Consider the following 71612-nt stretch of genomic DNA (forward strand, 5'->3'; position numbering starts at 1 on the left):
TTTCTTTTCACTTCAGTAAGGGCACCCCCCACACAACTGTGAGGAGGGGTGAGCAGGGAGGGCCTACAGAAGGGTCCTGGGCTGCAGAGTGGGGCCTTAGGGCTCAGACTGACACCGGTCATCCTTGTTCTTGGCACCTTAGCTGGATAGGAAATAACCCCAAAGGAGAGTACACAAGTAGACACAAACGAGCACACCTGCCTGCACATGAGAAAATATATACACACACACAAAGACATAGGTTTATGTACTGCTGCATCTGTTGGTTTCCTGATAAAGCTTAGTGCTCAGGTGACAATTCAGTGCTTTTTTACTACTTGTCTTTGAGATACTCAGGGAGAGATAGGACATCTGAGAGCCTCATGTAGATATGCAGAAAGAGTGAGAAGACAGGGTGAGAGACCTAAAACCCCATATCCAAAATGCCACAAGGGCTTCCACTGGGCCTCAGACTGTAGATTGACCCAGGAAATTGAGAGGGGCGCCCGAGCTCTAAGACCTCAATCAACAGGTCACGGGACCATCATGGCAGCCCAGTTTACACCTTTAAAAGTTCAGTTTTCTGATGTGATCAGCCAAAAAGCAATCAGAAGGGAGAAAGGGATTACAAGTGGTGAGACTACAGGCTTTTTTAACCCAACAGAAGGGCAGTGCCCAGTCCAAGAAGCTCCAATATAACTGCCAGGTGATGAGGAGAAATTTACAAAGTGGTGAATAGAAGGGATTAGATAGATTAACTGCTTGGGAGAAAGGGTTTGTTTCTATCTCTACAAATAGAGAAGGAAAGAGATGAATGTAGACCAGCACCTTGAGAGAGACACAAAAAGAGAAAAACCTGGAAACAAAGAAAATCTAAGAACAAAATGGGCAGGAAACATTGGATTCCCTAACACAAGATGAGACTGTTGCAGGCCCTCAAAACTTGGAGGAATTCTTGGATTCCTGGCACATGAACTAATGGCCAATAGATTGGTTTTGAACCATTTCTAGGACTTATTGACATGTATGATTCTTCATGTTGATTTATGTTATTTATTACATCAGTTGTAGCCTGTTATATTGCTATGTACTTATGTACTTTGTGTAATTATGTGTACTACTTCCCATGTTGATAGATTTATGTATACCTGTTTTCAGAGTGAGCCCCTTCACAAACCCTCTAATCTGATTTGATTTCCCGTTTCCTTTGGTGTTTTCATCTCCCTTCCTGAGACGTCAGAGAGGGCATGATCACCTCCTTTTATGGTTCTTTTTTTGAGCAATCAGGGAAGGGGTGATCACCTCCTGGAGAAATCAGAGAGGTTATGACGACCTTTCTTCCCTTCCAAAAACAAAAGAAAGTTGGAACTGAAACTAAGGCTGCCTCCAGAAGCCCCTCAAGAAAGCTGCTCCCAGAGAAGATTACATCTTACAGAAGAATATTACACTGTGTAGCCATCCTGAAGGGGCAGCTGGGGCCCAGTTCTGAATAGCTTTTCAACAGCAACACCAGAGCTCTTCTGGGAGCCCCAAGGATTTCCTCAGGGGGGTTGTTTTGGGGGACTCAACTTAAGACTTGTGGGAATTGTTTCTCTTTAGCTGAGATTTTTTTGTATTATTTTTTTTCTTACTATTATAGTTTTCATTGACAGAACATATTCATGGGTAATTTTTTACAACATTATCCCTTGCACTCTGTTCTGAATTTCCCCCTCCTTCCTTCCATTCCCTCCCCTAGATGGCAGGCCAGCTTATTCATGTTAAATATGTTACAGTATATCCTAGATACGATATATGTGTGCAGAACCGAACAGTTTTCTTGTTGCACAAGAACTGGATTTAGAAGGTAAAAATAACAGGGAAAAAAAATGTAAACAGATCGCACTCAATTCCCAGTGTTCCTTTTCTGGGTGTAGCTGATTCTGTCCATCATTGATAACTGGAAATGAATTAGATGTTCTCTTTGTCGAGGATATCCATATCCATGGGAAAATATCCTCTTTAAATATTGTTATTGAAGTGTATAATGATCTCCCGGTTCTATTATAATAACTGTACCTCCACCCCACCCACCTCTCCAACATCTGGACTGATGTTAACTAGGTTTTTGTCAAGCAGGACAGGTTTCCTACAGGCAAGAAATCCTCTGTCACACTGCATAATACGCTATCTGGAATGATTAGGTTTTTTTTGTTAAGGATTTTTATTTACAAAAAATGTATATGGATAATTTTCAGAATTTACCCTTACAAAATCTTTTGTTCTAAATGTTTTCCCTCGCTTGCCCCAGGCCCTCAGCAAGTAATCCAATATGTGTCAAATGTGCAATTCTTTTATACATATTTCCACAGTTATTTTGATGCACAAAAAAAAAGAAAAAAAAATCAGATCAAAAAGGAAAAAGATGAGAGAAATACCAAAATGCATGAAGGAGCTTGATTTTCACTGGGCCGGGGGCTGGGGCAGTCATCTCTTTGTGCTTCCCTCCAACAAGGTCTGGGTATGTGGTGATGTCCACCCTGAAAGTGCAGACAAGCTTCTCACACTGACATCACACCTGAATTGAAGGGACCTTGGTGGACTCCACAGGAAGAGAGCTTCTAGACTCCAGCTCTAGCCCTGCCAAGGCCAATGACCTGACGCTCAGGGAGCTCAGGGCTCTTTTCCAGTGGCAGCTGCATGTGGCAAAGGCCCCTGCTCATGATGTCACACACTCTGGCTCTCAGTAGCTGCAGGAGGGAAAATGTCCTGGGTTCGAATCTTCATGCCAGAGTCTGTCAGTTCCCAGCCAGTCAGAGCCAGGAAGAGTTTGGCTCCTGCAAGGATGTCATCTTCAAACACAGACATGGGTGGGTCTCATAATCCCCAGAGTTGATGACAACTCCAGGGCACGGCCAGAGGCAGGGAGGCAGGCAGGCTGAAGGTCTCAAACATAATCTCTGCCATCCTTTCTTTCCCACGGTGTCAGGGGGCTTCTGTGAGTGGCACAAGGGGCTTTTTGGTGGTCCTGTAGAATACGTAGTATAGAAAGCATGGCCCCAGGTGTACATGCCCCCCTCCCCCCACAGTTGGTAACTACTCTATGTTCAGTGGGGTATTTCAGTCAGAACTCCTCCCTAGCTCTCAGTCTAATGCTCTCCTGAGCCTTCTTCCAGGCCCTCACCCAGCATGACAGCCTTAGGTCTGAGGTGCCCACAAGGGAAATAAAGACATGCCAAAGGGCACTGCCTCCTGCTTATTCCCCACTCTGCTACTAGATTAGTTGTCTTTGAGCTGCCATTAAGTATTTGGTAGTCAGCTTGGCCTTGGGCCCCTGACTTTGCTGAAAGCCTTTCCTCATTGAATTTTTTTATAAGGTTTCTCTCCAGTATGGATTGTCTCATATACAGCCAGATGGGAATTCTTTGTGAAAGCATTTCATGTTTATTATTATCTTCATGCTTCTCCTTACTGAGGATTCTCTGATGTTTACCAATCTTGGATTTGTAGCTCAATACATTTCCACAGTAATTTCCTTTATGAGGTTTCTCTCCAGGGAGGATTCTCTGATGTGCAGCTGGAAAGGACCTTAGTGTGAAATCCTTTCCTCACTGACTACATTCAAAAGGTTTCTCTCCAGCGTGGGTTCTTTGATGTTCAGCAAGATATCATTTCTGTGGGAAAGCCTTTCCATACTGAATACTTTCAAAAGGTTTCTCTCCCATGTGAACTTTCTGATATCTGCTAACATCTCTCTTGCATGTGAAACACTTTTCACATTGCTTACACTAATAAGGCTTTTCTCGAAAACTGTGTGAGTTCTCTGAAGTTCTACAACAGTGTAATTACATCTGAAAGCCTTTCCACATTAATTACACTTATACGGCTTTTCTCTGATGTACACCAAGATTTCCACTGGTTATGAAAGGTTTCCACATTGATTACATTTATAAGGCTTTTCTCCTGTGTGGATGCTCTGATGTGCAGCAAGACTGGCTCTCTTTTTGAAAGCCTTTCCACATTGATAACATTCAAAAGGTTTCACTCCAGTGTGAATTTTCTGATGGTTACGAAAAGCAGAACTGAATCTGAAAGCCTTTTCACATTGATTACATTTAAAAGGTTTCTCTCCAGTGTGGATTCTCTGATGTGCAACAAGACTAGAGCTGGATGTAAAAGCCTTTCCACACTGATTACATTTAAAAGGTTTCACACCAGTGTGAATTCTCTGATGTTCTATAAGCATGTAATTTCTTATGAAAGCCTTTCCACACTGATTACATTTATAAGGCTTTTCTCCTGTGTGGCTTCTTTGATGTAAAAGAAAACTGTATCTCGTTATGAATTCCTTTCCACATTGATTACATTTAAAAGGGTGTTTGCCTGTGTGGATTCCCTGGTGAAAAATAAGCCTGTCTCTCTTTCTGAAAGCCTTTCCACACTGACTACATTTATAAGGCTTTTCTCCTGTGTGGATTCTCTGATGTTCTGTAAGCCTGCAATTCCGTATGAAAGCCTTTCCACATTGATTACATTTATAAGGTTTTTCTCCTGTGTGGATTCTCTGATGCTCTGCAAGCTTACATTTGAATCTGAAAGCCTTTCCACATTGATTACATTTATAAGGCTTTTCTCCTGTATGGATTCTCTGATGCACAGCAAGATATTTATTGGCTATGAAAGCCTTTCCACAATGACTACATTTATAAGGTTTTTCTCCTGTGTGCTTTCTCAGATGTTCTGCAAGACTGGCTCTCTTTTTAAAAGCCTTTCCACATTGATTACATTGAAAAGGTTTCTCTCCAGTGTGAATTTTCTGATGGCTGTTAAGAGCTCCTTTGCATGTGAAAGACTTTCCACATTGATTACATTGGAAAGGTTTCTCTCCAGTGTGGATTCTCTCATGTCTGTTAAGACTTCCCTTGCATGTGAAAGCCTTTCCACATTGATTACATTGAAAAGGTTTCTCTCCAGTGTGGATTCTCTGATGTCTGTTAAGACTTCCCTTGCATGTGAAAGCCTTTCCACATTGATTACAATTAAAATGTTTCTCCCCAATGTGGATTCTCTGATGCTTACTAAGGGTGGAACTAGATGCAAAAGTCTTTCCACAGTGATTACATTCAAAAGGTTTCTCACTAGTGTGTAATCCCTCAGTTAAAGGTAGGAAAAACTGCTGAGTGAAGATCTTCCCACCGTCATAAAGCTCCCCAGGATGAATCTTCTGACAGTTATCAAGGTCTGAGTTCCAACAATGGGCCTTCCCACCCTCACCAAATAAAGGTTTTTCCATTCCAGGGTTAACTCTAGATCGGTAAGGAAGAGATGAAAGATAGGGTGACATTGCTTGATATTCATCATACTCATCAGGTTGCTTTCTTGTCTGAACTGCCTGCTGAGGAATGAGCTGAGAGGTCTGACTCAAGGCCTTTCCATCTTGAATATCCACACAAAACATTTCCCCATTTCCGTTTTTCTGATGTCTAATAGGGTCTGAACTCTTGCTGAAGGCCATTTCCCATTGATGATCTGGATTCATTAGGATTCCAGCAGGCTTCTCCTGAGAATGAAAAAGCTCTACCTGCTCAGGAAAATAGTTCTGAAATTCACTATCCAGAAGCCAGTTCTTCCCTGAAATCATTTTCTTATACTGATTTAGGAAACAAAATTGATTGAATCTCTTTCCACTTTCAGCCAATTCACATTCAGACTTCCAGTTATCTCCTTGGATGATAGAGGCATGGATTTCCCTCAAAGCCAAGGCACAGGGACCATCCTTCATGCATCTTTGCAGGATATATTCTTCCATGAAAAGTCCCAGCTTTCTAGTCATCTCATTCCTTTCCAAGTTGGGCTCCACATCTGAAGAAAAAGAACAATCAAATAGAAAGGCACAGAAAGGGATGCACAGATAGTTAAAAGCAAAAGCAATGATGACTTAAGACTTAGCTCATGCCCTGCTCTTTACTAACCTCAATAGAATAAAACTTCATGGATATAGTCTTGTAGCAAAAACTGGCATTTAATAGACTTTTTCCTTTATAGGAAGAACAGGCCTACAGGATGTGAAAGTGACCTAGAAGATGGACACAGAAGAGTCCTGGCCCTTAAACAGAAAGGGCAACAATTGGCAAAAATAACAGCCAGATTCAATATCAACAGAGTGAAGTAATTCTCCAAGGGAGAAAAGTTTGTTTCTAACTTAAAGGCAACAGCTTGCAATATTTCAGCTGAAAACGACTGGGCATCTTTCAGAGATTTGTCATACAGTACCCCACGTACTCATCTGGGACAGAACACTTGGAAATGTCCACACTGGTCTGATGCAAATGGTGGGGAAATTCAGCTGGTAGGAAACAAAAACTCAGAACTCTACACAGTCTGCAAATAAGTTGCTTCAATCACTGAAAAAGCCAGATTTTAACTCCCCCCAAAAGCTAAATGCAAAAGAAACTTGAGAAACATTCAAAATTCTGGGCTAAGAGTCCACATAAAATTCAGGTTGGTGCTTTAACAATGCCTGAAAGCTATTTATGAGCCAAACACCTAACAGGGTGAACCTAAACTACTCAGTGCTGATGGAGCCCCATTGATCAGTGACACCAACAGGATCCTGGAGAGATGGGCTGAACACTTCTGTAGCACTCTCAGGAGACCATGGCTATTACCACCTCACACCACCCCTATTCCCTCAGAGGACAGGAAAAGATAATGGAGAATGTTGGAAGGGATGAGGGGAAAGTGGGATGCTAATATGCTGTTGCTGGAGTTGTGACCAGATCCACCCATTGTGGAGAGCAATTTGGGATTAGGCCCAAAAGGATAGAACACTCTGCATATCCTGTGACTCAGCAGTAATCCACTGGGTCTGAATACCAAAGAAATTATAAATGAGGGAAAAGGACCCACAAGTGAAAAATATGTGTAGAACCACTTTCTGTGTGGCAAAGAATAGGAAAATAAATAGATGACCATCAACTGAGGAATGGCTAAACAAACAGAAATGGTCTCAAAAAAAAAAAAAACTACTCTCAAAATAAGTTTGATAAGATGGAAAAAGAAAAAAAGAACTTCTTGAAAAACAGCATTGGTGAAATGGAAGAGAGAACAACTCCCTAAAAAATAGAATGGTTGAAATGGGAAAAATAAAATTTAATGAACAGATCATTTAACAGATCAATTCAGCAAATTCAAAAGGAGATGAAAAAAAGGCGAAGTAAAGGAAGACATTCACTAAAAAGTAGAACTAAAGAAATGAAAATAAATGACTCAATGAAACATCAAGAACCAGTCCCCCCCCCCAAAAAATCATGTTTTTCCTGACAATGAACACTGATCATGTGAGTCATCTATAGCTCCAGCTGTTGAAATGATAGTAAATGATTGATTTACAAAAGGCACAAGGCAAGAACAAAGTGGATGGAGAGTTGGAGCACCCAGAAGACCTAGCACCTAAGGCTCAGATGCACCAGACTATGCATCCATTCTCTCCTGCTTATGCTATATTTGGCCTAAAACCAAGAAAAGACAAGAAATGGTCCTTACCCAGGGACAGCAGATTCTGGACATTCTGCAGTGTGACCTCCTTGTACAGCTCCTTCTGAGAAGGGTCCAAGAACCCCCACTCCTCCTCAGTGAAGTCCACCATCACATCCTTGAAGGTCACCAACTCCTAAACCATGAAAAGGCACAAGATTTTGAGCTGAGACTCCAGAATCTATCTGGCCAAACCTTCATCGAGCAAGAGGAGAAAAATGAATCAGAGTTGGGATTTCTCTTAAAAAAAAAAAAAAAAAAAAAAAAAAATCGCATGACCTTTGTGACAGTCACAGGAAACACTTTACAACCAGGCATTAAGGGCCCAATGGGATACTGAGATAGCCTTTTCTGCTTTGAAACGAGAATAACCCTGGAATGCTAAAAGCTTGTAAAGGTTTTTTGTTTTTAATTTTTTAGATAATTTTTATTTACCAGACATATGCATAGGTAATTTTACAACATTGACAATTGCCAAATCCCTTGTTCCAATTTTTCCCCTCCTTGCCCCCCACCCCATGGCAGGCTGACCAATACATGTTAAATATGTTAAAGTATAAATTAAACACAATCTATGTATACACGTCCAAACACTTGTTTTTGTAAAGGTTTCTTACTGTACAACGCCTCTCCTGATGAACTGAAGGAAATGTCTGTGACATATCACTGAGGTAACAGAATGTGTGTAAGAGAGAGAAGAGGAAGGGAAATTCCTCCCCATAAAAAATGTCTTAAGTGACATGCTAAGGAAATTCTATGAAGCAGCAGCATTCTCTACTCTCACACTGAAAGGCTGAGATGACACTGGGCAGGATGGGTCACTATAACATCAGCCAGATGTTAGCAGGTCATGGTCAAAGGCATCTTCTCTCTTTATTTGAGGATTGCCTTCACTTGTTTGTGGAATGGATTCAGTCATTTTAATACAGAATTATTGCACAAGAAAAGCAACTCTGTGGGGAAAGGAGAATTTCCTTCTTGACTTCAAATGTCCTATTTTATTAGTTGGGGATGGAGATGCAGCAAATGCATAAGAATGACATTTATAGATTTTCTCTGAAAAAGAAGGATTCAACGTGTAAAAACTCCAGAATCCTGGGGATCAGGAATCTAGAGTGAAAAGGCAGGTGATGGCTATCATGCGAGAGAGTGCCCACATCTGCAAATCCTTGGACATGCTGGAAGGCACTATCTATTTTCAAACCTATTAAATATAGGAAATGTGCTTGAGAAATGCACGTGGCAGGTGAGGCTTTTTCATTCTAAACTGGAACCGGTAACTTTTAAGTACCAGCAGAAGACAGGATTGCCTTTCTCAGAAGCTCTCTTTACTGGGACCAATTTGATTCCTTGCAAATAAAAATCACTTTTTTTCTCATTTTTATTTTCTTGGAAACATCTGGCTCCTCTACTTCTCATGTATTTTTCACTTTTAGCTTAATTTCTTAATTTATTCTAGTCTGAGCAATTGAAAAAACCTGATTGGCACTGAGACTTGAGTGAATAACTTCCATGCCAGGTGGACTGGAGAATTTTCCTAAACCACTTCATAACACTGTATAGACACCGAGTGATGGCTCTGAAAATTTTTAAGGCCTGGCCTAGAAACATGGCAGTTACCTGCTGAAGGCCAAAGGACTTCCTACAAAGAAAAGAATTTATGCTGGACTTACATCATTTCCTAACAGAAAGCTGTTATTATTAGTATAATTTCAAAGCTAAATAGACCTAATAGCATGAATAAATTAATGAATAATTTTAATAAATATTATAATCGTGTAATTCTTCATTTTTCAGTATCTTCATGGAAGAGGGTTTGCTTTCCTAAGGACACCGTTGGAACAGGTTTAAGGAATTATTTTTCAATGACCATTTAGCAGAAAAGAATCATTAGACTCATAATCCTATACATTCCTTCCACTTGTCAGGAATCGAATCAAATCAAATTCATTCAGGGGAAAGCAGCCCTGGATATTATAACAAAGAAAACCATGTAACCACTTAGCAATATGACCCTGTAGAATGATTGCTCTCAAATTATAGAACAGAGTCATGCTCATCTAAACCATATTGCTTCAATGCCCAGTTTTTAGAGTATTTTTCATTATGAAGGTCAAATGTTTTTCATTATATTATAAAAGGTGAAATATCCCAGCATCCTCCAAGAACACATGGGGCTTTCAATGAAATCTTAAAATCTACTTTAGGACAAAATCAGTTCCATAAAAGTAGATTTACACTGAGGGATGGCATGTTTTCCAGAATCTCAATTTTCCCAAGAGTCATTTCTATTAGTAGACACCAGTCTAAGTTAAAGTATAAACTAGGCAGTGAGAAAGAATGAAGGGAGAGGAGGAGCCTGTGGCCTTAGGACCCAGGCAAAAGGGGTCTCTCTCAGAAAGGTCTTTGCTCACACAAGTCACAAGCGTCTTTTCTGGCTTCCACAGGGTCCATGTTTTTGAGCAAACTTTACCTGGGGCTTTTCTTGCCTGCAGAAGATGTGAGAACAAGCAACACTTTTCCTTGACATAACTGTCTTCTAGAAATGAATCCTGTGCTTGCACTCCCCAGGTAGGTCTGAGCCTAAAGCTCAGAGAGGTCAGGGGGCCGACCTGTGTTCTCCCTCACAGAACCAGAAGAGGCCTTGGGGGTCCCCTTCATGCCATGACTCCTGCTTCCCTCCGCTCTCAGCCCACCCAGAGGCCCTGCTGACTGGGGAGACTTCTCAGTGGCACCAACCCTCACCATGCCTCCCAGTGCTGCTGTCTGGCCACCTTTAGGTCACCCCCTCCCAATCTGCTTCCTCCTTCAACTGGGGGACACACCAAGTGCCCTCACGTCCCCCAACACATCCCACTGAGGCTCTCAGCCAGCAAATGGAGCTTTCCTGAATGTTCAAGCAAAAATGAGTAAGTCCACTAGAGTCTACCCGGGCTGTGCTCTATGTTAACACTCTCAGTGTCCCCTTCATTATGTTCCTTCTGCCAATGCCTTCAAGAATCCTCATGCACTCACTTCCAGGGCCTACTCTGCCTAATAAACACCTTTCCTACCCTAAGAGCACAGACCCACATCTCTGTTCTTTTCTGAACAAGGGCCCTTCCCCTTCCCCTGTGCCCTGACTGGAGGCCATGGTAACCTGAGCAGGTGAGGAGATGGGTTAGATAACCAATGCTGGGTGTGAGCCTGGCTGCAAGACAAAACCTAGTCCTGTCCAAGGAGCCTGGGGTGGGGCTCAGGAGGAGAGACTGAGTCCCTGTCATCTGCTGAAGTAGGACACACACGTGTCCCTCAGCCGCCCATGGAAAGTGTCAGGCTCCTGAGGGGACAAATAAAGCCCAGGTCAGTGTCTGGTGGATCCCGAGCTCCCTTACCCTGGGCGTGCCCAGCACGGGCCCTGAAGATTCTCTCAAGGGGATCACAGAACATCACGTTTCCATGGCTCCTGGCAGATGCCACAGAAGCAGCGCCCAAAGCCCGGCCAGGCTTCCCCCACCTTCCTCCCCTCCTCCTCCTGGACCAGGGACTCTGGGCCCTGGCTGAGCCTCGCCCAGGCCCCTCCATTCTCTAACTCTGGCATCTAGGGCCTTCTCTCCTCCTGGGAATGTCCTCCCTCCTCCCCTGGGCCTCCCGGCCTCCTTCTCATCTCAGCTTCTGCAGAACAGAGACTTTCCTGGTCCCCAAAGAGGTGGCGCCTTCCCTCTGAGAGCGCCTCCCATCTCCCTGCAGATCTGCTAGGGACACAGCTGATGAGACGTTTGTACCAAACTGGGCTGTTAGCTCAGGGAGGGCAGGGACCATGTTTTATCCTTCCTTTGCCTCCCCAGGAGGTTGGCACAGTGCTTGGCACCTGCGGCCGTCCTCAGTGCTCACTAATGGGTCGAGAGACCTGGCAAAGGAGAGGGACTCAGGAAGCCCTGGGGGCAGCCGTGTGGCTGAGGGGGCAGGAAATGGGCAGTGCCAGGGGGACAAGCTAGGAAGCCCTCCCTCTGACAGGAGGAGGAAGCTCCCTGGGCTCTCTCAGACACCCCCCCTCACCCCCCCATGCTGCTCAGCTCCGGGGAGGGACTGCACTCACCTGGCACGAGGGGCTCCGGCTGCCAAGGGCCATCTGCCTGGTTCCGGCCTTGGGTGCTCTGCCCGCCGGGCTGGGGAGGGAGAGGGAGCTCAGACAGGGAGGACGGGGCCTGAGGCTCCTCTGCCCGGGGAGGATGCGGAGCTGCCCACAGTGAGGGACAGATGGAGCTCTGGGGGCGGGGACAGCGGGGGGCGGCTGCTCCCCAGGAGGAGGCAGGAAAATCTGAGAGAAGCAGGCAGATGGAGGCTCAGAGGAGGCAGAGCTCTCCCGTGGGGGGCAGGGAGACCCTCCCAGAAGCCTCCACTGGACACCAAGGTTTCCGGCACTCTGGGAGGAGGAGCAGCCCTGGGAGCACCAGCCCTGTGGGGTCAATGGCGAGCGGGGCTCAGTGGGGGAGGGGTCAGTTGGGCTCCCCAAGAAACACTCAGCAGCCCCCAAGTTACTGGGAAGCACCGGCCCCTCCCCCATTTCAGCCCACATAGGTGAAAGGGATAACCCCCCCACACACAGCCACACCCACCTGCACTCAGTTCATGCACGCAGCTCAGTTACACGCCCCACTCACAGCTACTGCACTTTTACACAAGTTCCACGCATGCCCCTCTCATGCACGCGCCCCCACATTCCGAGCCTGCACACGCGCAACAGCTTTGCAAAATCTGCCAGGAGACCTCCGGCAAGTGGTGGCGAAGGGGAGGAGCCTCAAGAAGGAAAAGGGAAGTTCCGGGCGGCACCTGCGCACGCGTGCCCCCCCTTTCCTCCCCGCCCCCACTCTCCAGCTCAAAAAAAACAGAAATAAACCCGGGGCCCAATAAGCAGCGCATGCGCAGTAGGGCGTCTATTCTCAAACTTTTGGGGAGAAGCCGGGGATGGAGTGTGGGGTTCCGTAGGAGAAAGAGACCCGGATGCGATCGGAAATTCCGGAGTGGGTGTGGAGGTTTTGGGTTAGATCGTTTGCATCGTTACAAATGGGGGCGCGGTCCCCCTTCTCCCGGGAGGGGCCGGGGCCTCGGGACCTGCGCCCTTCCCCCATCTCCCCTTCTCTGAGGGGGGCAGGGAGACCCCGCCCACGCTCAGCCCTCTCAGGCCCCGCTGCGGGTTCGGTGCAGTTTCTGGACGTTTCCTCTGCGGGACAGCCGCTCGTTCCTCCGTCCCTCGGGGGGGAGTGAGCCTCCCACGAGCTGCCCGCCTGACACAGGGTCTCCCCCCCCTTCGGCCCCGTGGAGAAGGTGACAAGAAGCGCCCGTGGCTTTCCCTTCTCCCGCCCGCGCCGGTGCTTTTAAGGGCAGAGTCCGTTCCTCTCCGCGGAGGGTCCGAGGGGAAGAGGCTGCCTCGGCCCCGCTGCCAGGGAAGCTGGGGGGGGAGCGGGGGGTTTCTGGCTCTCTGCAGCTTTTCCGCAAAGGCCGATTCCGAAGCCCATCCGGCACATCCGGGTCCTCAGCGGGTCCGGCCACGCTGCGGAACCGGGAGGATCCGGAGCTTTCTTCCCGCCCCGAGAGCGCCCGACCCGGAACCCGGCGATGGCGGAGCATGTCCCTGAGCCTGGAACTAACGCGATTTCTCCCGCTGGAAGCCGGGGATGGGGAGGAGCGGGGAGTCCGAAAGGCGGCGCCAGAGAACCCGCTGATGCCGGGGGCGCCTGAGCCTGAACTGGGGACTCTCTGGGCCTCCCCCGGGGAGACTCGCTCCTGGGCCTCCGCCTCAGGGAGGGCCCTGCCCAGGGAAGGAGGAGGAGCAGCTTCTCTCCCTCATCTCCTGGGGCGGCTGCGGTCCCAGCTAAGGACTTCCCAGCCTACTGGCATAAAGAATCTCATTCATTTCTGTTCAAATTCAGCTCAGGCTGAAACCCAGCTTGGAGCCCAAACTCCCAGTATAAAAGGGCCCATCTTAACCCTCTCTTTGCAGAGCTTCTAGACGTGCCAGCTGTGCCAGGCTATGCCAAGGAAGCCTCTGCCCACTGGATAATATGCCTTCCAGTGCCATCCCCCTCTACCCTCACTACTTCCCTAAAGAGACTTTATGCCTCTGTCAGGATTTCTCCCCTTACTTCCTGTCCCTGTAATAAACCTTTTATCCACCCAGGATTTCAGGTTTGTAAATTCCTTTACAGACAATCTCTGTGGCCCCAGAAAGGGCTTCCCCCAAACTGCCTCCCCTTGCACCACATCCCAGGGGCCTGGGGGAGCCACACCTCTCCATTTGGTTCCCTGAACCTAGAACCTGCCTCTAGAACTTATCATTTAACTCCCTGACCACCAGAAACCCCAATCTCATTCCGATTCCCTAATCTAGACCTTATCATCTGGTTTCCTACAAAAGGGATCCCCAAAACATACAGCTCATACTTTTGGCTCCCTAACCGGGAAGCCCCAAAATTAGAAACCTCATCAAGCCCAGCCCCCATTGCACACGTTCTCCACCCCCATATACAAACCTCATCTCCCTCCAAGACTAGGAGTTGGGCTGGTTCCTGATTCACCAACTTAATGCTCCCCATTTCCCTCTGCTCCCCTCAACATTCGGGTGCTCGTGAGGAGAGGAGGGGTCCTGAGAGCAGAACATGAGGTTCCTGAGACACAAGAATGGCAGATTAGGAAGGAGGCCATGGGAGGTCACATGATCCTTCAGGATGCCTCTGGCTTTTTCTTTTCACATCAGTAAGGGCACCCCCCACACAACTGTGAGGAGGGGTGAGCAGGGAGGGCCTACAGAAGGGTCCTGGGCTGCAGAGTGGGGCCTTAGGGCTCAGACTGACACCGGTCATCCAGGTGCTGGAGCACAGTGGGAATCACCTTGTTCTTGGCACCTTAGCTGGATAGGAAAGGGAACATTTGGGATGGAAATAACCCCAAAGGAGAGTACACAAATACACAAAATGAGCACACCTGCCTGCACATATGTGCAAAAACACACACACACACACAAATACATAGGTTTATGTACTGCTGCATCTTTTGGTTTCCTGATAAAGCTTAGTGCTCAGGTGACAATTCAGTGCTTTTTTACTGCCTTTTTTTTTTTTTCTTCTGAGGCTGGGATTAATTGACTTGCTCAGGGTCACACAGCTAGGAAGTGTTAAGTGTCTGAGATCAGATTTGAATTCGGGTCCTCCTGAATTCAAGGCTGGTGCTCTATCCACTGCGCCACCTAGCTGCCCATTTTTTACTGCTACTCAAAGACACTCAGGGAGAGATAGGACATCTGAGAGCCTCATGTAGATATGGACAGAGAGTGAGAAGACAGGGTGAGAGAAGACCTAAAACCCTGTAATGTGCTGTTGTCTCGACAGTTGCCATTAATTCTTGTCCAGAGAAGTGACTTCCCTTCCTGCAGAGAGCTGCATCAAGCCTGGTCTAAAGCAGAGACTCCCTATCTCCTCCAGAGCTGCCCTCTTTATCCTCCCAGAGAATGGGCGTGAGATAATGCAAGGGCTTCTGGGAAGAATTACTCCAACCAATGAACTTGCTCCTCCTCAGCATTCAAGCTCTTCTCCAGGAATTCACAAGTAAAAACTACCAGGAAAGGCCGGAACTAGAAAATTGTCAAGTACTGACTTAGCACTTAGTAAGAACCTAACATCTCCCCCTTTCTTTTGATTTAGAACATAGAGTGGTCGTGACCTTGAAACATAAATCCATCAATATGGGAGATATTACACATAATTACATAGATTACATAAACACACAGTAACATAACATAGTAACATTGTACATACTAGAAGTATGTAACAAATAACATGATCAAATAATCATAAATTGAGAATTTATAAATCCAATGATTCCTGCTAGTTTTTAAAGTTCTTTAACAGTCTTCTTATTGGCCATGCTCTTTCAGTGTCAAATGTTTCTTAGATTTTCTCCTTTGTGTTGAGGTCTTACTCTTTTTTGTTAGGTTCTTACTAAGTAAATGCCACAAGGGCTTCCACTGGGCCTCAGATTGTAGATTGATCCAGGGAAATGAGAGGTGGGCCCGAGTTCTAAGACCTCAATCACTGGGTCATGGGACCATCATGGCAGCCCAGTTTACACTTTTAAAGGTCAGGGCTCTGATGTGATCAGCCAAAAAGCAATCAGATGGGAGAAAGGGATTACAAGTGGGGAGACTACAGGCTTTTTTAACCCAACAGAAGGGCAGTGTCCAGTCCAAGAAGCTCTAATATAACTGCCAGGTGATGAGAAATTTACAAAGTGGTAAATAGAAGGGATTAGATAGATTAACTGCTTGGGAGAAAGGGTTTGTTTCTATCTCTACAGATAGAGAAGGAAAGGGATGGGTGGAGACAAGAACCTAGAGACAGAAAAAGAGAAAAACCTGGAAACAAAGGAGAAAATCTAAGAATAAAATCTGCAGGAATCATTGGATTCCCTAACACAAGATGAGACTGTTGCAGGCCTTCAAAAGTTGCAGGAATTCTTGGATTCCTGACACATGAACTAATGACCAATAGATTGGTTTTGGACCACTTCTAGAACTTACTGACAAGTATGATTCCTCATGTCGATACATACTATTTATTACATCATTTCTACCCTGTTATATTGCTATGTACTTATGTAATTTGTGTAATTATGTGTACTAGCTCCCATGTTGGATTTATGTATACCTATTTTAAGAGTGAGCCCCTTCACAAACCACCTAATCTGATTTGATTTGCCATTTTCTTTGGTGTTTTCATCTCCCTTCCTGATACGTCGGAAAGGGCATGATCACATGCTTTTATGGTGTTTTCACTTTTTTGAGCAGTCAGGGAAGGGGTGATCACCTCTTTTTTGGGGTTCTCACCTCCTGGAGAAATCAGGGAGGTTATGACCACCTATCTTCCAAAAACAAAGTTGGAACTGAAATTAAGCCTGCCTCCAGAAGCCCCTCAAGAAAGCTGCTCCCAGAGAAAATTATATCTTAGAGAAGAATATTACACTGTGTAGCCATCCTGAAGGGGCAGCTAGGACCCAGTTCTGAAGAGCTTTTCAACAGGAGCACCAGAGCTCTTATGGGAGCCCCAAGGATTTACTGAATGGGATTGCAATGGGGTACTCAATGTAAGACTTGTGGGAATTGTTCCCCTTTAGCTGAGATTTTTTGTATTGTATGTTTTTTCTATTATAATTTTCATTGACAGAACATATTCATGGGTAATTTTTCACAACATTATACCTTGCACTCACTTCTGTTCTAATATTTCCCTTCCCTCCCTCCACCTCCTCCCCTAGATGGCAGGCAGTCTTATGCAAGTTAAATATGTTACAGTATATCCTAGATACAACATGTGTGCAGAACCGAACAGTTCTCTTGTTGCAAAAGAACTGGATTCAGAAGGTAAAAATAACTGGGAAAAAAACAAAAAATGCAAACAGATCACACTCAATTCTTTCTCTGGGTGTAGCTGATTCTGTCCATCATTGATAACTGGAACTGAATTAGATCTTCTCTTTGTCGAGAATATCTACTTCCATCGGAATACATCCTCATATTTTTGTTGGAAGTGTATAATGATCTCCTGGTTCTATTATAATACTGTACCTCTACCCCACCTTCCTCTCCAACCTCTGAACTGATGTTATCTAGGTTTTTGTCAAGAAGGACAGGCTTCCTAGAAGCAAGAAATCTTCTGTCACACTGCATAATACAATATCTGGAATGATTAATTTTTTTTATTAAGGCTTTTTATTTACAAAAAAAAATGTGTATGGATAATTTTCAGAACTCACCCTTACAAAACCTTAGGTTCTAAATGTTATCCCTCGCTTGCCCCAGGCCTTCAGCAAGTAATCCAATGTGTATTAAATGTCTCAGTCTTCTATACATATTTCCACCGTTATTTTGCTCATCCCCCCCCCCAAAAAAAAAAATCAGATCAAAAAGGAGAAAGATGAGAAACACCAAAATGTTCAGGTGGATGAAGGAGCATGATTTTCACTAGGTTGGGGGCTGGGACAGTCATCTTTCTGTGCTTCCCTCCAGCAAGGCCTGGGCATGTGGCAATGACCACCCTGAATGTGCAGACAAGCCCTCCCACACCGACATCACACATGGTGGAATTGAAGGGACCTTGGTGGATTCCACAGGAAGAGAGCTTCTGGCTCCAACTCTAGCCCTGCCAAGGCCAATGACATGACCCTCAGGGAGCTCATGGCTCTTTTCCAGTGGCAGCTGCATGTGGCAAAGGCTCCAGCTCATGATGTCACACACTCTGGCTCTCAGTAGCCGCAGGAGGAAAAATGTCCTGGGTCTGAATCTTTATGCTGCAGTCTATGAAATCACAGCCAGTCACACCAGGAAGAGTTTGGCTCCTGCAAGGAGGTCACCTTCAAACAGGGACACTTGGTTGGTCCCATCATCCCCAGAGTTGATCATAATTCCTGGGGCACTGCCAGAGGCAGGGAGGCAGCCAGGCTGAATGGCAGGGAACTTGGCAGAAGGCTTAAGGTCTCAAACATAATCTGTGCCATCCTTTCTTTCCCATGGTGTGAGGAGGCTTTAGTGAACACCACAGGGGGCTCTTTGGTAGTCGTGTGGAATACTTAGTATAGAAAGCATGATGCCAACTGTCCATGCACCCCTCCCCAGTTGGTAACTACTCTATGTTCAGTGGGGTATTTCAGAGTCAGAACTCCTCCCTGGCTCAAAGTGTAATCCTCTCCTGAGCCTTCTTCCAGGCTCTCACCCAGCATGACAGCCTTAGGTCTGGGGTGCCCACAGTGGAAATAAAGACATGATAAAGGGCACTGCCTCCTGCATATTCCCAACTCTGCCACTAGATTAGAGTTGTCTTTGAGCTGCCATTAAGTATTTGGTAGTCAGCTTGGCCTTGGGCCCCTGACTTTGCTGAAACCCTTTCCTCATTGAATTTTTTTATAAGGTTTCTCTCCAGTATGGATTGTCTCATATACAGCCAGATGGGAATTCTTTGTGAAAGCATTTCACATTTATTATTATCTTCATGCTTCTCCTTACTGAGGATTCTCTGATATTTACTAATCTTGGATTTGTAGCTCAATATCTTTCCACAGTAATTTCCTTTACAAGGTTTCTCTCCAGGGAGGATTGTCTGATGTGCAGCTGGAAAGGACCTTAGTGTGAAATCCTTTCCTCACTGACTACATTCAAAAGGTTTCTCTCCAGCGTGGGTTCTTTGATGTTTAACAAGGTTTCACTTATGGCAAAAGGCTTTCCACACTGAACACTTTCAAAAGGTGTCTCTCCCATGTGGACTTTCTGATGTCTGCTAAGAGCTCTCTTGCATGTGAAACACTTTTCACATTGATTACACTTATAAGGCTTTTCTCCTGTGTGGATCCTCTGATGTGCAGCAAGACTGGCTCTTTTTTAAAACCTTTCCACATTGATTACATTGAAAAGTTTTCACTCCAGTGTGAATTTTCTGATGGTTACGAAAAGCGGAATTGAATCTGAAAGTCTTTTCACATTGATTACATTTAAAAGGTTTCACTCCAGTGTGAATTTTCTGATGGTTACGAAAAGCGGAATTGAATCTGAAAGTCTTTTCACATTGATTACATTTGAAAGGTTTCTCTCCAGTGTGGATTCTCTTATGTCTAGCAAGAACTGAATTCTGTCTGAAAGCCTTTCCACAGTGATTACATTTAAAAGGTTTCTCTCCAGTGTGGATTCTCTGATGTAAAGCAAGAATGGAATTCTGTCTGAAAGCCTTTCCACATTGATTACATTTAAAAGGTTTCACTCCAGTGTGAATTTTCTGATGTTCTATAAGCAAGTAATTTCTTGTGAAAGCCTTTCCACACTGATTACATTTATAAGGCTTTTCTCCTGTGTGGATTCTTTGATGTAAAAGAAAACTGTATCTCGTTATGAAATCCTTTCCACAGTGATTACATTTAAAAGGCTTTTCTCCTGTGTGGATTCTTTGATGTAAAAGAAAACTGTATCTCGTTATGAAATCCTTTCCACAGTGATTACATTTAAAAGGTTTCTCTCCAGTGTGGATTCTCTGATGTGCAGCAAGACTGGAACTGGATGTAAAACCCTTTCCACACTGACTACATTTAAAAGGTTTCTCTCCAGTGTGAATTCTCTGATGTTCTATAAGCATGGAATTTCTTATGAAAGCCTTTCCACACTGATTACATTTATAAGGTTTTTCTCCTGTGTGGTTTCTCAGATGTTCAACAAGACTGGATCTCTTTTTAAAAGTCTTTCCACATTGATTACATTGATAAGGTTTCTCTCCTGTATGGATTTTCTGATGGCTGTTAAGAGCTCCTTTGCATGTGAAAGCCTTTCCACACTGATTACATTGAACAGGTTCCTCACCAGTATGGATTCTCTGATGTCTGTTAAGACTTCCCTTGCATGTGAAAGCCTTTCCACATTGATTACATTTATAAGGCCTTTCTCCTGTGTGGATTCTCTGATGCTCTGCAAGCTTACATTTTAATCTGAAATCCTTTCCACATTGATTACATTTATAAGGCTTTTCTCCTGTATGGATTCTCTGATGCACAGCAAGATATTTATTGGCTATGAAAGCCTTTCCACAATGACTACATCTATAAGGCTTTTCTCCTGTGTGCTTTCTCAGATGTTCTGCAAGACTGGCTCTCTTTTTAAAGGCCTTTCCACAATGATTACATTGAAAAGGTTTCTCTCCAGTGTGGATTCTCTGGTGGCTGCTAAGATCTCCTTTGCATCTGAAAGCCTTTCCACATTGATTACATTGAAAAGGTTTCTCTCCAGTGTGGATTCTCTCATGTCTGTTAAGACTTCCCTTGCATGTGAAAGCTTTTCCACATTGATTACATTGAAAAGGTTTCTCTCCAGTGTGGATTCTCTGATGTCTGTTAAGACTCCCCCTGCATGTGAAAGCCTTTCCACATTGATTACAATTAAAATGTTTCTCCCCAATGTGGATTCTCTGATGCTTACTAAGGGTGGACTTCGCACCTTTATAAAACTCTACAGGATGAATCTTCTGACGGTTATCAAGGTCTGAGTTCCAACAATGGGCCTTCCCACCCTCACCAAATAAAGGTTTTTCCATTCCAGGGTTAACTCTAGATCGGTAAGGAAGAGATGAAAGATAGGGTGACATTGCTTGATATTCATCATACTCATCAGGTTGCTTTCTTGTCTGAACTGCCTGCTGAGTAATGAGCTGAGAGGTCTGACTCAAGGCCTTTCCATCTTGAATATCCACACAAAACATTTCCCCATTTTCTTTTTTTTGATGTCTAATAGGGTCTGAACTCTTGCTGAAGGCCATTTCCCATTGATGATCTGGATTCATTAGGATTCCAGCAGGCTTCTCCTGAGAATGAAAAAGTTCTACCCGCTTAGGAAAATATTTCTGATATTCACTATCCAGAAGCCAGTTCTTCCCTGAAATAATTTTCTTATACTGATTTAGGAAACAAAATTGATTGAATCTCTTTCCACTTTCAGCCAATTCACATTCAGACTTCCAGTTATCTCCTTGGATGATAGAGGCATGGATTTCCCTCAAAGCCAAGGCACAGGGACCATCCTTCATGCATCTTTGCAGGATACATTCTTCCATGAAAAGTCCCAGCTTTCTAGTCATCTCATTCCTTTCCAAGTTGGGCTCCACATCTGAAGAAAAAGAACAATCAAATAGAAAGGCACAGAAAGGGATGCACAGATAGTTAAAAGCAAAAGCAATGATGACTTAAGACTTAGCTCATGCCCTGCTCTTTACTAACCTCAATAGAATAAAACATCATGGATATAGTCTTGTAGCAAAAACTGGCATTTAATAGACTTTTTCCTCTATAAGGAGAACAGGCCTACAGGATGTGAAAGTGACCTAGGAGATGGACACAGAAGAGTCCTGGCCCTTGAACAAAAAGGGCAACAATAGGCAAAAATAACAGCCAGATTCAATATCAACAGAGTGAAGTAATTCTCCAAGGGAGAAAAGTTTGTTTCTAACTTAAAGGCAACAGCTTGCAATATTTCAGCTGAAAACGACTGGGCATCTTTCAGAGATTTGTCATACAGTACCCCAGATACTCATCTGGGACAGAACACTTGGAAATGTCCACACTGGTCTGATGCAAATGGTGGGGAAATTCAGCTGGTAGGAAACAAAAACTCAGAACTCTGCACAGTCTGCAAATTAGTTGCTTCAATCATTGAAAAAGCCAGATTTTAACTCCCCCCAAAAGCTAAATGCAAAAGAAACTTGAGAAACATTCAAAATTCTGGGCTAAGAGGCCACATAAAATTCAGGTTGGTGCTGACAGCTTTAACAATGCCTGAAGGGCCAAAGACCTAATAGGGTGAAGCTAAACTACTCAGTGCTGATGGAGTCACATTGATCAGTGATACCAAAAGGATCCTGGAGAGATCATCTGAACATAAATCCATAAATATGAGAGGTATTACACATAATTACATAAATTACATAAGCACATAGTAACATAATACATGCTAGAAGTATATAACAAATAACATGATCAAATAATCATAAATTGAAAATTTATAAATGTCCATAAGTCCATTGTCCATTAGTCTAATCTTGTGTTAGGAAGTCCAATGATTCCTGGAAGTCCAATGATTCCTGCTGGTTTTAAAGTTCTTTAATAGTCTTCTTATTAGCCATGCTCTTTCAGTGCCAGATGTTTCTTAGATTTTCTCCTTTATTTTGAGGTCTTTCTCTTTTTCTGTCTCTCTCTGATGGACAAGGCGAATACGACTCATTGGCACCCATCTGATTCCTTCTCCATCTGAAGAAATACAAGCAAACCCTCTCCCCCAGGCAGTTAATCTATCTAATTTCCTTCTATTTACCACTTTCTAAATCTCTTCTCATCATCTGGCAATTACATTGGAGTTGTTTGCATTGGACACAGCCCTGTTGGTTTAAAAGGCCTGTATTCTCCCCAAGTGTAATCCATTTTTGCAATCTGATTGCCTTTTGGCTGACTTATCAGGTAATCCCTTTCTGCCATGTGATTACTTTTCTGCTGGTTGATCAAATCAGAGTCCTGACCTTCTAAAGCCTCTTTGAGTATAACATCAGCTGCCATCATGCCCCAAGTCTTTTTTGCCTGGGGCCCTGGACCTGGGCCCCTCATCCCGTTTCCCTGAATTATTCTACACTCTGATGCCCAATGGAGTCCTCTGTTGCATTTTGGACATAGGGTTTTAGGTCTTCTCTCACCCTGTCTTCTCACTGTATCTCCATACCTACACTGAGCTCTTAGATGTCCAATTTTTCCACATTGAAAACATCGCCGAGTTTCTCTAGAAGTCCCTTGCCAGGAGGGATCCTGTCTTTCCATGTTCATCATTGTCCGGGTGTAAAAAGCATTTGTTCCCACTGTAGCACAGCATCTTATGATCTCCTCTAAAGGAGCATCTTTGTCTAATCCCATATAATTCTTTTGCAAATCTCATTGGCATTTTCCTTAGCCAGATGTCTGGTCATTATTTCTGTAGCTGCATTTTCTCCAATAGTTCTTTTGACAGCAGTTTGCAAACGTCCCACAAAATCTGCAAAAGGTTCATTGGGACCTTGCTGTATTTTAGAGAAAGCCTCTCTGCGATCTTTCTGTCCAGAGAGGACACTCCAAGCTTTTATTGCAGCCTTAGCAATTTGCTCATATATTGTCATGGTATAATTAATCTGTTCTGAATTCTCTCCATACTGACCTTCACCAGTTAAGTGCTCAAAAGTGAATTGTGTGTTAACTCCTATTTTCAAATTGCATCTGACTTGAATTTTACATAATTCATGAAATTCCGCAAGCCATAATAAATTTTCTCCAGGTTCCAGACATGTCCTTGCTATGGATTTCCAATCATTCGGGGTTAGGACTTCATAAGACAAACCATCTGGTAACATTTTAACATAAGCTGATGTAGCCCCATAAAGGGTACAACCTTTTTCCAAATCCTTAATTTTATTCAAATCTAAAGGTGCATATCTTCTCCTTTTTTGACCTACAGAGTCAATATTTTCAATCACAGGATATGCATGTATAAAATCACTTATATCCTGTCCTTCTCTTTTAGCTTTAACCAATGCTTTTTCTAATCTCATCATAGGCTTAGGCTGCTTTACAGGCAATTCTGTTTGTGTTTCTGCCTCTTCCCCTCCTCCTTCTTCCTCCACCTCTGAAGGTGGAGTTGATGTGGGCCTGTCAATAATCTGTTCTCTAGGCAGGGTTGAAGCTTCTCCAAGAGAATCATACCCTAATTCCTCATTTAAATCCTCTTGCTCTAGGGCAAGATCTTGATCTTTCCTTTTTTCCTCACACTTCCTCCTCTGTTCATTTTTAAAACTTTTCCTTCTCCTACAACTTGCTCGATAGTTTAAGGCTAATTGAACTATGTTGTAGATATAAAATACCTCTGCAGAAATTGAACGACTAAGAATACACCTCCCATATCACCTTAGAGGACAGGAAAAGATAATGGAGAATGTTGGAAAGGATGAGGGGAAAGTGGGATGCTAATATGCTGTTGCTGGAGTTGTGACCAGATCCACCCATTGTGGAGAGCAATTTGGGATTAGGCCCAAAAGGATATCTGGCTCTGCATATCCTGTGACTCAGTAGTAATCCACTGGATCTGATTACCAAAGAAATCAAAAAGGAGGGAAAAGGACTCACAAGTGAAAAATATGTGTAGAACCTCCTTTTGTGTGGCAAAGAATAGGAAAATAAATAGATGCCCATCAACTGAAGAATGGCTAAAGAAATAGAAATGGTCTCAAGAAAAAACTCTCAAAATCGGTTTAATAATATGAAAAAAAAAAAGAACTCCTTGTAAAACTGAAAAAATCGCTGGTGAAATGGAAAAGAGAACACTCCCACAAAATCAGAAGAATTAAATGGGAAACAAAAATCTAATGAACACAACAATCATTTAACAGATCAATTCAGCAAATTCAAAAGGAGATGGATAAAAAAGCTAAGTGAAGGTAGACATTCACTAAAAAGTAGAACTGAAGAAATGAAAGTACATGACTCAATGAAACATCGAGAACAAATCCACAAAAAAATTATCATTTACCTGACAATGAACACTGAGCATATGAGTCACCTATGGCTCCAGCTTTTGAAATGGAAGTAAATGATTCAATTTAAAAAAGGCACAAGGCAAGAACAAAGTAGATGGAGAGTTGGAGCACTCAGAGGACCTAGCACCTAAGGCTGAGATAACCAGAGTATGCATCCATTCTCTCCTCCCTGTGCTATTTTTGGCCTGACAACTAAAACCAAGAAAACACAGGAAATGGCCCTTACCCAGAGACAGCAGATTCTGGACATTTTCCAGCATGACCTCCTTGTACAGCGCCTTCTGAGAAGGGTCCAGGATCTCCCACTCCTTCTCAGTGAAGTCCACCATCACATCCTTGAAGGTCACCAACTCCTAAACCATCAAAAGGCACAAGATTTTGAGCTAAGACTCCAGAATCTATCTGGTGCAACCTTCACTGAGGCAGAGGAGAAAAATAAACCAGAGTTGGATTTTCTCTTTAAAAAAAAAAAAAAAAAATCACATGACCTTTGTGACAGTCACAGACAACACTTTACAACCAGGCATTAAGAGCCCAATGGGATACTGAGAAAGGCTTTTCTGTTTTGAAATGAGAATAATGCTGGAATGCTAAAAGCTTGTAAAGGTTTTTTTTGTTTTTTGTTTTTAATTTTTTAAATAGTTTTTATTTACCAGACATATGCATAGGTAATTTTACAACATTGACAATTGCCAAACCCCTTGTTCCAATTTTTCCCCTCCTTGCCCCCCACCCCATGGCAGGCTGACCAATACATGTTAAATATGTTAAAGTATAAATTAAACACAATCTATGTATACACGTCCAAACACTTGTTTTTGTAAAGGTTTCTTACTGTACAACCCCTCTCCTAATGAACTGAAGGAAATGTCTGTGACATATCATTGAGGTAACAGAATGTGTGTAAGAGAGAGAAGGGGAAGGGAAATTCCTCTTCATAAGAAATGTCTTAAGTGACATGCTAAGGAAATTCTATGAAGAGTTTGGGGGAAGTTGACAAGGATTTTATATTCTGAGTCAACAAAACCTGAAAATGGATCACTGAGAAAAGAAGAAAACAAACAAAATAAAATTGGTAAAATTTTCTGAAAGTCTAAAATACTCTTATCTCAATGAAAGCAAGAAAAATACCCTAGAGATATATTACTCGCAATATGTCCATGATGGAGTAGGATGAGACTGCTTGCAGCCAAGTGCAGCAGCATTCTCTACTCCCACACTGAAAGGCTGAGATGACACGGGGCAGGATGGGTCATGGTCAAAAGCATCTGCTCTCTTTATTTGCCTGTTATTTTTTATTGAAAAATAAAATTATTTTTCAATGACCATTTAGCAGAAAAGAATCATTAGACTCATAATCCTATACATTTCTTCCCCTTGTCAGGAATCGAATCAAATTCATTCAGGGGAAAGCAGACCTGGATATTATAACAAAGAAAACCATGTAACCACTTAGCAATATGGCACTGTAGAATGATTGCTCTCAAATTAGAGAACAGAGTCATGCTCATCTAAACAATATTGACTCAATGCCCAACTTTTAGAGTATTTTACATTATGAAGGTCAAATGTTTTTCATTATATGATAAAAGGTCAAATATCCCAGCATCCTCCGAAAAGAACACATGGGACTTTCAATGAAATCTTATAATCCAGTTTAGGACAAAGTCAGTTCCATAAAACTAGATTTACACTGAGGAAGGGCATGTCTTCCAGAATCTCAATTTTCCCAAGAACCATTTCTATTAGTAGACACCAGTCTAAGTTACAGTTTGAACTTGGCCAGGAGAATGAGTAGAGAGAGAGGAGGAGCCTGTAGCCTTAGGACCCAGGCAAAACGGGTTTCTCTCAGAAAGGTCTTTGCTCACACAAGTCACAAGCGTCTTTTCTGGCTTCCACAGGGTCCATGTTTTTGAGCAAACTTTACCTGGGGGTTTGCTGGTCTGCAGAAGATGTGAGAACAAGCACCCCTTTTCCTTGACATAACTGTCTCCTAGAAATGAATCCTGTGCTTGCACTCCCCAGGTAGGTCTGAGCCTAAAGCTCAGAGAGGTCAGGGGACCGACCTGTGTTCTCCCTGACTCCCCCTCACAGAACCAGAAGAGGCCTTGGGGGTCCCCTTCATGCCATGACTCCTGCTTCCCTCAGCTCTCAGCCCACCCAGAGGCCCTGCTGACTGGGGAGACTTCTCAGTGGCACCAACCCTCACCATGCCTCCCAGTGCTGCTGTCTGGCCACCTTTAGGTCACCCCCTCCCAATCTGCTTCCTCCTTCAACTGGGGGACACACCAAGTGCCCTCCCATCCCCCAACACATCCCACTGAGGCTCTCAGCCAGCAAATGGAGCTTTCCTGAATGTTCAAGCAAAAATGAGTAAGTCCACTAGAGTCTACCCGGGCTGTGCTCAATGTTAATACTCTCAGTGGCCCCTTCATTATGTTCCTTCTGCCAATGCCTTCAAGAATCCTCATGCACTCACTTCCAGGGCCTACTCTGCCTAATAAACACCTTCCTAACCCTAAGAGCACAGACCCACATCTCTGTTCTTTTCTGAACAAGGGCCCTTCCCCTCCCCCTGTGCCCTGACTGGAGGCCATGGTAACCTGAGCCTGTGAGGAGATGGGTTAGATAACCAATGCTGGGTGTGAGCCTGGCTGCAAGACAAAACCTAGTCCTGTCCAAGGAGCCTGGGGTGGGGCTCAGGAGGAGAGACTGAGTCCCTGTCATCTGCTGAAGTAGGACACACACGTGTCCCTCAGCCGCCCATGGAAAGTGTCAGGCTCCATGGGGACAACTAGGGGGCGCAGCGGATAGAGCACCAGCCCTGAATTCAGGAGGACCCAAGATCAAATGTGACCTCAGACACTTAACACTTCCTAGCTGTGTGACCCTGGGCAAGTCACTTAACCCCAGCCTCAAAAAAAAAAAAAAAGAAAAGAAAATGTCAGGCTTCTGAGGGGACAAATAAAGCCCAGGTCAGTGTCTGGTGGATCCCGAGCTCCCTTACCCTGGGCGTGCCCAGCACGGGCCCTGAAGATTCTCTCAAGGGGATCACAGAACATCATGTTTCCATGGCTCCTGGCAGACGCCTCAGAAGCAGCGCCCAAAGCCAGGCCAAGCTTCCCCCACCTTCCTTCCCTCCTCCTCCTGGACCAGGGACTCTGGGCACTGGCTGAGCCTCGCCCAGGCCCCTCCATCCCCTAACTCTGGCATCCAGGGCCTTCTGTCCTCCTGGGAATGTCCTCCCTCCTCCCCTGGGCCTCCCCGCCTCCTTCCCATCTCAGCTTCTGCAGAACAGAGACTTTCCTGGTCCCCAAAGTGGTGGCGCCTTCCCTCTGAGAGCGCCTCCCATCCCCCTCCCCCTGCAGATCTGCTAGGGACACAGCTGATGAGACGTTTGTACCAAACCGGGCTGTTAGCTCAGGGAGGGCAGGGACCATGTTTTATCCTTCCTTTGCCTCCCTAGGAGGTTGGCACAGTGCTTGGCACCTGCGGCCGTCCTCAATGCTCACTGACTGGTGGAGAGACCTGGCAAAGGAGGGACTCAGAGCGCCCTGGGGGCAGCCGTGTGACTGAGGGGGCAGGAAATGGGCAGTGCCAGGGGGACATGCTAGGGAGCCCTCCCTCTGACAGGAGGAAGCTTCCTGGGCTCTCTCAGACACCCCTCCCACCCCCCCTCCCCCTCCCCCCCACCTGATGCTGCTCAGCTCCGGGGAGGGACTGCACTCACCTGGCACGAGGGGCTCCGGCTGCCAAGGGCCATCTGCCTGGTTCCGGACTTGGGTGCTCTGCCCGCCGGGCTGGGGAGGGAGAGGGAGCTCAGACAGGGAGGACGGGGCCTGAGGCTCCTCTGCCCGGGGAGGATGCGGAGCTGCCCACAGTGAGGGACAGACCGAGCTCTGGGGGCGGGACAGCGGGGGGCGGCTGCCCCCAGGAGGAGGCAGGAAAATCTGAGAGAAGCAGGCAGATGGAGGCTCAGAGGAGGCAGAGCTCTCCCGTGGGGGGCAGGGAGACCCTCCCAGAAGCCTCCACTGGACACCAAGGTTTCCTGCACTCTGGGAGGAGGAGCAGCCCTGGGAGCACCAGCCCTGTGGGGCCAATGGCGAGCGGGGCTCAGTGGGGCAATTGGGCTCCCCAAGAAACACTCAGCAGCCCCCCAAGTTAGGGAGAAGCACGGGCCCCTCCCCCATCTCAGCCCACCCAGATGAAAGGGGTAACCCGCCCCCGCAGCCACACCCACCCGCACTCAGGTCCTGCACGCTGCTCAGGCACAGCTCCCAGGCACAGACACTGCACTTCGGCACAGGTTCTCCCCGCGCCCCGCTCTCGCACCGGCTCCCACACTCGGAGCCTGCACACGTGCAACAGCTTTGTAAACTGCAACAAGACCGGCCGCAACTAGTGTGGAAGAAGTAGGACCCTCTAGAAAGAAACGGGAAGTCCCGGGCGGCGCCTGCGCACACACGCTCCCTGCCCTCGTCCCTCCCTCCTCTACAAGCTCAGAAAGAACATATAAATGCCGGGGCCCAGGAAGCAGCGCATGCGCTGTAGGTCGTCCGTTCCCAAGCCTTTGGGGAGAAGCCGGGGATGGAGTGTGGGGTTCCGTAGGAGAAAGAGACCCGGATGCGATCGGAAATTCCGGAGTGGGTGTGGAGGTTTTGGGTTCGATCGTTTGCAGAATTACAGATGGGGGCGCGGTGCCCCTTCTCCCTGAGGGGCCGGGGCCTCGGGACCTGCGCCCCCCCCCTTTAAGAGCCTCCTTCGGCCCCGTGGAGAAGGTGACAAGAAGCGCCCGTGGCTTTCCCTTCTCCCGCCCGCGCCGGTGCTTTTAAGGGCAGAGTCCGTTCCTCTCCGCGGAGGGTCCGAGGGGAAGAGGCTGCCTCGGGCCCCGCTGCGGGGAAGCTCCGGGGGCCGGGGGGTTTCTGGCTCTCTGCAGCTTTTCCGCAAAGGCCGATTCCGAAGCCCATCCGGCACATCCGGGTCCTCAGCGGGTCCGGCCGCGCTGCCGAACCGGGAGGATCCCGAGCTTTCTTCCCGCCCCGAGAGCGCCCGGCTGAGGCCTTCTCCTAGGCCGGAGCCCCCGACCCGGAACCCGGCGATGGCGGAGCATGTCCCTGAGCCTGGAACTAACGCGATTTCTCCCGCTGGAAGCCGGGGACGGGGAGGAGCGGGGAGTCCGAAAGGCGGCGCCAGAGAACCCGCTGATGCCGGGGGCGCCTGAGCCTGAACTGGGGACTCGGACACTCTGGGCCTCCGCCTCAGGGAGGGCCCTGCCGAGGGAAGGAGGAGGAGCAGCTTCTCTCCCTCATCTCCTGGAGCGGCTGCGGTCCCAGCTAAGGACTTCCCACCCTACTGGCATAAAGAATCTCATTCATTTCTATTCAAATTCAGCTCAGGCTGAAACCCAGCTTGGAGCCCAAACTCCCAGTATAAAAGGGCCCATCTTAACCCTCTCTTTGCAGAGCTTCTAGACGTGCCAGCTGTGCCAGGCTATGCCAAGGAAGCCTCTGCCCACTGGATAAGATGCCTTCCAGTGCCATCCCCCTCTACCCTCACTACTTCCCTAAAGAGACTTTATGCCTCTGTCAGGATTTCAGGTTTGTAAATTCCTTTACAGACAATCTCTGTGGCCCCAGAAAGGGCTTCCCCAAAACTGCCTCCCCTTGCACCACATCCCAGGGGCCTAGGGGAGCCACACCTCTCCATTTGGTTCCCTGAACCTAGAACCTGCCTCTAGAACTTATCGTTTAACTCCCTGACCACCAGAAACCCCAATCTCATTCCGATTCCCTAATCTAGACCTTATCATCTGGTTTCCTACAAAAGGGATCCCCAAAACATACAGTTCATACTTTTGGCTCCCTAACCGGGAAGCCCCAAAATTAGAAACCTCATCAAGCCCAGCCCCCGTTGCACACTTTCTCCACCCCCATATACAAACCTCATCTCCCTCCAAGACTAGGAGTTGGGCTGGTTCCTGATTCACCAACTTAATGCTCCCCATTTCCCTCTGCTCCCCTCAACATTCGGGTCCTCGTGAGAAGAGGAGGGGTCCTGAGAGCAGAACATGAGGTTCCTGAGACACAAGAATTGCAGATTAGGAAGGAGGCCATGGGAGGTCACATGATCCTTCAGGATGCCTCTGGCTTTTTCTTTTCACATCAGTAAGGGCAGGCCCCACTCTCCAGGACTTTTTCCACCTGTGGAGAGGGGTGAGCAGGGAGGGCCTCCAGAGGATTCTGGGCTGCAGAGTGGGGCCTTAGGGCTCAGACTGACACCGGTCATCCAGGTGCTGGAGCGCAGTGGGAATCACCTTGTTCTTGGCACTTGAGCTGGAGAGGACAGGGAACGTTTGGGATGGAAATAACCCCAAAGGAGAGTACAAAAAATACATGCAAATGAGCACACCTGCCTGCACACATGTGTAAATATACACAAAAATATATAGGTTTATGTACTGCTGCATCTGCTTGGTTTCCTGATAAAGCTTAATGATCAGGTGACAATTCAGTGCTTTTTTACTGCTTCTCAAAGACACTTGAGAATTCTAAGGCAGGGATGTTTTTCTAACCCTGGGAATAGTCAACCAAAAGGCCAGTGCTAGGGGAAGGGCCTGTGTAAGCCTCCTGGAGGGGCAGCTGAGGCTGGTGCTGAAGAGCTTTTCTACAGGAACTCCAGAGTGTGATGGGCGCCCCAGGGATTTCCCGAGTGGGGGCGCCGTGGGGAGGACTCAAGGCCTGTGGGGATCAATTCCCTGTACTGAGATTTTTTGTTCAGTTTATTTCTTTTCAAAGCCCATGCAGTTCCTCAGGTCTTTCAGGTACTTTCCTGGAGAGATCCCATGAGAGAAGGAGGCTCAGAGGTTGGTGAAGTACTTTCTGCCTCAAATGCTAGTGGGTTAGGAAAAGAATTGAGGATCCCTCCAGAACGACTGTGATCTAAAGGCTGTCACTGGGATGATATGAAGTTATACTTAGAAAACCCCAGAGATTCTAATAAAAAGTTATTAGAAATAATTAAGAACTTTAGCTAAGTTGCTGGATACAAAATAAATCCACATAAATCCTCAGCATTTTTATATGTCACCAACAAAATGCAACAGCAAGAGATACAAAGAGAAATTCCATTCCAAACAAATGTTGAGAGTATAAAATATTTGGGAATCCATCTACCAAAGAAAAGTCAGGAATTATATGAGCAAAATTACAAAACACTTGCCACAAAAATAAAGTCAGATTTAAATAATTGGAAAGACATTCAGTGCTCTTGGATAGGCCGAGCAAATATAATAAAGATGACAATACTCCCCAAACTAATCTATTTATTTAGTGCTATACCAATCAGACTCCCAAGAAACTATTTCAATGACCTAGAAAAAATAACAAAATTCATATGGAAGAATAAAAGGTCGAGAATTGCAAGGGAATTAAAGAAAAAAAAGTCAGAGGAAGGTGGTCTAAGTGTACCTGATCTAAAGCTATACTATATAGCAGCAGTCACCAAAACCATTTGGTATTGGCTAAGAAATAGACCAGTAGATCAGTGGAACAGATTAGATACAAAGGACATAAAAGGGTACATCTATAGCAATCTAGTGTTTAACAAACCCAAAGATACCAACATTAGAGATAAAAATTCATTATTTTAAAAAAACTGTTGGGAAAACTGGAAATTAAATTAGTATGGCAGAAATTAGTTATGGACCCACACTTAACACCATATAGCAAGATAAGATCAAAATGGGTCCATGATTTAGGCATAAAGAGGGAGATAATAAATAGATTAGAGGAACAGAGAATAGTCTACCTCTCAGACCTGTGGAGGAGGAAGGAATTTATGACCAGAGGAGAACTGGAGATCATTATTGATCACAAAATAGATTTTGATTACATCAAACTAAAAAAGTTTCTGTACAAACAATACTAATGCAAACAAGATTAGAAGGGAAGTTGTAGCGTGAACAGATTCTTCTTCCTGTAGAGAACCATTGTCTCCAGGCAGTTGCCTGTTAACTCTGGTCCAGAGAAGTGACTTCCCTTCCTGCAGAGAGCCCCGTCAAGCCTGATGTAGTGCAGAGACTTCTCTTCTTTCTGGAGTACTGTCCTCTTTTATCCTCCCAGAGAATGGGCGTGGGATAATGCAAGGGCTTCTGGGAAGAACCACTTCAACCAATGAGCTTGTTCCTCCCAAGCACGCAAGCTCTTCCTTAGGAATTCACAAGTCAAACTACCAGGAAAGCCCGGAACTAGAGAATTGTTAAGTACCGAGTTAGCACTTAGTAAGAACCTAACAGGAAGTTACAAATTGGAAAAATATTTTTACAGTTAAAAGTTCTGATAAAGGTCTCATTTCTAAAATATATAGAGAACTGACTCTGATTTATAAGAAATCAAACCATTCTCCAATTGATAAATGGTCAAAGGATATGAACAGACAATTCTCAGATGATGAAATTGAAATTATATCCACTCATATGAAAGATTGTTCCAAATCATTACTGATCAGAGAAATGTAAATTAAGACAACTCTGAGATACCACTACACACCTGTCAGATTGGCTAAGATGACAGGAACAAACAATGATGAATGCTGGAGGGGATGTGGGAAAACTGGGACACTAATACATTGTTGGTGGAGTTGTGAAAGAATCCGGTCATTCTGGAGAGCAAATTGGAATTATGCCCAAAAAGTTATCAAACTGTGCATACCCTTTGACCCAGCAGTGCTACTACTGGGCTTATATCCCAAAGAAATACTGAGGAGGGGAAAGGGACCTGTATGTGCCAAAATGTTTGTGGCAGCTCTTTTCATAGTGGCTAGAAACTGGAAGATGAATGGATGCCCATCAGTTGGAGAATGGTTGGGTAAATTATGGTATATGAAGGTTATGGAATATTATTGCTCTGTAAGAAATGACCAGCAGGACTAATACAGAGAGTTTTGGAGAGACTTACATCAACTGATGCTGAGTGAAATGAACAGAACCAGAAGATCACTATACACTTCAACAACAATACTGTATGAGGATGTATTCTGATGGAAGTGGAAATCTTCAACATAAAGAAGATCCAACTCACTTCCAGTTGATCAATGATGGACAGAAACAACTACACCCAGAGAAGGAACACTGGGAATTGAATGTAAACTGTTAGCACTACTGTCTATCTACCCAGGTTATTTATATCTTCTGAATCTAATACTTAACATGCAGCAAGAAGATTGGATTTACACACATATATTGTATCTAGGTTATACTGTAACACATGTAAAATGTATGGGATTGCCTGTCATCTAGGGGAGGGAATAGAGGAAGGGAGGGGAAAATTTGGAAAAATGAATACAAGGGATAATGTAAAAAAAATTACTCATGCATATATATTGTCAAAAAAAAATTTATAATTATAAAATTTAAAAAATTAATAAAATAAAATAAAATAAAGTATGTCACTGGCTTGAGAAAACTCACATTGAAATGGACAGGACCGTGGTTATAAAGGAAATTTAGTACTTTATGACATGGACCATTAAGGGTAGCAAGATTATTTGAAAACCATGATTAAAGCTCCATGGGTTATATTTTTCCCTAAACCAGCCTCCTAAAGGAAAAGGTTGAGGATTATCAGGTGGGAGTCACCAAGTGGTAAAAACAAAACAAAACAAAAAAAAAACCCTGTGAAATGACAATCAAAACAGACTAAACCCCTGCAGAAATCAGGTGTCTGAATTCATTTTCTTGAAGTCTCTTTAATGTGCTCACTGTTATTTGAACTGCTCTTAAATCAGGGAACAGGAAACTCTCCTCCTGTCCCCCAAGTACTGTCGCCTATCCCATAATATTCCAGGGAAGACTCTAAAGTTTTCATGTTCATCCTTGTTGGAGGCAGGAGACCATTTAGGTTTGTACAATTACACAAAGAAGGGCAGAAAATACAAAGGTATCTTTGTTTTGTTTTTTACATAGGATCATATAATTTCCATATACAATAATTCCGGTACCTCCTCCACCCCACCCTCCTCTCCCACATCTGGACTGATGTTAACTAGCTGCTTTTTATCAAGCAGGACAGGCTTCCTAGAGGCAAGAAACCCTCTGTCACACTGCATTAAATGATAGCTGGAATGAATATTTTTTATTAATTAAGGCTATGTGCATGGATAATTTTCAGCATTTACCCTTATAAAACTTGAGTTCTAAGTGTTTTCCCTTCCTTCCCTCAGACCCTCAGCAAGTAATCCTATATGCATCAAAGGAGGGTGATGTTGTTTCTGTGATCTAGTGCAACATACTATCATCGCATTTGCTATTGCCAGTCTCTCCTAATTCCCAGGGCATCAGAGAAATCTCTGGTAAATATTAATGTCAATCTTACCTCTTCCTGAGGCTTTCAGAAATCCTCTGGCTGCTATTTCATATAGACACAGTTTAAGCACAACAGAGCACCCCAGAGTTTTAGCAGGGAAGCTTAGACTTTATTCACCTGGTTTACACCTCACCCTATGACCTCCTGCACTCTCTTAGTCTCTCACCCCAAGGCAGTGCTCCAGGTGAAAAAGGATCGGGTTTTCCTCCACTGAGCTTACATCAGGTCCATGAGGTCACAGGCATAGCCAATCCGAAATAGAGTTACTTCAGGTTCCTGATGTGATTTCAGAGTGTTTAGGATTCCCAGAGTGGCTGGAGGTCCCAGCCTGGAAGGAAGTCCCTATGCACTCATACCCAATCATGTCTGAGGACCTCTAGGCCACAGGCCTGTTTTATATCCTAACTTGCCTGGCCTCTCTAATGGACCAGTACAGTCTAGATTAATGGCTATAAGAGAGTTAAGAATTCCATTTAAATTGGTAGCAGTTTTTAGGAATGAAAGAATTCACTCATTCCCGAATTATCAGTTGCAAAGAAAGTTTATTGTTGGATAGAAATCAGTTTACCAAGAGACTGACTTCTAGAGTGGCAGATCTATGGAAAATGGAATTTTGCACTGACAGAATGCAGTTCTCAGTGGACAGAAAGTCCTGGCAGCAAAGGGACCTACCAAGACCTACCAAGATTCAACTGCAAAAGACCTTTGTTGAAGGAAGCCATTCTATTGGGTGTCTAGGTGGGGGCTGGGACAGCACGAGCAGGTCAGACCCAGTGTGGGCTAGAGTCCCAAGTTGGCTCATCTACAGGCTGGGTTTCAGATTGAGCTGGAATTTGAATAGAATAGAAGATCTTTAATTGAAAAGGGTTGTGTAAGGGTTAAAAAGCCTCTGGGAGCAAGGAAGGCAATTCAAGGCATGTGGGATGACCTGAGGGATGAGAGGTTCTGAGGCACAGGCGAGTCCTACCTGGTGGTGGGACATAGCCCCAAGAGGCGGTGTCTGATTCCAGGTACCATGCCTCCCTCCTTCTTTTCGGGCCAATCCCATTATGCCAGGTTCCTAGAGGACCCCCCTTTTCCCCCATATCATCAGTGGGGTATAAATATATGCTATCTCAAAATAAAATTCTCTTTCGCTTCACCCCTACCTCTTGGTGATCTGGCTCTGTAGGATCCGGGTTGGTGCCCGAAGATGGGTAAGTGTGGCCTAGCCATGCCGTCAATGGACGGGCATTAAAAGTAGCTCTACGGGGAGCTACCAGGTTAGAGTAGTCCATGGGGCATAACAAGTGGCGCCCGAATAGGGACATTTTTGGCTACGACCTCACCTTGTAGCAGGCCTACAGGTGGGAAGAGAGACAGAACTCTGCTCTAATGAGTGAGTAGAAAGTTAAGAAAATGGGACAAACTTTTGTGAGAGTCTCAGACCGGGAAGTATTGGGGACCGTTAAGAAAGCAGGAATAGAAATAGACATGAAGACCTCTAGGGAATTTATAGATACCATTCAACTATGCTGCCCATGGGTGCAATATAACGGTCTTGATTTAAAAAGATGGGGCACTGTAGGACATCAGATGGCCTCTTATGAAAGGGATAATCCAGGGGAAATCCCTAAACAACATCACCTGATATATCAAGTAATACAAAGTACCATTGAGGGTACTAAATTGAACCCTCTCAAGATGCACGTTGAAGTGCAAACAGAAAAGGGGAATTGTAAGCATAGCAAGAAGGAAAAGGGAGCTGAACAGGCCCCTACCTTGGAGAGCTCCGTAATTAAGAAAAGGGGTGATCATGAAGCAGAAAATGCCGATATGAAGGACATAAATTTAGAAGAAGAGTCAGGAAGTGAGGCAGGGGACATTGAGGAGGAACCACAGTTGGGGAGAGAAAGACAAAAGGAATGGCCACCCCCACCTCAGTCTGCAAGCACTCGGCAGGCAGCCTGCCCAGTAGCTCTGGCCTCCAGGCAGAGGGCTCTAAAAACTTTATCTCAAGTCCTTCAGCAGGCAGTGCTGGAGGGGGAGGTGGAGGCAGATGAATGGCTTCATACCTATCCAGTATTTGAAGATAATCCAGGGGGGAGAACTTGTGCCCCAATAGAATGGAAAAAAACTTAAAAGAAATGAAATCTGCAGCCCATACATATGGTATAGACTCCCCTTATGTAAAGGAACTTCTATCCTCCCTGGCAGAAGGCTTAGTTCTAACACCTAATGATTGGAAAAACTATAGCAAAAATATGTCTGAAACCTGGAGAGGCTCTCCAATGGATGGCCTTATATGCAGAAATAGCAAAGAAGTTTGTCAGAGATATGCAGAGTCAGACACCTATGGATGATTTTCAAAAAATAGTAGGAGCAGGCAGATATGAAGATAATGGGAATCAGATGCGATATGAGGCTGCGGTTTATGCTGCAATATCTCAATGTGCACAGAAAGCATGGACAAAAATTCAGATCTTAGGGAAATCAGAACCCTCTATGACTAGAATTAAACAAGGACCAGATGAGCCTTTCCTTGATTTTGTTGCACGTTTGCAAACAGCAGTAGAGAGAGAAGCAGGTAAAGGAGATGCAGCCACACTACTAAAAAGACGGCTGGCTCGGGAGAATGCCAACAATAACTATGATATAGGACTTGACAGAGATGCAGCTATAGAAGAAATGATGAAGAAGTGTGAGCACATAGGGTCAAATGCCTTTCAAATGGATGCCCTAGCAGCGGCCCTCTCGAAAGGTTTTACAGAAGCCTGGAAAACAAAAGAAGTCAGAGTGTGTTACAATTGTGGCAAACCTGGTCACGAGCCCAATGTAATTGGGGTAGGAGATATCAGGCAAACAGGCCTAATGTTGTCTGCTTCCATTGGAATAAACCTGGGCACTTTGCTAAGGAATGCAGAAAGAAGGTCCAGGGAAATGGGGGGAGGGGTCCCTCGAGGGCCCCGCAACAAATTTACCAGGCAGAGGTCAAGCCCATCAATACCCAGAAGCCAGGACTGCTACAGGTGTATCTTCGCCTAGCACCACACAGTTCTCGTTTCCCTTTAGATCTGCAGGGAACTACCAAATAGATGGGAGTTGTACCACTGAAATACCGGTAGAAGTGCCAGACAATGGGATTCTACCTGTACTTGTACTTGGTATTTCCACATATACCCCTATTATAACCATCCTACCATTCTGACCCTTGAGCATCCTAAGATTGTGGTTACAAATCATGGGGAGATTCTTGCTTGAGCCTTTACCCTATTTAATGGGGAAGAGGCAGAGGTTAACTGGATGCAACATATTGAACATAGTAAGCCATGGGCTACAATTATAATGAAAGGCAGGGCCTTTAAAGGCTTGATGGATACTGAGGCACATCGCTCAGTTACAGCCCAACATGTCTGGCCCCCATCATGGTCATTATGTGAAAATGGAACTAAGGTAAATGGAGTGGGGGGCATGCAACATGCATGGGTATCTGCAGAACTACTGCCATGGAATTTTGCTGACAGGCAGGGCATGTTTCAACCTTTAGTCGTTGCTGGACTTCAATATAATCTTTGGGGAAGAGATATTTTGAAAGCCTGTGGAGCTTCTATATATATATTCCACCACCACAGGATTTTTAGTTGGGGCCATTGGAGATTTGGGCCAATTGCCTTCCCTTAAGCACATACCATTAATATGGAAGGATGACACCCCAGTGTGGGTGCACCAATGGCCCCTCCCTGCATTTAAGGCCCAAGCTCTAAGAGATATAGTTCCACAACAATTAACTGCAGGACACATTGAACCCACCCATAACCCCTGGAACAGTCCAGTGTTTGTTATACAAAAGAAATCTGGTAAATTTAAAATGTTATAGATCTGAGGGCAGTTAATCGCACTATAGAACCCATGGGGCCTTTACAATCTGGGATGCCTTCTCCAAATATGGTTCCTAAGGGATGACCTATAACAATAATAGACATTCTCAATATCCTTGGCAAAGGAAGATCGGAGGAGATTTGCTTTTAGAGTGCCTGCCATAAATAATGCCAGTCCTGGCTTAAGATTTCAATGGAAGGTACTTCCCCAGGGAATGTGTTATAGCTCCACTTTGTGTCAGACTTTTGTAGCTACAGTGTTGATTCCTATTAGGCAATTATGGCCTAAAGCAATTATTCTACATTACATGGATGATATATTACTCTCTGAAGCCTCTAAGGTATCTCTAGCCTCCTTATTGAAGGTCACCACTAAGGCTCTTGCCCAGCATGGGCTATATATAGCTCCTGATAAAGTACAACATTCCTATCTTATGACGTACCTCGGCCTCAAGCTGAATGGGTACAGTATCACTAATCAAATACCTGACCTTCACTTAGAAGAGATTAATATATTAAATTCATTTCAGAAACTTATTGGCCAGATACAATGGCTCGGGGCTCGAACTCCCATTCCATCCTCTCTGATGCAACCATTATATGAGATTTTAAAAGGGGACACCAACCTCAATTCCCCAAGGAAGTGGACCGCTGTTGCACAAAAGGCAATAATGAAAATAGTCTCTTTAGTGTTAACCTCACAAACCTCTAGATTAGATTGTGAACAGCCCATTCAGGTATCTCTTGTTAATTCCCATAGCCCAATGGCAATATTACATCAAGGCACCCACATTATAGAATATATCTACCCCAAGAGAGTACGGAAAAATCTGCCACAAAAGATGGAGATAGGGGACCTCACTTTAGAAGCTTTGAAGAGTGCTGCACACCTGACTGGTTGTAGGCCCTCCTTGTATCTCCCTTTTGCTCTGGATGAAAGAGAAGCCATTGCCCAAGAATATTGGCAGTGGGCTCAAGTCTCTCAATGGGCAGATGTTAAACTCTCCTCCTCCTCAAGCCTTATCTTGCCATTGTATCAAACTATTCGGGTGACCCGACCTCAAAAGGTAGTTAGAGATAGTCCAGTGAATGGTCCCAACATCTTTACTGATGCCACAGCTGACCATAAGGCATCTATATATAATGAGGACTCTAAGAAGATTTTGGTATTAACCACCCCCTATAATTCTACTCAGAAGAATGAGCTCTTTGCTCTCATCCATGCATACAAACTCGCGCCCCTATTAATTTTTTTTTCCACATTAAACTGTTTTAATGGTCTCAAAATTCTGTGACAGATTTTTGGTCAAAATCATGAACCTTTTTTTTTGTTTGTTTGTTTTAGGCTGAGGCTAAGTGACTTGTCCAGGGTCACACAGCTAGGTAGTGTCTGAGATCAGATTTGAACTCGGATCCTCCTGAATTCAGGGCTGGTGCTCTATCCACTGTGCCACCTAGATGCCCCACCCCTATTAATTTAATTTCAGACAGCTTATATGCTGTCAAAGTCCTCAAAGGAATTGAGGATGCTGTTCTCCACCCATCTCGGTCCTCTATTGCTTCTCTCCTATTTGACTTACAACTTGTTCTCCACATGCGTAAACACCCCATTTTATGTGCTCCATGTTTATTCCCATCAATCCACATCAGGGGGTATCTTTACAGGAAATGATATTGCAGACCATGCATTGTCACACTCTCTCCTTACAGTCTCTACAACCTCCCCTGAAAGAGCCCACGAATCCTTTCACCTTCCGGCAACTGCCTCACAGCACCTTTATGTACTTACCAGGGAACAAGCCCGTAATATTGTAAAACATTGTGCTCGATGTGTGCCTTTCCTTCCCCCACCACCTCCATCAGGAGTTAACCCCCATGGAAGTGCCCCTAATGAGCTCTGGCAAATGGATGTCACCCATATGGGGCGAATTGCTGTCCATGTTTCTATTGACACTTTCTCCAAATTTATATGGGCCACAGCTTCCCCTAAAGAAACAACTGAGGCTGTGATTAGACGTTTATACCACTGTTTTTCCTCTCACGGAGTGCCAGCAGTCATAAAGACTGATAATGGACCGGCTAAACACTTTGCAACTTTTCTCTCCACCTTTGGAATTATCCATGTTACTGGTATTCCCTACAACTCCACTGGCCAGGCCCTAGTAGAATGTGCCCATCCAACGCTAAAAAGTATCCTTATTAAACAAAAAGGGGGTAGTAAGAGTACCCCCCGGTGGCCAAACAAGTCAGATATAGACAAGGCTGTATTTACATATAATTTTTTGTGTGTTAATCGGGAAGGTGCATTATCTCCAGCTATGAGGCATATGATAAACGCCTCTAATGAAAGAAAAGACACTCTTATGAAAATAGCCCTTCAGGCACCTGATAGAACTCATGGTAGTGTTATGTGGAAGGATGAGGAAGGGCAATGGCATGGCCCCACTCGAGTTCTCTTGAAGGGGCCGGGATTCTTATGTATTACAGATGCAGGTGGAAAATGGAGATGGCTCCCTACCCGATGGACCCAAACCATCTATGAAGGAAAAGAAGGACCAGAGGAGGAGACAGAGACACCTAAAGAAGAGATAGTGGGGAAGGAGAAGGATTCGAGGGAAGAAAAGGACTGCTGATATGATGACATTAACATGTCTCCTCTCCATTAGGTGCCAACTAGCCCCAGTTCAGTCAGACTCTGTACCTATGGTAGAACTAAAGCAGGCAGAGCAGCAGGGCACAAAGAGGTGGGTGTTAGTGGATGGGGGCCAAAGACGACTCTTGACTCCCTCCTCAGATTTACTTTTCCGTGGTAATGTTACCTCCCTGACAGAAGATGATCCTAGTAAGCTTCTACCCCTCAGAACACCTAGAATTAAGACCTTAAAAGACTTTACATTTATTAGCAGTATTCCTATATGTCTGACAGACCAAGTGCCCTCCCCAACAACTAAGAGACTTTGCTTACGAGTGACACGAGCTTCTGGGGCATGGCATCTTATGAATACTGACTCTGTGGATACGGTGTTTGGACACCCTCTTTATACTAACTTGACAATGGGCGGTGTTACACCCCTATGGACTACTCTAACCTGGTAGCTCCCCTTAGAGCTACTCTTGATGCCCATCTGTCAATGGCATGGCTAGGCCACACTTACCCGTCTTCGGGCACCAACCCGGATCCCATAGAGACAGACCACCATTAGGTAGGGGTGAAGCAAAAGAGAACTTTATTCTGAGATAGCACATATTTATACCCCACTGATAATACGGGGGAAGGGGGAAGTCCTCTAGGAACCTGGCATAATGTGATTGGCCCAAGAAGAAGGAGGGAGGTATGCTAGGCTTTTGAGAGCACTAAGGAAGGAGGTGTGGTACCTGGAGTCAGACAACCACCTCAAGGGGCTATGCCCCACCTCCACATAGGACTCGCCTGTGCCTCAGAACCTCTCATCCCTCAGGTCCTCCCACATGCCTTGAACTGCATTCCTCTAGAAGCAAGGATTTTGATTATCTAAGTTCAAAAGTTTCTATACAAACAAAAGTACTGCAGACAGGATTAGCAAGGAAACAATAAACTGGGAAAAAAATTTTACATCCAAAGGATCTGATAAAGGCCTCTGTAAGGGTCCTTTAAAGGGGCAGCCACAGTGCAACAGTAGGTTTAAGTGGCAGGGAAGTAATTTTCTGTGACTAGGGACTGTCCCATGGGTGGGATCCTGGCCATATCAAGATATCTTCTTTAGAGGAAAAAGCTCTCCCACTGATTGGCTGTGTGTGCATGACCTCATGTTATGGGCTAGAACTTGAAAACAAGGTGCTAAGTCAGTGGAATTGAGGAGACAATGGTTAAATCTAGTTTAGCAATGATTTAATCCTACAACAAATAATGGTTTCCTAGCGATATAATGATTGCCATATACTCAGTGTGGAACATATAAAGAGAAGCTGTCAGGGCCAGAAAGAAGGTGCACGAGAAGTTCTTGGAGGCTAAGATAGATTCATTCCATCTTCCACCTTTGTTGCCGCTAGAGGTTGAAACACAAACCCTTGGAAGTCGAGGAGATTCAGAAGACAAAGAAGGCAGGAGGGCAGAAAACTAAGGAAGACAGAAGTGATTGCAGGCTGTCCAGTAGAGAACACTGAAAACAAGATCTGGAAGGTCTCCAGAAAAACTAGCTGAGCCCCCAGAGAAGGAGACAATAAAGGATCTGTACTTTAACTCCTGGGTGCATTTGGGATGATTACTGAACTGAAACTAAGGCTGCCTCCAGAGACACCAAGAAAATCCCAACAAGAGAATATTATATTTTAGAGAAGAACATTATAACCTCACAGACCCTTTTTAAGCCCACTGCAGGCAGCACATCACTCTCTTTATCCTGAGTAGCTGAGCCAAGTGGATGGATAGCCAAGAGAGGTAAGGAGCTTGATAGTGAACACATGGGTCTTCAGACCAGGTGTTCACTAGGGAGTTAACAAGTCAGGGCATTATGTGAGCAGGCTTTAAGTTTGCATAGACCTGTTCTTGGTGCACTGTTGGTTATGAAACTACGATTCAAGAAATCGGAGCCAGAGATTTCTGAAAGTCTCAGAGGAAGCAAGTTGATAGAAATATTTGACACTGCAAAGGTCAGTGACCAGAGGTTCTCTGCCACCCTGGGAATTAGGACAGACTGATAATAGTAAATGCAATGATAGTATGTTACAGGCCTCACTTCTAAAATATATAGAGAATTGACTCAAATTTATAATAGTTCAAGCCATTCTCCAATTGATAAAGGGTCAAATTTTCAGACAAAGAAATTTCAACTTTTTGTAGCCACATGATAAGGTGCTCCAAATCACCATTGGTCAAGGAAATGCAAATTAAGACAATTCTGAGATATCACTACAGACCTCTCACTTTGAGTAAGATGACAGGAAAAGAGAATGACCAATGTTGGAGGGAATGTGGGAAAACTGTTATAATTAATACATTGTTGGTGGAACTGTGAATGAATCCAACCATTCTGGACAGCAGTTTGGAACTATGCTCCAAAAGTTATCAAACAGTATATACTCCTTGAGCCAGCAGTGTTTCTACTGGGTTTATACCTCAAAGAGATCTTAAAGGAGGGATGTAACGTGCTGTTGTCTCCAGAAGCTGCCGATTGCTCTCTGGGAGGAGATCTGCTGTGTCAACTCAAATTTTTCTTCCTGTAGAGAGCTGACTTCCCTTCCTGCAGAGAGCAGCCTCAATTCTGGTCCAGACAAAAACTCTCTCCTTCCTCCAGAGCTGCCCTCTTTTATCCTCCCAGAGAATGGGCGTGGGATAATGCAAGGGCTTCTGGGAAAAATTACTTCAACCAATGAACTTGCTCTTCCTAAGCATGCAAGCTCCTCTCCAGGAATTCACAAGTAAAAGTCCCAGTAAAAGGCCGGAACTAGAGAATTGTCAAGTACCGACTTAGCACTTAGTAAGAACCTAATATCTCATTATCTCATTAGCACTTAGTAAGAACCTAATATCTCATTATCTCATTAGCACTTAGTAAGAACCTAACAGAGGGAAAGGGATCTAGATGTACAAAAATGTTTGTGGTAGCACAGAAGTGATCCACACTGTGTTGCATCCCAGAAATTAGACTGATGCTCACTCATCTGATTGAACCAAGTCTCCATACATTTTGGTCTTAGCTGCAGCCTTTTTGAGTTACATCATTTTCCCTCAAGCAGGTAGCTCAACTTACTCAACTTACTGCCACATTTGTTAGATAAACTCCCTGAAGATGTGCTAAAAAGAATGGGAGCGGGTTCTGGTAAAACGGCACAATAGCACAGGAAATACTTAGCTCCCTAAGAAACTCCTATATAGCAAAATAAAAATGCCTCACAATTCATTGTGAGCAGCACAAGTGACTACAAGTCCAGAAGTTGTCTGAACCTTAACAAGATCTTAGGGAGGTCCTCATTTCCCTAGATAGAGATTTGACCGAAATGAAAGGCTATGCACTCTAGGCAGAATGTTAAGTTATCCCAGAGCAAGTTTTGGGGACAGCTGGGTTGGCCTGGAGTCTCAGCCTCCAAAGCTGTCATATCTGGCCCACTGAGGGGCAGGGGCAGGTAACTGAAGGAGAAGAATAAAGGGCCCTGTTCTAGAGAAAACTTTTCAGATGAAGATGTCATGTCTCCAATATTTGCAGGGGTTCTCAAACTGCTGCCCACTGAAGACAATTATGCAGCCCTCCGGGTTATGGCAAATGGGCTGAGGGGCGGAGACAGAGTGTAAGGTTTTGTTTTTACTATAGTCTGGCCCTCCAACATCTGAGGGACAGTGAACTGGCCCCCTATTTTAAAAGTTTGAGGACCACTGAGTCTTAGAAGGATAGAAACAGGTAGTGTCTAATGAAGAAATTATAACTACAGGCATATGAGAAAATATTCTAACTTATTATTATTGACTAAGGAAATGCAAATCAAAAATACCATTTTGATATTATATTGGGGACGATAACATATTGTTACTGAAATTATGTATTGACCCACTCATTTTGGAGAACAATCTGGAATTATGACCAAAGAGTTATAAAACATGCATACCCTTTGATTCCAAAACACACTTAAAGTCTGTTCTTAAGTAGAGATAATTCAAAAGTTATTGGTCTACGGGAATACCATGATCAAAAAAAAAAAAAAATTAAAAAGGACCTGGACATCTTCATTCAAGAAATTATCAAGGAAAAGAGTCCTGATATTTTATTTAATTTCTATTGAATTGCAAGAAATCTGCCAACCACTTTCTGAAAGAGACCCCAAGATGAAATCTCCTAGTAATATTATAGCCAAATTCCTAAACTTCCAGGTCAAGAAAAACATATCACAAGCATTCAGAAAGAAATAATTTAAGTACAGTGGATCCACAGTCAGGGTGCCACAAGATTTATCTGCTTCTGCATTAAAGGACTAGAGGACTTGGAATATAATGTACTAGAGAACAAAGGATAGGATTATAATCAATAATCACCTAGCCAGCAAAACTGAGCCTAATCCTTCAGGGAAAAGATGGACATTTATTTAAAAAAATTTTTTTTGATACTTTCCTTTATAAATCAAGTTGGGAGAGAAAAATTTTAAAAAAAGAGAAAAATCATGGGAGACAAAAAAAATGAATAAAGCATGTGTTGATTTACATTTAATCTCCATAGTTCTTTTTCTGGCAGCTGATGGCATTTGCTATTCAAAGTCTATTGGGATTCTCTCTCTGTCTCTCTGTCTCTGTCTCTCTGTCTCTGTCTCTCTGTCTCTCTGTCTCTCTCTCTCTCTCTCTCTCTCTCTCTCTTTTTTTTTTTTTATTTATTTTTTTTTTTGTTAGACTAAATTTATTTTTTTTTTATTATATATATATTTTATAATATTATCCCTTGTATTCATTTTTCCAAATTTCCCTCCCTCCCTCTATTCCCTCCCCCCGACGACAGGCAATACCATACATTTTACATGTGTTACAATATAGTCTAAGTACAATACATGTGTGTGAATATCATTTTCTTGTTGCACAATAAACATTAGAATCCGAAGGTACATGCAACCTGGGCAGACAGATATTAGTGCTAACAATTTACATTCGCTTCCCAGTGTTCCTTCTCTGGGTATAGTTATTTCTGTCCATCATTGATCAACTGGAAGTGAGTTGGATCTTCTTTATGTTGAAGATTTCCACTTCCATCAGAATACATCCTCATACAGTATTGTTGTTGAAGTATACAGTGATCTTCTGGTTCTGCTCATTTCACTCAGCATCAGTTGATTTAAGTCTCTCCAACCCTCTCTGTATTCCTCCTGCTGGTCATTTCTTACAGAGCAATAATATTCCATAACCTTCATATACCACAATTTACCCAACCATTCTCCAACTGATGGACATCCATTCATCTTCCAGTTTCTAGCTACAACAAAAAGAGCTGCCACAAACATTTTGGCACATATATGTTTCTTTCCGCTCTTTAGTATTTCTTTGGGATATAATCCCAGTAGTAGCGCTGCTGGGTCAAAGGGTATGCACAGTTTGATAACTTTTTGGGCATAATTCCAGATTGCTCTCCAGAATGGCTGGATTCTTTCACAACTCCACCAGCAATGTATTAGTGTCCCAATTTCCCCACATCCCCTCCAACATTTATCATTATTTGTTCCTGTCATCTTAGCCAATCTGACAGGTGTGTAGTGGTATCTCAGAGTGGTCTTAATTTGCATTTCTCTGATCAGTAGTGATTTGGAACACTCTTTCATGTGTCTCTCTCTCTTTTTAAACTGACAAACACCTTGTCAGATGGGAGATGCCCGTTCTTAGGAGATCATAATAAACCTCTTTTTCCTTTTTCTCACTCTGAAAATCTGTTTTGTGGTACATACTGTTTCACCTAGCTCTCATTACAAGTGAAAGGGAAAACCCCCAAAATCATTAGTCCCTGTTCTTTTTCTCTTCTTGAAGGTCCATCCCATCCCTAAATTCCTGTTCTCCCTCCTCCATTTCTTGTGGTCAAGCTCTCCTCTTACCGATTGAAAGTTGAAGAAAATCTCTTCATGTGAGTCTTGTCTGAACTGGGCTGGAGCAGAGCCATGAAGGCTCTCCCCAGAGCAGAAACTACCCTTGTGCTCTTTGGTACCAGTTCTGCCTCAGTTTTCCCAGGCCTCTCTGAATCCCTCCCATTGATGATTCCTTAGGTCATATTAATAAGCATTACAAAGTGGCTGTTCTGTGCCCAGCACTGTTCCAGGTCTTGAGAATCAGACAATGTCATAAGGCAAGCCTTCGTGGTTTATGATAAATATTATTTATTACCATAATCTAGGAAAACACTCATATAAGCTTCCATTGTGCAGAAGTTCAATAAGGAAGCTCAAAGTCAAATATACATTATAAACAAAACATAAATCATGATTTAAGAAACCAATATGATGAAAAAATGAAGTTTTATCTACATGAAAGAATATTATTTCAAAGTAATAGAGCTTCTCGAAAAATGAATCATATCTGAATGTGCTTGAAATAGGAGAGTATCAAATACCAAGTACATTGGCCAAACCTATTCTGTATGTAACAGGTTGGAAAAATGGATGAGTCCTCCTAGGTATTCAGGAATGTATAGATATGGCCATTCTGTCTGCCTCTTCACTCATCCTTTTACCTGTTGATTGCCAATGATCCTGAGTCTAGCTAGGGGCCTTTTCAGATAATTTATTCCTCATAAATATTCTAACAATATTGGTCTCCAAAATTAGTTCTACCACCAGGTCCAGTTAATAAAATAATACCTAACTCTAGTATAATTACCCATTTCTGTTAGCATTCTTACAAGGTGCTAAGTCACTGGAATTGATAGAGACAATAACTATCTAATTTAGCATGGTACTTAACAGTTCTCTAGTACTTCTTAGAGTTCACACCTTTAAGACTCACACCTTTGTCCAGAGTTCATACCTCTAAGAGAGCATATATAAGGAGGAGCCCACTAAAGGGCTAACTAAAGGACAGCACACTCTGGGAGGAGAAGTCAGATTCATCCCATATTCCACCTTTCTGCTGCCTGGGGATTCAAAGTTGAGCTAGAGGCAGCAGCTGGAAGAGACAAAGGACTATCGACAAGAACTCTCGGAACCAAGGAGAGAGATAGGCTTCTAAGAAAGCTAACCAGGCTGTTTTGAAGGAGAAAATAAAGGATCTGGACTTTTAACTCCGGGCTGCATTTGAGGTGATTATTATACTGAATTGAAACTCAGGCTGCCTCCAGAAACTCCCCAAGAAACCTGCTCACAGAGACCATTAAATTTTAGAGAAGAGAATATTGCACATTTCTATATAACTAAACAGGAACATTAGATTAGGAGCCATTATTAGCAAGTGAAAGCAATCATAAAGCAAAGACTTTTGGTCATGACACATGATACCTAGTGTCATGTTGAGCTTCAATAAAATGAGCTCTTCTTCAGTAGGCTGGAAGCAATCAATCCAGACCACATTGTGAATGTATCTTTTTTTTTTTTTCCTTTGCCAGTTGATCAATTAATTAATATACATCTTTTAAGCACTATTATGTGCCAGACAGTGCTTAGCACTATGGAGAAAGACAAAAATCTATCCAATACCAACATAGTCTAATGAAGAAGACAATGACAAAAACAACCAGGGAGTCAGGGAATCAATAAAGTCTTGAGAATGGTCAAGGAAAAAACTTTAAAGGAAAAACTTGAACTTGAATGGAGACTGGGGTCAGTGTATTTCTGTGGCCACACTTCTCATGACAGGAGTCACCAGGTGGGAAAAAGGTGTGATAGGGAACTCAAAAGAATACATTTTCAATATTTCAATTCTCTTCCCCAGATTACGATCTCTTACCAAGGATCTGTTTTTCTTTGCTCTCTCCTCAGCAATGACTGGTAATGTTTTCTCCTCTTCTCCCCAGAATGCACAGGACTTGGTGGCTTCTCACAAACTCTTTGTAGAATTTTCTTCACATACCTCTTGGGACACTTCTGGTGAGCAGGAATTTCACATCACCCTCCTTCTCTTGCCTCCACAGACTCTCAAACCTTAATGGGAGAACACAGACCTTCTCCTTGATTCCATAGGGAGAAGCATTTCACAGTAAGGTATTTTTCCAGCTTGTATTTTCTTTCCCAACATGATTGTCATTTCAAATGGACATCTTTTCGTTCTTTTTTTAGGCTCTTAATGACTGCTCCCTGTGCCACTGTAAAGGTCATGTGAGTTTGGGGCAAGTCCTTTTTCTGCTTCAGTTTCCTTTACTTGGTTGTTGAGGCTTAGAAATTTAGTACTTTATGACCTGGACCACTAAGGGTAGCAAGATTATTTCAATACCATGATAATTGCTCCATGGCTTATATTTTTCTCTAAACCAGCCTCCTGAAGGGCTGAAGACTACCAATCGGGAGTCTCCACGTGGGTTCAAAAAAACCCTGAGAAATGACAATCTAAACAGACTAAACCGCTGCAGAAAGCAGATGTCTGAAATTCATTTTCCTGAAGTCTCTTTAATGTGCACACTGTTATTTGAACTGGTCTTAAATCAGGGAACATGAAATGCTCCTCCAGTGCCCCAAGTACTGGCATCAATCCCATAATATTCCAGGAAATTCTCTAACGTTTTCCTGTCCATCCTTGTTGGGGCAGGAGGCAATTTAGGCAATTACATAAATGAGAGCAGAAGACACAAAGGTAACTTTTTTTTTTTTTAAAGATATCACATCATTTCCATATAGAACAATACCTGTACCTTCTCCACCCCACCCTTCTCTAAAACATCTGGACTGATGTTAACTAGCTATTTTTTATCAAGCAGGACAGACTTCCTAGAGGCAAGAAACCCTCTGTCACACTGCATAGTATAATATCTGGAATGATTCTTTCTATTAATTAAGGCTTTTTATTTACAAAAAACATGTAAGGATAATTTTCAGAATTCACCCTTACAAAACCCTGTGTTCTAAATGTTTTCCCTCCCTTGCCTCAGCCAATCAGCAAGTACTCCAATATGTGTCAAATGTGCAATTCTTCTATACATATTTTCACAGTTATTTTGCTGCACAAGAAAAATCAGATCAAAAAGGAAACAGATGAGAAAAAAACCAAAATGCTCAGGTGGATGAAGGAGCTTGATTTTCACTGGGTTGGGGGTTGGGGCAGTCATCTCTTTGGGCTTCCCTGCAGAAAGGCCTGGGTATGTGGTGATGACACTTGGCCACCTGGGATGGGCAGACAAGCCTCCCGCACTGATAATGAACCTGGTAGAGTTGAAGGGACCTTGGTGGACTCCACAGGAAGAGAGCATCTGGGCTCCAACTCTAGCACTGTCAAGGCCAATGACCTGACGCTCAGGGAGCTCAGGGCTCTTTTCCAGTGGCAGCTGCAAAAGGGGCAAAGGCCCCGGCTCATGATGTCACACACTCTGGCTCGAAGTAGCTGCAGGAGGGAAAATGTCCTGGATCCAAATCTTCATGCCAGAGTCTGTCAGGTCACAGCCAGTCAGAGCCAGTAAGAGTTTGGCTCTTGCAAGGATGTCACCTTCAAACATGGACACTGGTTGGTACCACCGTTCCCAGAGTTGATCACAACACCAGGGGCATGGCCAGAGGCAGGGTGGCAGTCAGGCTGGATGTCAGGGAACGTAGCAGGGGGCTGAAGTCTCAAACATAATCTGTGTCATCCTTTCTTTCCTTTGTGGTCAGGGAGCTTCTGTGAGCAGCTCAGGGGACGCTTTGGTGGTCTCATGGAATGCATTATAGAAAGCATGGTCCCAGCTCTCCACGCCCCTCCAGGTGATGACTACTCCATGTTCAGTGGGGTATTTCAGGGACAGAACTCCTCCCTCGCTCTCAGCCAAATCCCCCACTGAGCCTTCTTCCCAGTCCTCTCCCACCATCACACCCTGATGTCTGGGGTGCCCACAATGGAAGCAAAGGGCACTGCCTCCTGCATGTACTCTGCCACTAGAATACAGTTTTCTTTGTGCTGCCATTAAGTATTTGGTAGTCACCTTGGCCTTGGGCCCCTGCCTTTGCTGAAACCCTTTCCACATTGAATTTTTAATAAGGTTTCTCTCCAGTGTGGACTGCCTCATATAAAGCCACTCTGTGAAATCATCTCATGTTTATTATTATCATAATGCTTCTCCTTAGTGGGGATTCTCTGCTGTTTACCAGCCTTAGATTTGTAGCTCACTGCCTTTCCACATTAATTTCATTTATAACTTTTCTCTCCAGGGAGGATTCTCTGACTTTGCCAGAAAGGACTTTAGTGTGAAATCCTTTCCTCACTGACTACATTCAAAATGTTTCTCTCCAGTGTGGGTTCTTTGATGTTCAACAAAGTTTCACTTCTAAGCAAAAGCCTTTCAGAGGTTTCTTTCCAATGTGAGATCTCTGGTGTCTACCAAAACAGGAACTGTGTGTAAAAGCTTTTCCACATTGATTACATTCAAAAGGTGTCTCTTCCATGTGGACTTTCTGATGTCTGCTAAGATCTCTCTTGCATGTGAAACACTTTCCACATTGATTACATTTATAAGGCTTTTCTCCCGTATGGTTTCTCTGATATAAAGAAAGAAGGACTCTCTTTATGAAAGTCTTTCCACATTGATTAAATTTATGTGTGGATTTTTTGGTGTATTGTAAGATTAATCTTTCGAGTAAAAGCTTTCCCACATTGATTACATTTATAAGGCTTCTCTCCAGTGTGGATTCTCTGATGTAAAGCAAGACTGGCATTCTGTGTGAAAGCCTTTCCACACCAATTACAGTTATAAGGTTTCTCTCCAGTGTGGATTCTCTGATGTTTAGCAAGACTGGAGTGATCTATGATTTATTACAATTATAAGGTTTCTCTCCAGTGTGGATTCTCTGATGTTTAGCAAGATTGGCACTCTGTGTGAAAGCCTTTCCACACTGATTACAGTTATAAGGTTTCTCTCCAGTGTGGATTCTCTGATGTTCTGCAAGATTATTCTTTCGTCTAAAAGTCTTTCCACATTTATAAAGTTTCTCTCCAGTGTGGATTCTCTGATGATTACTGAGTAGAACTAGATGCAAAAGGTTTTCCACAGCGATTACATTCAAAAGGGTTCTCACCGGTGTGGATTCCCTTAAGTGTACCTAGAAAGAATTGCTGTGTGAAGGTCTTCGCACCTTCATTATATTTATAAAACTCTCCAGGATGAATCTTCTGACATCTATCAAGGTCTGAGTTCCAACTATGAGCCTTCCCCCACTCACCAGGTAAAGGTTTTTTCATTCCAGGATTAACTGAACATTGGTAAGGAAGAGATGAATGATGGGATGACATTGCTTGATATTCATCATACTCATCAGGTTGCTTTCTTATATGAATTGCCTACTGAGTAATGAGCTTAGAAGTCTGACTCAAGGCCTTTCCATCTTGACTACCCACACAAAGCATTTCCCCCTTATCATTTTTCTGATGTCTGGTAAGATCTAAACTCTTGCTGAAGGACATTTTCCCTTGAGTACCTGGATTCATTAGAATTTCAGCAGGTTTCTTCTGAGAATGAAAACGGTCTGCCTTTTCAGGAAAACATTTCTGATATTCACTATCCACAAGTCAGTCCTTCCATAAATTCATTTTCTTATAGTGATTTAACGAAGAAAATTGCCTGAAATTCTTTCTACTTTCATCCAATTCACAGTCAAACTTCAGATTATCTACTTCAATGTTAAAGGCATGGATTTTCTTCAGAGTCAAGGCACAGGGACCATCCTTCATGAATCCTTGCAGGTCACATTCTTCCACAATAAGTCCCAGGTGTCTACTCTCATTCCATTCAAAGTTGGGCTCCACATCTGAAAAAAACAAACCATCAAACAGAAAGGCAAAAAAAAAGGATACACAGAGTATTAAAAGTAAAAGCAATGAGGACTTAAAGACTTAGGTAGCTCATGCCCTTCTCCTTACTAACCTCAAAAGAGTAAAATTTCATCGATATCTTCTTGTAGCAAAAATTGGCATTTAATAGACTGGCTCTCTGTGAGGAGAAGAGACCTACAGGATGTGAAAGTGACCCAGGAGATGGACATAGTACTGGCCCTTGAAAAGAAAGGGCAGCAATAGGCCAAGATAACAGCCAGATTCAGTAGTACAGATTAAACTGATTCTCCAGGGGACAATAGTTTGTTTCTCACTTAGAAGCAGCAAGATTTTACCTGAAAAGGACTGATCACCTTTCAGAGATTTATTGTACAGTACCCCAGTTACTCATCTGGGACAGAACACTTGGAAATATACAAACTGGTCTGTTGCAAATGGTGGCGAAATTCAGATGGCATGGTTTGTGTGGACTGCATTTAGAATGGCTGAAATCTATTTATGAGCCAAAGGCCTAATCAGGGGAAGCTGAACTACTCAGAGCTGATGGAGCCACATTGATCAGTGACACCAACAGCATCCTGGAGAGATGGTCTGAACACCTGGGTAGCACTCTCAGGAGACCTCACACCTATCATATCACCTAGGAAGTCAGGAAAGGATAATGAGGAATGTGGGAAGGGAGGAGGGGAAAGCTAATTCACTGTTGGTGTAATTGTGACCAGATCCAATCATTTTGGAAAGCAATTTGGGATTAGGTCCAAAGGGATAAAAAAAACTCTGCATATCCTGTGATTCAGCAGTAACCCCACTGGGTCTGCATACCAACGATATCAAAAGCAAGGAAAAAAGACCCATAAGTGCAAAAATAACTGTTGAGCCTCTTTTTGTGCGTGAAAGAATAGGAAAATGAATAGATGCTCATCTATAGAGGAATGGCCAAAGAAACACAGAAATTGTCTAAAGAAAAAAAAAAAAAAAAACTCTGGTCGAAACAGATTTAGCAAAATGGAAAAAGAAAATAGCTCCCTAAAAAACAGAATTAGTGAAATGGAAAAGAGAACTACCCCCTAAAAATGGAATTGGTGAAATGGAAAAAAAAATCCAATGAACACAAGTCATTGAAAAGTTAAATTGCCCAAAAGGAGATTAAAAAAGCTAACTAAAGAAAGAAATTCACAAAAAAAGTAGATTTCAACAAATGGAAGGGAATGACACAATCAGACATCAAGAATCAATCAAACACAAATCTAAAGAACCAGCCTTTGGGATAAGAATTCATTATTTGACAAAAATTGCTGGGAAAATTGGAAATTAGGCTGGCAGAAAGTAGGCATTGCCACAGACTTAACACCACCAAGATAAGGTCAAAATGGGTTCATGATCAAGGCATAAAGAATGAGATTATAAATAAATTAGAAGAACATAGGATTGTTTACCTCTCAGGTCTGTGGAGGAGTAAAGAATTTGTGACCAAAAAAGAACTAGAATTCATTATTGACCACAAAATAGAAAATTTTGATTATATTAACCTAAAAAGATTTTGCACAATAAAACAAATGCGGACAGGATTAGAAGGAAAGCAATAAACTGGGAAAACATTTTTACAGTCAAAGGTTCAGATAAAGGCCTCATTTCCAAAATATATAGAGAATTGACTCTAATTTATAAGAAATCAAGCCATTCTCCAATTGTTAATTGGTCAAAGGATATGAACAGATACTTTTCAGATGAAGAAATTGAAACTATTTCTAGTCATATGAAAAGGTGCTCCAAGTCATTATTAATCAGAGAAATGCAAAGTAAGATACCTGTCAGATTGGCTAAGATGACAGGAAAAGATAATGATGAATGTTGTTGGATGGGATGTGGGAAAACTAGGGCACTGATGCATTGTTGGTGGAGTTGTGAATGCATTCAACCATTCTGAAAGGTAATTTGGAACTATACTCAAAGAATTATCAAACTGAGCATACTCTTTGATCCAACAGTGTTTCTACTGGTCTTATATCTCAAAGAGTGTTAGGTTCTTACTAAGTGCTAATGAGATAATGAGATATTAGGTTCTTACTAAGTGCTAAGTCAGTACTTGACAATTCTCTAGTTCCATTATCCCACGCCCATTCTGGGAGGATAAAAGAGGGCAGCTCTAGAGGAAAGGAGGGAGTTTTGTCTGGATGAGACTTGAGGCTGCTCTCTGCAGGAAGGGAAGTTGGCTCTCTACAGGAAGAAGAATCTGTCCGAGAGATTTGAGTTGACACAGCAGATCTCCTCCCAGAGAGCAATCGGCAGCTTCTGGAGACAACAGCACGTTACAGTGCAAAAACGTTTCTGGCATCCCTTTTCATAGTGGCTAGAACAGGGGTTCTCAAAATACAGCCTGAGGACCAGATGCAGTCTACCAGGTTGTGACAAATGGGCTGAGTGGCACAGAGTGTGAGATTTTGTTTGAATATAAACACCACTGTGCTAGAAACTGAAAACTGAAAGGATGCCCTCCAATTGGAGAATGGCTGAATAAATTGTGGTATATCAATGTTATGGAATATTATTGTTCTATAAGAAATGACCAGCAGAATGAATATACAGAAGCTTGGAAAGACATACATCAAATGATGCTGAGTGAAATGAGCAGAACCAGGAGATTATTATACAATTCAACAATGATACTACATGATGATCAATTTGGATGGATGTGGCTCTCACCAACAATGAGAGGATCCAAATCAGTTCCAATTCATCTGTAATGAACACAACCAGGTACACCCAGAGAAAGAACGCTGGGAAATTATTTCAGACAAGGTAACATTTCCACTCTTTTTGTTACTGTTTGATTGCATTTTTTTTTCTTTTCAGGTTATTTCTACCTTCTTTCAAAATCCGATGTTTCCTGTGCAACAAGATTGTATAAATATGTATACATATATTGTATTTAACATATACATTAACATATTTAACATGTATGGGACTGCCTGCCATCCAGGGGAGAGAATGGGAGGAAGGAGGGAAAAAGTTGGAACAGAAGCTTTTGCAAGGGTCAATGCTCAAAAATTACCCATGCATATGTTTTGTATATAAAAAGCTATAATAAAAAATACAATTAAAAGAAATAAAGTAGCAAAAAAAAAAAAAAAAAGAATCAGTCAAACAGAAATCATGATATTACTGGCAATAAACCCTAATCATCTATGGCCCTAGCTGTTGAACTGGAAGGAATTGATTCATTTTAAAAAGGCTACAAGGAAAGAACAAAGTGGATGGAGAGTTGAAACACCCAGAGAACCAAGCACCTAAGGCTCAGAAGCACCAGAAGATGCATCCATTCTCTCCTGCTTATGCTATATTTGGCCTGAGAACTAAAACCAAGAAAAGACAAGAAATGGTCCCTACCCAGGGACAGCAGATTCTGGACATTCTCCAGCATGACCTCCTTGTACAGCTCCTTCTGAGAAAGGTCCAGGATCTCCCACTCCTTCTCAGTGAAGTCCACCATCACATCCTTGAAGGTCACCAACTCCTAAACCATCGCACAAGATTTTGAGCTGAGACTCTAGAGTCTATCTGGTCCAACCTTCATCATCCCAGAAGAGAAAACTGAACCAGAGTTGGGATTTGTCTACTAAAATTCACATGATCTTTATGACTGTCACAGCCAACACTTAGCAACCAGGCATTAAGAGCCCAATGGGATACTGAGAAATGCCTTTTCTGTTTGAAGTAAGACTCACCTTGGAATGCTGAAAGATTTCTTACTGCACAATGCTTGTCTTTTTTTTTTTTTTATTAATTTTATAATTATACATTTTTGACAGTATATATGCATGAGTAATTTTTTTTATAACATTATCCCTTATATTCATTTTTCCAGATTTTTCCCTCCCTCCCTCCCTCTACTCCCTCCCCTAGATGACAGGCAATCTCATACATTTTACATGTGTTACAGTATAACTTAGATATATGTGTGTAAATCCAATTTTCTTGTTGCACTTTAAGTATTGGATTCCGAAGGTATAAGTAACCTGGGTAGATAGACAGTAGTGCTAATATTTTACATTCAATTCCAAGTGTTCCTTCTCTGAGTGTAGTTGTTTCTGTCCATCACAATGCTTGTCTTGATGAAAGGAGGGAAAATGTTGGTGAAGTATCAGTGGAAGTAAGAGAATGTGTGTAAGAGAAAGAGAGAAAAGGAGGGGAAATTCCTCCCCATAAAAAGTGTCATAAGTGACATGTGAAGGAAATTTCTTGAAGAGTTTGGGAAAAGTTGACAAGGACTTTGCTTTTTTTTTTCATTTATTTATTTTTTGTTTTTAATAGCTTTTTATTTATAAGATATATGCATGGGTAATTTTACAGTACTGAAAATTGCCAAGCCTTTTATTCCAATTTTTCCCCTCCTTCCCACAACCCACTCCCCCAGATGGCAGGTTGACCAATACATGTTACATATGTTAAAGTATAAATTAAATACAATATATGTACACATAGGACTTTGTATTCTTAGGTGAATAGAAACTGAACATTCACTACTGAGGAAAGAAGAAAAAAAGATTTGATAAATTTCCTAAAAGTATGAAATATTCCTAACCGGATGAAATCTAGAAAAGTTTCCTAGAGATATATTACTCCCAATATGTCCATGATAGTATAGTATGAGACTGCTTCCAGGCATGTCAAGCATTCTCTATTCTTACAGTGATGGGCTGACATGACAATGGCAGGATGGATCCATGGACAAAAGCATCTGCTGTCTGTGTTTTACAATTGCCTTGACTTGTTAATGGAATGGATTCATGCACTTCAGAACTGAATTATTGAAAAAGAAGAGTAACTCCATGGGGAAAGGAGAGTTTCTTTCCTTTCTTAAAATGTAGTATTTTATCAGCTGGGGTTGAAGAGTGAGCAAATGCATAAGAAAGACATTTACAGTTTATTTCTGCAAAAGAAATGATTTCAACATCATGTAAGAACACTAGAATAATGAGGATTAGAAATCAAGAGAATGAGTAAAAAGCCGGATGAATCGCTATCATACAAGAGAATGCCCACATCTGCAAACACTTTGACGGGCTAGAAGGAATCATCTATTTTCTAACCTGCTGCATATAGGAACTGTGCTTGGGAAATGCTCTTAGCTTTTCCATTTCATTTGTTTTAAGTTCCAGAATAATTACAGGATTGTCTTTTTTCAGAAGATTTTTATTAGGAGAAATTCTCTTCTTTGCATAGAAAAATCCTTTTTTTTTTTTTTTTTTTTTTTTTTTTTTTTGCCATTTTGATTTTCTTGAAAACATCTGACTCACCTTTTCATATATAATTTCACTTTTAGCTTCTTTTCTGTCTAAATTTGTGAACAACTGAATAAAGCTTCAGTTGAGGTGAGACTTAACTAACTCAGCTGAGTAACTTCCATGACAGGTGGAATTAGAGAATTTTCCTAAACCATTTTATCACATTCTACAGACACTGAGTCAAGGCTTTCAAGTTTGTGCCAAGGCAGCTCCCTGCTAAAGGCCAAAGAACTTCTTACAGTAACAAAAGGAATTGATAGTTGTCTTTGTTCATTTCTTGGCAGAAAGCTGTTTCTATTACTATTCATTTTAAAGTAAAATCAACCTAATTGCTTGTACAAATTAGTAATCCTTGTTTAATATTATAAAAATGTAATTCTTCATTTCTCAAAATCTAGATTCCAAGTGGGTTTGCTATCCTAAGATATCACTGGATCAGGTTCACGGAACTGTTTTTAATTTACCATCTAGCAGGAAAGAATCATTAGAATCATAATCCTATAAATTCCATAAACTTATTGGCAATCAAATAAAATTCATTCAGTTGAAAGGAGCCCTAGATATTGTAAGAAAGAAAATCATTTCACCACTTAGCAAGATGACACTGTAGACTGATTGCACTCAAATAACAGAACAAAGTCATTCCGATCCAAAACATGTAGCCTTAATGGCCAATTTTTAGAGGAATTTCCATTAAGGGATGATGTAAACATAGAAAGTCAAACATCACAGCATCCTTAGAGGACACATGGGACTTTCAATGAAATCATTTTAAGACAAACTCCGTTCCAAAAAACTAGATTAAAAGAGGGGGATGACATGTCTTCCAGAATCTCAATTGCCTGAAGAGCCATTCTTACTAGTAGAAAAGAGGCTACTGCCAAACTTTGATCTCTGCCATGAGAATGAGTGGAGATCCTACAATATGTTGTTTACAGAAACACACCTGAAACAGGGTGATACATACAGAATAAAAGTAAAATGTAGGAGCAGAATCTACTATGCTTCAGGTGAAGAGATAAGGAAGGGCATTATACCTTGCTAAAGGGTAGCATAGATAATGAAGCAGTATCAATATTAAACATATACGCACCAAGTGGTGCAGCATCTAAATTCTTAAAAGAGAAATTAAGAGAGCTGCAAGAAAGACAACAAAACTATAATAGTGGGACATCTCAACCTTCCACTCTCAGAATTAGATAAATCAAACCACAAATAAATAAGAAAGAAGTTAAAGAGGTAAATAAAATACTAGAAAAGTTTGATATAGATCTTTGGAGACAGAAAGGAGTACACTTTCTTCTCAGCAGTTCATGGAACCTATACAAAAATTGACCATGTATTAGGACATAAAAACCTCAAAATCAAATGCAGTAAGGCAGAAATAGTAAATGCATCCTTTTCAGACCACAATGCAATGAAAATTACATTCAATAAAAAGCCAGGGGAAAATAGATCAAAAAATAATTGGAAATTAAATAATCTCATACTAAAGAATGATTGGATGAAACAGCAAATCATAGACATAACTTCACCCAAGAAAATGACAATAATGAGACATCATACCAAAATGTGTGGGATACAGCCAAAGCAGTAATAAGGGGAAATTTTATATCTCTAGAGGCCTACTTGAATAACATACAGAAAGAGAAGGTCAATGAATTGGGCTTGCAACTAAAAATGCTAGAAAAGGAACAAATTAAAACCCCCCAGACAAATACGAAACTTGAAATTCTAAAAATAAAAGGAGAGATTAATAAAATTGAAAGTAAAAAAAAAACTATTGAATCAACTAATAAAACTGAAAGTTGGTTCTATGAAAAAACCAACAAAATAGACAAACCCTTAGTAAATCTGATAAAAAAAAAAAAAGGAAAGAGGAAAAGCAAATTATTAGTCTTAAAAATGACTTAAAAATGAAAAGGGAGAACTCACCACTAATGAAGAGGAAATTAGAACAATAATTAGGAGTTATTTTGCCCAACTTTATGCCAATAAATTCGATAACTTAAATGAAATGGAAAAATACCTTAAAAAATATAGCTTGCCCAGATTAACAGAGGAAGAAGTAAATAGTCTAAACAGTTCCATTTCAGAAAAAGAAATAGAACAAGCTATTAACCAACTCCCTAAGAAAAAATCCCCAGGACCAGATGGATTTACATGTGAATTCTACCAAACATTTAAAGAACAATTAACTTCAATGCTATAGAAACTATTTGAAAAAATAGGGATTGAAGGATTCCTACCAAATTCCTTTTATGACACAGACATGGTACTGATACCTAAATGAGGTAGGTTGAAAACAGAGAAAGAAAATTAAAGACCAATCTCTCTAATGAATATTAATGCTAAAATCTTAAATAAAATATTAGCAAAAAGACTACAGAAAATCATCCCCAGGATAATACATTATGACCAAGTGGGATTTATACCAGGAATGCAGGACTGGTTCATTATTAGGAAAATTATTAGCATAACTGACTCTATCAATAACCAAATTAACAAAAGTCATATGATCATCTCAGTAGATGAAGAAAAAGCATTTGATAAAATCCAACATCCATTCCTACTAAAAACACTTGAGAATATAGGAATAAATGAAGTATTCCTTAAAATAATCAGGAGCATATATTTTAAAACATCAGTAAACATCATATGTAATGGCAATAAACTGGAACCTTTCCCAGGAAGATCAGGAATAAAACAAGGTTGCCCATTATCAATATTGTACTAGAAACGCTAGCCTGGGCAATAAGACATTAAAGGAATTAGAGTAGATAAGGAGAAAACCGAACTATCACTCTTTGCAGATGATATGATGGTATACTTAGAGAACCCCGAAGATTCTGCTAAAAGGCTATTAGAAATAATTCATAACTATACCAAAGTTGCAGGATACAAAATAAAACCACATAAATCCTCAACATTTTTATACATTACCAACAAAATCCAACATCAAGAGATACAAAGAGAAATTCCATTCAAAATAACTGTCAAAAGCATAAAATATTTGGGAATATATCTACCAAAGGAAAGTCAGGAATTATATCACCAAAATTACAGAACACTTGCCACAAAAATAAAGTCAGATTAAAATAATTGGAAAAATATTAAGTGCTCTTGGATAGGCCGAGTGAATATAATCAAGATGACAATACTCCCTAAACTAATCTATTTATTTAGTGCTATACCAATCAGACTCCCAAGAAACTATTTTAATGACCTAGAAAAAATAGCATAAAGAATGAGATAATATATCTTCAACATAAAGAAGATCCAACTCACTTCCAGTTGATCAATGATGGACGTAAACAACTACACCCAGAGAGGGAACACTGGGAAGTGAATGTAAATTGTTAGCACTACTGTCTATCTACCCAGGTTACTTATACCTTCGGAAGCTAATAATTAATGTGCAACAAGAAAATGGTATTTGCACACATATATTGAATCTAGGTTATATTGTAACACATGTAAAATGTATGGGATTGCCTGTCATCGGGGGGAGGGAGTGGAGGGAGGGAGGGGATAATTTGGAAAAATGAATTAAAAAAAAAAAAAAGAATGAGATCATAAATAAATTAGAGGAACATAGGATAGTTTACGTCGCAGACTTGTGGAGGAGGGAGGAATTTGTGACCAAAGGAGAACTAGAGATCATTATTGATCACAAAATAGAAGATTTTGATTACATTAAATTAAAAAGCTTTTGTACAAATAAAACTAATGTAAACAAGATTAGAAGGGAAGTAACAAATTGGGAAAACATTTTTACAGTTAAAAGTTCTGATAAAGGCCTCATCTCCAAAATATATAGAGAACTGACTCCAATTTATAAGAAATCAAACCATTCTCCAATTGGTGCAGGGGAATATAGGTTTCCATGAGAGCAAGAAGATGGAAGAAACAAGCTATTAAACAAATCTACCATTCAGGGAATTTCAGTAACAACAGAACAGGGCTACATAGGGTATGATGGGAGGGGAAGACAGGGCAGGGAAAAGGATTTGAGTGTGGAAAGACTGAGGCAGATGGAGGATGAAGTAACAGAGTATTCTGGCAGTGGGAGGGATTTTTTCCTTGGCGCTCTTGGATTCTGAGTCACAGAGACGAACAATAAATCAGTCTACTGGCTCCTTTATTGGCTCAACTGTTTTCTCTGGCTATAATTAAGCTTAGCCTCAAGATAGACTAGTTAACTGGAAACCCAGGTTCTCTGTTGGATAATAATAATGATTTAATTATCTAATTAATCTAATTATCTAATATTTAATAATCAAATATTTGTTTCTTCTGTCCATTTTATATATCTTATCTCTTAAATACACATAGTAGATGCTCAGCAAAAACTTCCAGATAGACTGACACGGTTGACCGAACCTTTGTCATTTGGGAAGAGCTGTGTGACTGGAAATACTGAGAGCCTTTTCTGCCTCCAAAAATAGAATTTGACCTTGCACACACTGTCATTGGTCTACTGGAGACACTAAAGACCCAAGTGCAATCAAATGAGAGAGGAGGAAGGGACATTAAAATGGAGACCTTAATGCCCACCGGTTGGGGAATGGCTGAATAAGCTATGGCATATCAACATAAGGAATATTGTTGCTTTATAAGAAATGATGAGCAGAATTCAGAAATTCCTGAAAGGGAGTTCAGAAAAGCCTGGAAAGACTTTCATGAACTGATGTTGAATGAAATGAGCAGAAGCAGGAGAACTTGTACATAGTACAGCAAGATTGTGTGATCATCAACTGTGATAGACTTAGTCCTTCTCAGCAATATATTGATTCAAGACAATTCCAATAGACAGGCTGGAAAATGCCTTCCACATTTGGAATTGCAGCAACTGAATGTGGATCAAAGCATACTATTTTCACCTTTTTGTTTCCTTTTTATTTCTTGTGGTTTTCCCCTTTCATTCGGATTGTTCTTTCACATCATCACGGTTACGGAAGTACACTTAAAAGTGTTGTACATGTCTAGGCTGTATCACATTGCTTCCTGTCTTGGGGAAGGGGAGGTAAAGGACAGAGGGAGGGAGAAAAAATTTGGAATACAAAATCATACAAAAATGAATGTTGAAAACCATTTTTAATGTACTTGGGGAAAATACTATTGAGGAACCAAAAAGAATGTAGACCATAGAAAATGAGAGATTCAAGGGAACTGAGGTCTCAGAACATAGAATTTCAGAACTGGAAGGAATCTTTAGGCAACATGACCCATCGATGAATCAAATAGCAAGAATTTATTAAGCTCATACTGTTTGTCAAAAACAGTTCCCGCCTTGAAGGAATTCACAAATCTAATGAGACAGACAACAAACAAATCACACACACACACACACACACATACAAAGTAAACTAGATAGCATAAAAAAGAGAAATACTTAACAGAGGGAAGGCACTAGAATGAACATTCCTGTAGAAGACGGGATTTTAGTTGGAACCAGAGGGACAGGCAGGATGGCTTTGCCCTCTGCAGGATTAGGGAAGGTCAGGGGAGGGGGAGGATTGAACTGACCAAGTTCTGTCCTCAGTGTGTTGAGTTTAAATATCCTGTGGACATCCAGCTCAAGATGTCTAAAAGGCAGTTCCAGGTGCAAGGCTGGAGCTGAGCTGGGTCGCTGGGCAAGAGATGGACTGGGAAATTATCAGCTTTGAGATGGTAATTAAATCCATGAGAGTTGTCAGGTTCCTCAAAGGAAACAATGCCATAGTATGGAGGGAGTGGAGAAAGGGGACATTTGAGGACAACAGCTGCCTGAGGATGCAGCCAAGGAGATTGAGTAGAAGGGTTAGGCAAGTGGGGGAGAAAACCTAGAGGGGAGAGAGGCCCACGGAGAGGGTGGTGACCCCCAGGGTCAGAGGCTGCAGCAGCTCAAGAAGAAAAAGGCCCTGGATCTGGCCACCAGGAGAGCTCTGGCAATAGGAGGGGGAGCCGAGCTCGGAAGGAAGCCAGCAAGTCCCCCTGCCAGGCTCGGGGCGGGCAGAGATGTAGGCCATAAAACCCAGAACTCTGGAGATGGAAGGAGCACCTAGAGCTTGGGAGAAGCACCTAGAGCTTGGGAGGAGCACCTGGAGCTTGGGAGGAGCACCTGGAGCTTGAGAGGAGCACCTAAAATTTGGGAAGAGCATCTAGAGCTTGGGAGGAGCATCTAGAGCTTGGGAGGAGCACCTGGAGCTTGGGAGGAGCACCTAGAGCTTGGGAGGAGCACCTAGAGCTTGGGAGAAGCACCTGGAGCTTGGGAGGAGCACCTAGAGCTTGGGAGGAGCATCTAGAGCTTGGGAGGAGCACCTAGAACTTGGGAGGAGCACCTAAAAATTGGGAAGAGCATCTAGAGCTTGGGAGGCGCACCTGGAGCTTGGGAGGAGCATGGAGGTTGGGAGGAGCTCTTAGAGCTTGGGAGGAGCACCTGGAGCTTGGGAGAAGCATGGAGGTTGGGAGGAGCTCTTAGAGCTTGGGAGGAGCACCTGGACTTTGGGAGGAGAAGGGCTTCACCCATTGGCCGTCCTCCAAGCTCTTGGCCTGTGGGAAGCCTGCGGATCCTTCTCAGAACAGCGTTCTTAAGGGAGTAAGCTGAAGCACGCTGGGTACAAAGAAGCCAAGGATCCGGAAATACAAATCGGTTCGGGAAGTCCGCAGAGAGGGTTCGTCCTCCCGGGAGGAGGGAAGGGCCCGCGGGGGCCGGAAAGCAGAGGAAGTGACGCCCGGGGCGCCCACGCAGGCTTTTCCTTTTCCCGGCCGTGCCTCGGCGGCCCCCTTGGAGATCACGGCCCGGGAGCACGCTGGGCCGAGCGCTAACTGCCTCTTCTCCGGGCAGGAGAGGTCGTGTTCCCTCCTCGCCGCGTCCCGGGTCGGGGCTCAGGGCTCCTCCTTTCTCTACAGATACAACCTGTCAGTGGTCAACGCCCCCTGGCGGGTAAGTCCTGAAAGTCGGCGCGATCTCGGCCGGAAGGGGGCGGCTCCGCCTCACGCACCGCGCGTCCTCGGCCGGAAGGGGGCGGCCCCGCCTCACGCACCGCGCGTCCTCGGCCGGAAGGGGGCGGCCCCGCCTCACGCACCGCGCGTCCTCGGCCCCTTTGCTGTGGACAGAAGCCGGGCCGGCCTTGGGGGGAACGTCGCCCGCTGGCCCCCGTGGTTTTAGCCGAAAAACCGCCCTGCTGCTCCTTGATTTTACGGCGTAATTCTTTTCCTTTCCTCCTCCCTCCTCTCCTCAGTGGAAGCCGTTCTTACTGACTAGGGAGCCGGTAAGCAGTTATTAAGCTCCATCTGTATGCCAGCCGCTAGCAGCTGCCGGGACAGAGTCCGAGAATCCTTGTTTTTAGGGCAGAACGCGGCTCCTGTCGCTCTATTCGAGGAGCGGCCCTTGCGGCTGAGGGGCCAGGAGGGGCCGATCCCGGAGGGGAACTAGGGGCCCAAGTCCGAGCTCCCGAGGGCTCCGGTGGGAGGGACAGCGGGGAGGCTGGAGATGGGCGGCTCTGTCTGCCAGAAGAGTTGTCTGGAATAAAGCTGGGAGTAATCCGGAAGGAGCTCAGAGAGGGGGCGGGACAGGTGGGGAAGAGCTTTCCATACCAACCTGCAGAACTTGGAAGTGATAAATCAGGCAGCAAACATTTCTCAGGTACCTCCTAGGTGTCCGAGGCCGCGCTGAATGCCGGGACCACGGAACGGGGTTCGGACCCGGGGAGTAGTTGGGAGTGGATTTATTTCATTAGATCTTGATTCAACCTCTACCCCATTTAAACCCATTCCTTGGTCTCATCCCCACCGTATTTTCATGGAGGCTGTTAACAAAGGCCCCGCCCTCCGTGGCTCTTTAATCCTATTAGAAAAGAGGACAAGTAAATGCCGGAATGTTCCTCCTGGGAGAATCTGCTCCCGGCCCACGCTGGCCCCCCTGTGAGGAGCCGAATACCTGCCTGTGAGGAAGCTCGGGGTGACAGCTTAGAGGCAGGAGGAAGAACAAAGGAAAACTCTTTGACACTTTTCTGTCCATGTCATTGGACCATTTATCGTTTGAGGAAAGTCTCTCCCTAACTCTCCTTTCTTCCTTAATCTAGACTCTCGGCCGTTGGAAGCTATTCACACCGGATCCGAGACCCCAGGTTCATTCCAGTGCCCGGAGTGAACATCACCCCTGTGGGTCCCTGACCTGCTGAGGAGCAGGCGAGGCTGGGAGAATAAACCCGCAGGAACACTCCCATAAATCACGTGTCCCTTCCAAAAACCCAGCGATCCTCGGGACTTTCTGTGTTCGCCCCACAAGCTGATATTACTGTGAGCTTTCAAGAAATCCTTTATAGAAGATTCACTGACGTTCCTTCTGTGGTCCTCGGGATTTATAGGAAGCTTGCTTGTTCTTCATTTTCAGTCCGAGACTTGGCTTTTCTGCTCATATATAGTCTTGTGGTAACCCATAATGCCGCTCTCATCTGCAAGTTCCTTTTTTCCAAGTTAGGTTTGGTTTTTTTTTGTTTTTTTGTTTTTTTTTTTTTGGTATTTATTTTTTTATTGGTAACATGCTTCAGCCTTGTTCTTCGGCTAACTCGAAATTTTGATTTTTCTGGCGAGTCACTGGCAAATAGCATCTTCAGAAGGAATAGTGGAATTTGGGATCTTTGAAATCATGGCCATTTTCCTTGCTTTTCCTTAAGAAATCAAATCCATGACTATTATAGATCCCATTTTTAATCTCTTGAGCTCTTATTTTCAGGCACCAGAAGACTATTTTGAAATATTACCAACTCTTCAATAAAGGGAGATCTCCTTATCCCAAAGTTTTTAAAAATGGTATTTCCCCTTAATTACATCAAGACTATTTTTAGCATTAAATTTGTTTTTTATTTATTTATTTTTTTACAATTTGGAGCTCCAAATTTTTCTTCCTCTGTCCCTTCCCTCTCCTTTTCCTGAAATGTAGAACCTCTTTCCATCTTAGCCACAGTTGTGAAAAAAAAAATCAGAATGGAAAAGAAAAACATTAAAAAGAATGATGTTATTAATGAATAAAAAAAAAGACTGCTTTATGTGTATTCAGCCTATCAGTTCTTTATCAGGAGGTGGATAGCATTTTCCATGGTGAGCTCTTTGTCAATTGTGTTCCTGACAAGACCTGACTCACTCAGAGTTGATCATCACACAACGATGTTGCTGATATTGTAGGTGCACAATTGTACAATGTTTTTCTGGTGCTGCTCATTTCACTTCGTAGCAATCCATCCAAATCTTTCCAGGTTTTTCTGAAATCTGCCTGCTCACCATTTCTTGTTACACAATAATATTTCATTACATCCTTATATCCCAGCTTGTTCAGCCATTTCCCATGGATGTGCATGCCTTCCATTTCCAATATTTTGCCTCCATAAAAAGAGCTGCTGTAAATATTTTTGCCCATGTAGGTGCTTTTCTATTTATTATTTTTTTAATGATCTCTTTGGGATACATACTTAGTACTGGTATTGCTACATCAAAGGTTATACACAATTTGGCTGCCTTTTAGGTATAGTTTTAAATTGCTCTCAAGAATGGTTGGATCGTGTCAGATTGGCTAAGATGACAGGAACAAATAATGATGAATGTTGGAGGGGATGTGGGAAAACTGGGACACTGATACATTGTTGGTGGAGTTGTGAAAGAATCCGGACATTCTGGAGAGCACTTGGGAACCAGGCCCAAAAAGTTATCAAACTTTGCAAACCCTTTGATCCCGCAGTACTGCTATTGGGCTTATATCCCAAAGAAATACTAAAGAGGGGAAAGGGACCTGTGTGTGCCAAAATGTTTGTGGCAGCTCTTTTCGTAGTGGCTAGAAACTGGAAGATGAATGGATGTCTATCCATTGGAGAGTGGTTGGGTAAATTATGGTATATGAAGGTTATGGAATATTATTGCTCTGTAAGAAATGACCAGCAGGATGAATTCAGAAAGGTTTGGAAAGACTTCCATGAACTGATGCTGAGTGAAATGAACAGAACCAGAAGATCGCTGTACACTTCAACAACGATGCTGTATGAAGATGTATTCTGATGGAAGTGGATATCTTCAACATAAAGAAGATCCAACTCACTTCCAGCTGATCAATGATGGACAGAAACAACTACACCCAGAGAAGGAACACTGGGAAGTGAATGTAAACTGTTAGCACTACTGTCTATCTACCCAGGTTACTTATGCCTTCGGAATCCAATACTTAACGTGCAACAAGAAAATTGGATTTACACACATATATTGTATCTAGATTGTACTGTAACGCATGTAAAATGTATGGGATTGCCTGTCATCTAGGGGAGGGAGTGGAGGGAGGAAGGGGAAAATTTGGAAAAATGAATACAAGGGATAATGTTATAAAAAAAATTACTCACGCATATATACTGTACAAAAAAATTTTATAATTATAAAATTTAAAAAATAAATTAAAAAAAAAAAAGAATGGTTGGATCAATTCATAATTCCACCAACAATGTATTAATGTCCCAATTTTTTCACATCCTTTCCAACATTTATCATTTTTTTCTCCTTAGCCAATGTGATAGGTGTATTTGCATTTCTCCAATCCAAAGTTATTTAGGGTTCTTCATATAAATATAGATGGCTTTGATTTCTTCACAGAAAATTTTCTGTCCATATAATTTGACCATTTATCATTTGAGGAAAGTCTCTCCCTAATTCTTCTCATTTCTTCCTTAATCTAGATTCTAGGGGGTTTGGAGTATATTTCTCTAATTATCTCATGAACCCCTCCCTCACTTAAACTTATTCCTTTGTCTCATTACTGCTGTATTTCAATGGAAGCTATTTACAAAGGCACCAGAACCTGTGATTCTTTATCTCAGAAATGACTAAATATATCCATGTCCCTAATGCGGACATTTCCTCTCAGTCCTCATGAGACTCTTCAGGTTCATACTAAGCCACTGATGGAAAACAAACCCAAACCCAGGGGCTCAGTTCCTTTTTCTAGCTGCTCCAGTAGGGGTAGAGTCTGATATCCTCCCTGGTTTCTGCTCCTTGTGGACAGCAACAATGACTCTAGAACTCAGGACTTTTGGTCTCTCCCTTTTTTCTTTTTCAAACAAATACTATTTTTTCTGATTTCTCCTTACTTTTTATATCTATAATCCTTCTCCCCAGTGATGGCTTTTCCCCCCAAGATAGCTTGGGCCTAGGTCTTCTAGCAATGTGAATTGAGTGTGGAATACTGCGCTTGTGCCCCAGCTCTTGGGCAAGTATCTTTTGCTCTACTTTCATTGTGGCACATGTGAAGGAGGGGATTTCTCTTCAGGAAACGGCGGGTTTTCTCTCAGTGCTTTCCAGGTGTCCATGTTCTTAATCTTTCCTTCACATCCCTTTCAGTGCTGTTCCGTTTGCTTCATTCTGCATCAGTCCACCCAAGCTGTCCCATGTTTCTCTGAATTGTACACAGTCGTTATTTCCTACGATGTAGCGTTGTCGAGGACTCCCCAGAGCTTGGGTGGGTATGTTTTCTCCCTAGTGATATTTATCCCATTCAAAACGAAACGATTGTAGTAGCGTTTTGAGAATGCATTCGGTCCAGGGAACCCTTTAAAAGGCCTAAGAGACCTCAGGAGTGTCTGGACCATACTTTGAAAAGTATTGACATAATGGATAGGACCGGTGACCTTGAAGTTAATGAATTCTACTTCCCAGACTTACCATGTGTCACTAATGGAGCAAGCCAGGTCTTTTTTTTTTAAGGCTGGGGTTAAGTGACTTGCCCAGGGTCTCACAACTAGGAAGTGTTAAGTGTCTGAGACCAGATTTGAACTCGGGTCCTCCTGAATTCAAGGCTGGTGCTGTATCCACTGTGCCACCTAGCTGCCCCCTTTTTTCCCTTTTCTTTCCCCTCCCTCCCTCCCTCCCTCCCTTCCTCCCTCCCTCCCTTCCTTCCTTCCTTCCTTCCTTCCTTCCTTCCTTCCTTCCTTCCTTCCTTCCTTCCTTCCTTCCTTCCTTCTTTCTTTTTTTTTCTGTGCTATAATTTCCTCATTTGTAAAATGAGGAAATTGGACTTCTTGGCCCCCAAAATCTCTCCCATAATTTGGTCTCCAGATCTCTTATTCCATCTGCATCCTCCTGCTTTCGAGGAAGCAGTATTGTACAACATGATTACTGGCTGTACTGTATGTGGAGCTCATTCTATATTCCTACAGTCCAGAACCAGGAAGAACAAAAAATGCCATTTCAGCGCCTCTGACCAGGCCCGGAAGGGCTGCCTGAGGGCAGCAGGAACTGATCTTTAGGGCTTTGGATGACCCAAGGAAAGCTTTCCTACCACTTGAGGTCATTCAGGAGCCAGCTCCATGTGACCAACGCTAATTCAGGCACGGGGACGGCTGATTGTTCACCTGAGACCGGCAGAGGGAAAAGAAGGGGGGGAGCGGCGATCTCAAACCAAAATGTCAAACCAGCCACGGGAGAGATGACAGTTGTTTCATGAATGTTGTGAATGCTTTTATTTTTCATGTCAATCGGTTCCCAATACCCGGCCTCGAACTCGGGCCCCAAAGCCCTGCCTCATGGCAGAGCCGAGCAAAGCCCCTTATTTCCTGGGACCTGGTGCTCAGAGTCTCTGTTCTGGCCTTTCTTTGGAAGAGGAAAGCGAGCGTTCGTTCTGTTCTAGGCTCCTCTGCCGGGCTCTGGAGTCGAGGCTGACGGGTGCCTGAACGGGCCTCCTGATGACTGCTAGGGTCTTTTCCCACTTCCTGAGGGTCACTGCCCATGGCTGCCCTCTGTGGGGGGGGGGAGCCCTGTATGGGGGGGGTTGTTCTCTGTGGGGGGGGCTGCCCTCTGTGGGGGTGTGACCTCAGTGGGGGGGGTGAGCTCTGGAGGGGGGATACCCTATATAAGGGGGGGCTGCCCTCTATGGCGGGGTGAGCACTCTATGGGGGGGATACACTCTGAGGCGGAGAGTTCCCTCAGTGGGTTGGGCTGCCCTCTGTGGAGAGGGATGACCTCTGTGGGGGAGGGTTGCCCTCTGTGGGGGAGGTGACTTCTGTGGGGGGGCTGCCCTCTGTGGGGAAGATGACCTCTAGGGGGGGAGCTGCCCTCTATACAAAGGGGTGACCTCTGTGGGTGGGGCTGGGCTCAGTATGGGGGGTGACCAATATGGG

At 43.2% G+C, this 71612-nt stretch overlaps 2 protein-coding genes and 1 long non-coding RNA gene across 6 annotated transcripts; 1 reads left to right on the plus strand and 2 right to left on the minus strand.

The window, feature by feature from the left end:
* Nucleotides 1-2163: 2163 nt before the first annotated feature.
* LOC141565025 (uncharacterized) lies at nt 2164-13486 on the minus strand. The gene is made up of 3 exons (XM_074308004.1): nt 11573-13486; nt 7504-7630; nt 2164-5820 (listed from the first exon to the last, which is right to left on the minus strand). The coding sequence occupies exons 1-3, from the start codon at nt 12050-12052 to the stop codon at nt 3878-3880; spliced, it is 2550 nt and encodes an 849-aa protein (XP_074164105.1). The 5' UTR covers nt 12053-13486; the 3' UTR covers nt 2164-3877.
* Nucleotides 13487-18708: 5222 nt separating this feature from the next.
* On the minus strand, nt 18709-56701 carry LOC141565026 (uncharacterized). 4 transcript variants are annotated; one of them, XM_074308005.1, is made up of 4 exons: nt 28837-29832; nt 28327-28396; nt 24823-24949; nt 18709-21160 (listed from the first exon to the last, which is right to left on the minus strand). In XM_074308005.1, exons 2-4 carry the CDS (start codon nt 28357-28359, stop codon nt 18843-18845), a joined length of 2478 nt encoding a protein of 825 aa, XP_074164106.1. In that variant the 5' UTR covers nt 28360-28396; nt 28837-29832; the 3' UTR covers nt 18709-18842. The 4 variants fall into 4 exon arrangements, with proteins under 4 accessions (XP_074164106.1, XP_074164109.1, XP_074164108.1 ...); XM_074308008.1 differs by lacking the exon at nt 28327-28396 and having other exon boundaries at nt 28837-29831; XM_074308007.1 differs by lacking the exon at nt 28837-29832 and having other exon boundaries at nt 24823-25881.
* Nucleotides 56702-65181: 8480 nt separating this feature from the next.
* On the plus strand, nt 65182-67515 carry LOC141564580 (uncharacterized). Its single transcript, XR_012488656.1, has 2 exons — nt 65182-65732; nt 66546-67515. It is a non-coding gene; the product is annotated as an uncharacterized LOC141564580 (long non-coding RNA).
* The last annotated feature ends 4097 nt before the right edge of the window (nt 67516-71612 follow it).

The sequence above is a fragment of the Sminthopsis crassicaudata genome, chromosome 3, assembly GCF_048593235.1.
Source record: "Sminthopsis crassicaudata isolate SCR6 chromosome 3, ASM4859323v1, whole genome shotgun sequence".
Lineage (NCBI taxonomy): Eukaryota > Metazoa > Chordata > Mammalia > Dasyuromorphia > Dasyuridae > Sminthopsis > Sminthopsis crassicaudata.

Excerpts from the sequence above, each read along its gene's own strand:
- LOC141565025 (XM_074308004.1), bottom strand. The coding sequence starts at position 12,052 with ATGTGGGCTGAAATGGGGGAGGGGCCGGTGCTTCCCAGTAACTTGGGG. Across the intron at positions 7,631-11,572 it reads GCCGGAGCCCCTCGTGCCAG|GAGTTGGTGACCTTCAAGGA; the intron begins GTGAGTGCAGTC and ends TTCATGGTTTAG. Across the intron at positions 5,821-7,503 it reads CCAGAATCTGCTGTCCCTGG|ATGTGGAGCCCAACTTGGAA; the intron begins GTAAGGACCATT and ends CTTTTTCTTCAG.
- LOC141565026 (XM_074308005.1), bottom strand. The coding sequence starts at position 28,359 with ATGGCCCTTGGCAGCCGGAGCCCCTCGTGCCAG. Across the intron at positions 24,950-28,326 it reads GCCGGAGCCCCTCGTGCCAG|GAGTTGGTGACCTTCAAGGA; the intron begins GTGAGTGCAGTC and ends TTGATGGTTTAG. Across the intron at positions 21,161-24,822 it reads CCAGAATCTGCTGTCTCTGG|ATGTGGAGCCCAACTTGGAA; the intron begins GTAAGGGCCATT and ends CTTTTTCTTCAG.